This window comes from Musa acuminata, chromosome BXJ1-4 (genome assembly GCF_036884655.1).
Source record: "Musa acuminata AAA Group cultivar baxijiao chromosome BXJ1-4, Cavendish_Baxijiao_AAA, whole genome shotgun sequence".
In the NCBI taxonomy this organism is placed as follows: Eukaryota; Viridiplantae; Streptophyta; class Magnoliopsida; order Zingiberales; family Musaceae; genus Musa; species Musa acuminata.
In genome coordinates this window covers 29,369,491-29,440,823 of record NC_088330.1, presented here as the reverse complement: position 1 = coordinate 29,440,823, position 71,333 = coordinate 29,369,491, and the positions used below count along the sequence as shown (strand labels likewise).

Genomic DNA, 71,333 nt, shown 5'->3' with positions numbered 1-71,333 from the left:
TAAACATCATTATATAAATCAGATTCAGACTTGCAGATAAACTATAAATGCATTTCAAAGTTCTCCTTCAGTTAAAACTAAGATATATAATCATAATGATGCTTCTCATTGTTTCACTTTACTTTATAATTGAATATATCCAAACAAGATATATTTGCTATCTTTGGGTACATAAAATAATCTAATGGAATATATTAATTATCATATTTATGTTCATTAGTTACAAGAATCATAGATCAATCTTTGGGTACAAACTATGAATATCAGTATATTTATTATAAAGTTTACCATCATGTCATTTTCATTCAAAAGCATCAACTAATCATGGTTAATTAATTTATAAATTTTATGTAATTGGTATATATGTGATGTTAATGTTCTTTTTATTATAATATGACTAATAGTCATCCATTTCAATAAAAAAATAAAAACAGTAAATCATGGGTTTCATGAAAGGTTACAATCTAAACAAACTCAAATTCAACTGTTAATGGATCAACATAAAATAATGGAATAATAATTTTATTTGATAATAAGAGAAATATAATTTAATAAAAATAATAATAAATCCTAAACCACATGTAAACAACTAAATTCATATACAAAATAAGACATCATGGTGGACAACATAAATCTCATAATCTTTAGGCTTAGTGATTTTATTAAATTAACTTTAACTAAAAATATATACCTTGATCCATCAATACATGCTTTAAGGGATCTTACGGGGAAATCCCAATTTCTTGAAAGAAAAGTCAGACCAACAAAATTTAGGTTCCTAATCTATGGATGATAGAGAGGACCAAGTTCTGAATTTATAGCGATAGAATGAATATTTTTTATCATGACATTAATTTAAAATTAATATATATCCAATATCCAAGACACACTTATCCAAGAGTCACATCATTTATTATTAATAGATATGATAATTTAAATCAAGTTTATCTTCCTCACTAACCAATACAATTTAAGCTATTTATTAAATCATCATTAAATATTACAAGAACCAAAAAAAAATCATGTGGGTCACATTAATTCTAACATGAGGATGATATACCTAGATTTGGGGCTAGAGTTAGGGTGGAAGAGTTCAACTAAGTTTTGGATTCAAAAGAAGCCTCTCACATTGAGAGGGCCTTTAAAACAAGTTTTTGACTATATCTCTGGACTTTCAAGATCACGCAAGAAAGTTGTAGTTGATCAAAGGTGAATCCCTAGTGAGTGCAAGCCTATCCAATCCGAACTTCAATAATTGAGATGAGGATAACAAACCTAGATTTGGAGTTAAAGAGTCGGGTCAAGGAGTTCAACTAAGTTTTCAAGTTCAAAACAAGCCTCTCACATTGAGAGGACACTGAAAGCAAATTTTCTATTCAAACTTGGTCAAGATTGCATATGGCATGTGAAGAAATTCTTTGGGACTCGAGTGTACTTAGTAACAATGTATGTTTCATACGTTGTGACGTATCATCACCACAAGTATATAATATGCTCTTTTCAATACTCTTAAAAGATGATTCTACTGGTGACTAGCTATTTTCACTTTTTACTAACATACGTAGATAAGATAACAGTAGCTATTTTTATTTTGTATACGAGGAACCCCAATATGTAAATATAATGAGAATTTGATTTCGTTAATATCGTATGATAAATAGTATGGAGTTTTAACTTTTCGAATATATATATATATATATATATATATATATATATATATATATATATATATATATATATATATATATATATATATATATATATATATATATATATATATATATATATATATATCCACTCTTCATGGCTTTGTTTTTAATATTTGACTTCAATAATGTTCGAGCTTATATCATGAATGTACCACTTGAGATCTATCATCAATAATTCCAACGATAGGTGGATATCGCCCATTACCTAAACTAGTCGCTTGTCAAATATGAGTTATAGACTTTGGTTTCAAATCGAGTGGAATGAGCCTTATTTCGTTGTCTATAATGAGAATGATTGAACCTACGATAGAGCTAATGATTAATTGTCTCGATCAAGACCGATCGACTGAATTTTTAGATCCTCATGCACGTAACGAGCTTGGATTAGGCGCATGAGCTCCTTCCTTGTAGAAAACAGAGAAGCATGATGATCCATTTCAACGAAAGTTGAGAGAAACAGACAACCGTGGATCATTTCAGATGGTCATCTGACTTGCACCGTCCTCCTATTCGACACTCAAAGCATCTGTTGGGTGAATCGAACAGCACGAAATCCAATCGACTTTCTCGTTTGAATACATTGTATGATTCGACAAAAGGTGGGTGCGAGTCAACTCACTCCGATCGCACAGCCATCCCACCAATTTGTGTTTGTGTGATGTGAATGTCACATCCATCCGTCACTATCCGTACCCAAAACATGGCTCACTTTATCTCTCCCCCACTCTTATCCTCACGCCCCCACGGAAAGTAGCAGTACGAACAAATCAACGCCCGCCAAAGGAAACGGAGAGAGCAGCCAACAAGGAAACGAGTTGGAGGGGAAACGTCTCCGAAAGCGCCACCTCGACCACCACCGACGGTGCGGTCACCGCAACCATCGACTTTCTTTTTCTCCGCCACTGCTGCGAACGTGGCGACCCCTCATGCCTCGGGGATTTCCACGGGGTGTCCACCATATAAAATGAGAGGGCTGAGGAGGGTGGACCAGCCGCCGAAGTCCTGTACGATCGGTGGTGGGGAGTTCTTCTCTGACGCTGGTTTAAGGAAGGAAGGAAATATAAATGGTTTCTGAGAGTTGGTATTGGAGGATTAGGGCCTGGTTCAGTTGACGAAGCAGTTCTTATAGAGGGGCTGCGCGGATCGCAGGTCGAGGTACTTAATCTTGTGGTTTTCTTCTACTGTAAGTTTTTCTTCCGATGCCTGCTGCTTTTGGATCCGGCGGCGAGAATCGGATTCGAATTTGAGCACTTCACTGCTTGCATCCTTTGTATATACATCTATATGCATTTAATACTAACTAACTTTTTGGTTTTCTTTCTGGAGATAGGCTATACCAAGTTTCAGGATCAAGAGAAGGTAGTTTGACGGAGAAAAAAGAAGAAGAAAAAAAGAGAGAGATAGGTTTTGGTGTGACTTGAGTGCGGGAGATGGAGATTTTTAGCAAGGAAAGAGTTTAATGAATTATTTCTTCGCCTCGGAGTATATTATTTGAAGGGAAGGATTGTTCTTCCCGAATCGATAAGTGAAATCGAAGGAAAATGAGGCAACGGTGAGTTAAAGAATCTTTGTCGAATAGAGAGAAAAAGGTGCGATTTCTTTTAATACCGCTCTACTGGGAAGTGAGGGTTTTGTGGCTGTGCTTGCAAAAACATGAGCTGTGTCGACGACTGTAGAGACGGCAGAAGAGAAGAAGCAGAGTTCTGGCGTCCAGGTGGGATCAAAGTAGTGGATGATTCTCTTCAGCTTGATCGGTACTCACTGGGAAACAATGGAACTTTCCCATCTGCACAACTCGATATTGATGAGAAGCATTTGATTGACCCGAAGTTACTTTATATCGGAGCAAAGATTGGAGAGGGAGCTCATGGGAAAGTCTATGAGGGGAAGTAAGTTAAAATAACTAATAGGATGAATGCCTTCTTTTCTTTCCTTTTTTGTAATTTGAAATCAGGTTTTTGTTTGCCAGATGAACCGTATCATATATAAAGAATTAGCAGCTGAAGTTAGAATGATGTCAGTAGATTTATCTATATCAAAATCATCTGAAGTTGACATAGAACATAATTTGAGCATTTCTCGTTAGTTCAATGTTCTGTGGTGGCCTTAAAAGGAAAAAATAAAAGGAATGTGAATGTAAAAGACAGCAGGTTAAGATTGAATCAGGTCTGCCAACAAACTGAAATTTCCAACTCAGTTGCTCAAGTAGAAACTTGCATATCAGGCATGACTATGCACAGTAGGTGATGCAATTTTGGCATACAAACTATATACTTTTTTGGAGAACAGTTGCCTGGTAACCAACAATCTTATTGCCACTAAATGGAAAGACACTAAGATTCCAACTATTTTGCTGCCCTTATTGGTCATTGATGCTTTCTAGTTTGAGCATATGCATTATGCTGTTTGATGTTATACTTATACCAGCTGCTTTCGTTCAGGTACTGTGACCAGATAATAGCAATCAAAGTTTTAAATGGCGGCAGTACTCCAGAAGAGACAGCAACTCTTAGAGCTCGTTTTATTCGAGAAGTAAACATGATGTGCAGAGTACAGCATGAGAACCTGGTCAAGGTGAGTTTCTGCTTAATATTACTTAAGTTGTTGATCATGTCTGACATATAGTTTTCAAGACTATGGTGTTGGCCTCCCTATCTCATCCTTAGTTGCACGTGTAAATCTGTTTCAGTGCTCAATTGTGGTTCCTTGTTGTCCTACTTTTTATTCTACCTCAAGTAATTCTCTCTTTCATGAAGTTCTTTGGAGCCTGCAAGGACCCCTTCATGGTGATTGCCACGGAGCTGCTTCCAGGAATGTCATTGAAGAAATATTTGAGCACCATTCGCCCCAAACAACTAGATCTTTATAAAGCAATAAGCTTTGCACTTGATATTGCTCATGCAATGGACTGCTTACATGCTAATGGGATTATACACAGAGATCTGAAACCTGGTTGGTATTTTGTCTTGTTATTTTATTGTTTACAGTACAATTTAAGTAATTTCATTGTTCTTTTTTTTTTGTTGTGGCTTGTACAAAATTAATCTACTACCATACAGCACATTTGACTTGAAGGACTAATTACTTTCATCAGCATAACAGTAACAATCACCTGCCTCTAAATTTTTTTGTCTGCCCCGTAAGGAAAACTTCTTTTTTCTTTCTGTCCATTTTGTGCTTATCTTTCTAGCTGTATGCATAATTACATGTTGACATGTGTGAATGCACATTTAGGTAAATCATTATGCATGTTTGCATGACATACTACTCCATATATTACTTGCATTGCTCCAACACAAATACACATAAAGCATAAAAATGTGCATTGCATAGCATCTGCATATCAACGAATGCTGTTCTATCACACCTACTATGCTACATTGAATTGGCATGTTGGTCCTTTATGACCCTGTCTATCTCTACTGCAATGATGTTTGGTTTTTCTAAACCATTCTGTTTTGCTTACTACTGTGAACTATATTATCTTCTGTTAGTTTATATCATTTGGTAGTTAGGATAGAAATTAAGGATGTTTAGGTGTGGACAATTGGTAGTTATATGTTACAAGAAACTTAAGCATTGGTCCATAATCCAATCATTAATGATATACAAATATTTTTTACTGATTCACTGCTATTTTTTTCTCTGTTTTTAAAGGGAAATTGTTACTATGATTTTATATATATCCTGGCGATTGTATTGCTGTTCCCTTCACTTCACAAAACAGATCTTTTAACAGTACCTGAAAGCCTTATGTTTTTATGGTTGATTTTGATTCCTTACTTTGGTATTTGTCAAAATTGCTACATTTATTTGTGTTGCTTGTGCTATAAAGTTACTTGAATTAGAGATGACATAGCATATGTTGCTTTATGTCTGATTCATAATTAAAAGATTCATGCATTCCAGTAATAGGCATATGATATAGTTCCTAGAGATTTATTGTGTGTCTTCTAATAGTTATGTATGATAGTGTAATTAATATTAGAATTAAGTGTGTCTTCTAGTAATAGGCATACGGTATAGTTCCTAGAGATTTATTGTGTCTTCTAATAGTTATGTATGATAGTGTAATTAATATTAAAATTAAGTGTGTCTATTGACTTTCCTATTAATATAGTCATGATTTGTTTATCTTTTTCACATTGGTAATAGACAAACTTCATAGTTGTATGTAGGATAATTACTATATATTTTATTTGTTGATTCTATTATCTTAGTTGATGAGAGTTTAAACTAAATTAATTCTAAGCCTGAATCATGGAGACAAATCCCAAAAATAAACAAATTATATTTATCAAAATTCACATTGAATATATGTGATATAATTTTAGAAATATCAAGAGTAGACCCGAGGTTATAGTTAAATTGGATGAATAAGTTTTGTCAAGTAAAAAACTTTAAGTATCTTAGATAAATTATTCAACAAGATGAAGACATTGTTGAAGATATTATTTATAAAGTGAGGGTTAAAATTAAAAGGGACATTTTGAGTTTTATGTGATCATTGAATACCTCTTAGATTAAAAGAAAAATGTATAAAATGTTAGATTAGCTATGCTTTATGGACCTGAGTATTAGACAATTAAGAAATAAATACACAAAATATTAGATTAGCTATGCTTTATGGACCTGAGTTTAGGCAATTAAGAAATAAATATACAAAATGTTAAGGTGAATGTATGAAGTTATTAAAAAGATAAAAAAAAGAAATATTGTTATTTGTGAATAACTAGGTATCATCTTGATAGAGAAAAAGATAATGTAGGATTCTTTAAAGTTATATGGATATGTGCTAAAAAGACTTACAGATGTTGTAATTAGAAGAGGTAAATAGTTGGGATATTATGACTTGTTGTGTTTGTTTTCGTGTAATCTTACTTTCTGCTGGTCTTGGAGGATTGAGAAGAGAGAAATGGATGGTACCTGGTAACCAAAATCCATGGTTGTAGGAAACTTTTAATTCCAACACCTTTAGTAGTTCTTTGTTCAAATCTGATGTTGTATTTTGCTGGTAAGATTTTTGGTTATGGCCATTCTCCACCCTTAAATGCTCAATATAACAATCAAACTTACAATGGCTAGTTCATTAATTGGTTCATGTTCTAGTTGCTATTTTCTAGCATTTCTAAGCTTTTCAATCAGACACTTAAGTTCATCTCATCAAAATATGTTTGATCAAACCCTAGTTTTTATTAATTCTTGATTTTGATTCAGACTCAACTTATATGCCCTGCTATTGGGCTCACATTAATCTGTTGGGGCATTGGCATTTTCAATTCCTTTTTCAATAAATTAAATATGTAAGCCTCATTTTTATCTCTGAGGAATTTTGTCTTGTCCTTTTTGTTCTTGGTTCATTATTCTAGCAGTTGGTCCAGCTGAAAGCCTGAAAGAAGTCCTTTCAGTTAGAACTTGGATTTCTGTGCCATTTCTTAGATTCTCATTTCTTTTTGTTTATTTTTTCTGATTTGGCCTTCCAGATACTGATTTTGCATAGTTCAGTTGCTACAATCCTTGATTTAGATCTTTGATTATCTTCCTGTATCTGTTGGCTCTTGTAGTTGTTGAAATATCTCTTTTATTAGTTTACCTTGACTTATATACTCACTTCCTTTAGCTTACCTGAGGAATTCAACACTTCAAAATTTATTGCTTTTGTTGTTTGCCATGTTTATGTTAGCTTCTTCTTAGTTGCACAATATATCCTGAGGACAAGGTTATCTACGTGAGACCACTTGTCTAAATGACTTGTGATGAATGATGAAAATATTTTTATTTCTTTGTTTTTTAAATAATTTACTGCTGGCAAAGTAGAATCAATACTTTAAGATAGCATCAAATACTATAAAAGTTCTGTGACTTGGTCTTAAAATAGGTGCTGGACTATCTGCAGTTAAAATTGACAATGGTTAGTCTTCTTTGACTTTTTGAGCTTTATGGTACTTTCATTATGAGAACAAAAAGATCATTATGTTAATTGGTCACCACACATCTATCTTTACATTTTTAAAGTTGCAACTCATGTATTTCAAATCATTACCTTAACTGGTCACTACACATCTATCTTTACATTTTTAAAGTTGCAACTCATGTATTTCATTGCCACTGTATGACTTATATTATGAGTCAAAATTGTCACTGGAAATGATGCCATATACTTAAAAAAGTGTATACAAAACATACCATGTTATAAAGATGTTGATGTAGTGATGAGTGATGACCATGGAGTATCAATTTATCATAGCTATTGAAATTTGTGTGTTGTATGATTTGGTCATGTACAGTATTTATTGTTGTTTTGTGCTCTTTGATACATTGCTCAATAGTAAAAGACATTGAAATGTGCAGATAATTTGTTGCTTACCACAAATCAGAAGAATGTGAAGCTTATCGATTTTGGACTTGCAAGAGAAGAAACAGTGACTGAGATGATGACTGCCGAAACTGGGACTTACAGATGGATGGCTCCTGAGGTGAGACATAATTGATTTTGTTGGTTATCATGTATTTGTTACCTGCCTAACTTCTTTCTTCCTTTTGGGTGGGGTGTGGGGGGAAGATCTGTTTGGGTTATTTAGACATGAACATGTAGTTTACCTAGCAAATATGAGGATGCAATAGGGGATGTTGTATTTGAAAGTTTTATTTCCTTCCAAGAACTGCAACTGTAGTTACCATACTATCATGATCTAGATGAGATGCCATGAAGAATGTCATTAACAACTTACAAAGTTGAACCTGACTTATTGTATCATTTCTTGAATTCATAAGTGACATATAAGATTCCTATTTTTAATATTTTTAAACTCTTTGTGAATTTTTTAATCTACTCTTAGGAAGTTGCTGGGGTGAGTTCCTTTAGTGGTTGGCCCAAAGACCATCAAACCATTGAAACATTGCTGATAATACTCGTATTTTTTGTCTTCCACAAGTTGTCTTTAATCCTTTTAGATCTCATATAATGTAGGTAAATGAACTAAGAAACTAATTTTGGTGCATATAGCTTGCTTATGTTTAATAGATATCCTAAATGTAGCTCGGAGAAATGAGCAACTTAGAAGTATGGAGATTGGCATTTCAGTATTCAATTTTAAGTTTGTTTTTTGCAAATTTGTTCCTAAGGTCTCGTATTATCTTCTTGGATATAAGCACATCTGTGCATGTAAGAAGGATACTGTTATATTCCTTCATGCACGAGAAGTTGCTTGTACTTTGCTAGGAACTGTTTGATCGTGTTTTAGTTAAATCTAAATTGCAAAGTATGATATGTAATTTCGAATGATACCGTCTAGTACGGGCGGTACGTACCGGTCCCATGGTATACCGGTACGCGGACCGCTCGCTACCGGACGGACCGTGCTATAGTGCTACAGTAATATACTGTAGTAGTGTACGGCCAGTATGTAATGTAATTTCGAATGAGACCGCCTGGTACGGGCGGTACGTACCGGTCCGATGGTATACCGGTACGCGGACCGCCCGCTACCGGATGGACCGTGCTATAGTGCTACGGTAATACATTGTAGCAGTGTACGGGCGGTATGTAATGTAATTGCAAAGTATGATATGTAATTTCGAATGATACCGCTTGGTATAGGCGGTACGTACCGGTCCGCTGGTATACCGGTACGCAGACCGCCCGCTACCGGACGGATCGTGCTATAGTGCTACAGTAATACACTGCAGTAGTGCTACAGTGTTCCACTGTAGTAGTGCTACAGTGCTACAGTAGGAGGAAAATCGTTCGGTAAGTCCTGGTGTACCGCTCGGTACGCCAGTACCGTACCGTACCGTACCGTACCGAGCCAACTTCGAAACATTGGTACGGTACAATATTGTATACCTTAAAGTCATGTTTAAAAAATACTTTTGATGCCAAAGCTTTAAAGTTCAGTTGAGTTGCTTCATCAATTTTTCTCAAACTTCATTCGTGTGATCCTTTAATTATTTCCTTAGCCCTCCTGACTTGTTGTTCTGCTGCAGTTATATAGTACTGTTACACTGCATCGTGGTGAGAAGAAGCACTACACAAACAAGGTTGATGTTTACAGCTTTGGCATTGTTTTGTGGGAGTTGCTAACCAACCGAATGCCATTTGAAGGAATGTCAAATCTGCAAGCTGCATATGCCGCTGCTTTTAAAGTTAGTATCTACTTTTGATTTCCTTCTTAATTTGTTGCTATCTTTGATAGAGTCCAGTTTCATAATATGTTAGATTGCTATGTGAAAAATGAAAGGTGCAGAGTGCACATTTGAAAAAGTAGCTAGATTTGTTGTACTTGTATAAAGTAACTGAATTTGTTGTACTAACTATGAAAGTAATTAGATAGGATTTATCGATGAAGGTAATTAGTCTTTCATTAATGAAAGACTTTTGCATTGTGCATCTCATTACATTTTGCATTGTACCGAACATTCAAAAGGGTTTTTTGTGTAACAAACAAATAATAAAGTCTTGGAATAATCGGAATTGACATACCCCATGAAAATTAGTTTCGTAAATCTTACCATTATATGTATAATGAAGAGGATTAATACTTTAATGATACTAAAGAATTATCCTAGTACCTGCTCAATCTTATGTATTATAAGATAGGGTTTATGCAGATACTAATATTGCAGATTGTATTAATATAGCAGATTGTATTAATATAGCAGATTGTAGAGTATTGTAGACCTCTGCTTCAACTATAGGTGCTGCTTCCATTTAAGTAATAATAATAGTCATACATGAAAAGTATTACTTGACTTGTCTGCTGCAGAATTACTTTAATTATCTTTTAATGATAATGTAATATTTGTTGTTCTGGTCCACGTCTGTATTTCTATTAGCCATATCAGTCTGACCTTCAATGCTTCTGTTGTCAACCAAAAATGTTACAAATTTTATTTTTACATTTGTTGTCAACTTTGCAGTAAATAGGCATTTCTTGTGAGTTGCTTAAATCAATGCTGTTTTACTTCAGTACTTGTATGAGTTGTATGGCAATGACAATTTAGCTTGCTAATAAAGATTCAGGTGCATGCAGAGCCAGAAACACATGGAAAGACAAGTTTGACTTATATAATTGGGAGGATCTGAAAAGCACTTAATAGATGAACAATGAGAAGATATGTTCAATTGCAATAGTAGTGAAAGTAGGGTGTATGTCAGATCTATTTATTGACAATAAGTGGTACAAGCATTATGAATCTCTGTGACCATATAACACTAATCAAAAGAGAGTGAGTTCAAGTGCTACCAGCTTTATGAATCCCTGTAATTATACAACACTAATCAAAAGAGAGAGTGAATAGTGCTACAAGCTTTATGATTCTCTGTGACCATACAACACTAATCACGTGAGAGAGTTCCAAGTGCTACGACCTTTCTGAATCTCTGTGAACTACTTTCCTGTAGTAACTTGGTAAATAAATAATCGACATGTGTTTGGAGGATTGCTGACACTGATCCTTCAGGTGTTTGATTGTTGATTAGCAGGGACTATGTTGATGTAACTGATGGAATATGGATTAGTTGCCTTATTGTATGGTCACTGCCGTTTTGCTAGATATTAAAATGAAAACCCATTTAAGGTTGAATGTGCTTAGTGGATCAGAAAGTTAATTATCTTGGCCAGAGTTGTCACAAGTTGTTACTCACAACGACTACTACAGTTAATTCTCTGCTGTGCAATTTTTTTTTATTTGTCTTCAAATAACTGGCTACTGACTTTGAGCTTGATCTTGTGTTCCTTTGAAGCAAATGCGCCCACCCCTGCCCGAGGATACTCCACCGGAGCTTGTGTTCATCGTGCAGTCATGCTGGGTGGAGGATCCGCATACACGGCCCACCTTCAGCCAGATTATTCGCATGCTAAATGCCGTCATTTGTACCCTCCCACCAGCACCAGCACCAGAACCACCAGAACAGGACACTGTTCCTGCTACGATGAGCACCAGAGGTACCATTACAACCACCACTTCCACACGCAGGGGAGGCAAGCTTTCTTTCCTTCGTCAGCTCTTTGCTGCGAAGAAGGAAGGTAAGAGTAGCACATAAGATAGTCGAGACTTATATTTTTGGTTCTGCCATGGGGTTGGCAGTGTAGATTACAAGTTATACAGGAAAATTCGGGCTTATGAAAACATTGTAAGAAAAATCAGTGAAGGAAGCAGTATACAAAAGCCACTCATAGCTAATTCTACTCTTCAGATTTTTCTCTTTGTTTCTGTGTTCAATTTTGCCTGATCATGGCAGCTAGTTGAGCGAGCAACTGGCACTACTTGTGTAGGTCTGTGACCAAGAACATTTGGTCACCCAGTTTTCGTGCTTTTCATTAATGCAGGCTCTGCAGCATGTTTCAGAGTCCATACGTCAACCAATGCATACCGATGCCAAATCATAAATACGCCGATTGAATCCACATGGTATGGCTGAAAGTTACACTAGAAACAGAATTGTCGTCGTAAGATGATATCCTGGCTGACATGACATGCAGGTTGGCCCGAGTGATTTTGTCGATTTGAGGATATTTTAGCCATGCTTTCGTAGAATACTCGTTGTCGCTAAAGATCCTGGTTCGACCATCGCTAGATTCACACCTGATACGGTGGATTACGCTGTCGAGTGAATCTAACGTAGATATGTGGCTGGACTGCTGCTGCGGTCTCTCACCAACATACTGTCGACTGAATCAAACGCGGGCGTCACACCATATCAATCCGATGAGAGACACCGGATGATCTTAATGATTTCACCAACATACTGACCTGTGTGTCATATGCTTTAGCGGATGATCTTAATGATTTCACCAACATACTGACCTGTGTGTCATATGCTTTAGTTATCACATTAAGGAACCCAACACAAGTCATTATGTTCCCCCTTACCTGCTCCTATTTCCATCACCAAATCCACCTATTCACTAAATCCCCCCCACCCCACGAGTGTCACCAAGAGCACAAAGATAAATATCTGTCCTACGTGCCTTGCATGATTCCCACACAGCCGAGGCGTCCGATCGATCACCAGTGAATTCCAGAGAGAGGAAATCATAGGTAATCCCTACGAGTTCTTCGTTCTTCTTATCCCCGTGGCGTCATTTTATTATCTGTCTATCTATCTTTACTGGTTTAGGCCAAAGAGATCAGTAGGGCTCTGACCATGATTCCAGAGCAGACCATATGAGTCGACCGGAGAGTTGGATAACGGAATGCGCCGGCTCGTCGATGCAGTCCCGGAGGCACCACTGCTGCCCAATGGAACAGAGCCGTATAGTGAAAGCGACGGTGGCGCTGACGACAACTATTTCAATACTAGTTTGCTCGTCATCCTAGCAACACTGCTTTGTACTCTGATATGCGTGCTTGGGTTGAATTCGATCATACGGTGCGCAATCCGGTGCAGCCGCCGCCGTCACTTTGCTTTCGGAACTCCCGAGGCGGCAGTTGCCACCGGGCTCAAGAAGCGGGCAATCCGCCACATACCAATCGTCGTGTACGGACCGGAGGCTACCGTCACGGCGACTACTGAGTGCGCCATATGCCTAACTGGGTTTGCAAACGGAGAGAAGATTCGGGTGCTGCCCGAATGCTATCATGCATTCCATGTCAGGTGCATCGACACATGGCTTGCTTTGCAGTCAACGTGCCCGACTTGCCGACACTCTCTGCTGCTTGACAAAGCTGGGCCCGAAGCTGGCGATCGGTTTCCACCACCGGACGATGGCGTTGCGCTGAGACGAGGTGAGCTGACCGCGCGCGTGGCCAACTGAAGGGTCTCGCTACACATTTCCTGTTGTTCGCTTGCCTCGAAGGACTTCATTATGTATGTAACTTGGAGAGCTCGCGAGTTTCTCGTGATCCCCCCCCTTTTTTTACCCGTGTTTTAGTCTGGCAGGCTGGCTGATCAGGGAAATGGATTGTTGCATGGATGGATGGTACTTTTGCTTCCGTATATTATCTGTGCTATCTCCAATATCTTAGAATATCGCTAGTAATTGGTGGACTAAATAATTATTTGACACTTTCCTCCAACGGAGCTGTTGAATCCATTCTCGACATCAGCTGTATTAGGTGACGCATCTCGCCTCTGTCAACTTGATGAGCCACCCGGTCAATGCGGACCGAAACGCCTGCCAAGGCACCTTAACACCCTGCTCAGGCTCGATCCCTCATGCCACGCCAACGACAATGTCAGACGCTACCAGAAGTACGATCCTACTCCCTGCGGGCAGGCACATCATGCAATAGTAATTCTTACTATAAAAACCCTTACGCTCTGAGAAGAAAAGGGGGAGGACGGAGCTAAAGAAACCCCCCTCACCATCCACTAACTTGATCGTCGGAGGAGTTGGGTCGAGCCCCCCGACCCAACCTTTGTGCATGTGCGAAGGCCGATGTCTCCTGCTAAACGCCCAAGTGAGGAGCCCCTTCCCGGAGGAAACGACGACCCCGTCCCGATCGGACCATCGTAATCGACCACCTCAATAATCTCGAGAAACGTGCCAAGGAGATCCTGCTCCCTGCGGGCAGGCACATTATGCAATGGTAATTCTTACTATAAAAACCCTTACGCTCTGAGGAGAAAAGGGGGAGGACGGAGCTAAAGAAACTCCCCTCACCATCCACTAACTTGATCGTCGGAGGAGTCGGGTCGAGCCCCCCGACCCGACCTTTGTGTAGGTGCGAAGGCCGAGGTCTCCTGCTAAACGCCCAGGTGAGGAGCCCATTCCCGGAGGAAATGACAACCCCGTCCCGATCGGACCACCGTAATCGACCACCTCAACAATCTCGAGAAACATGCCAAGGAGATCCCCCATCATCCGAACCCGAACCAAATCGCGTCGGCCCCGAGGCCATGGCTTAAAGTTGTTTACACTAACATTATGTGAGTGCAATTTAGGTTCGATGATCTGCAATCGAGCAAAGAGCCCTCAAAAGTGGCGTCACCAGTAACAGTCGCAATCAATTTAGGGTCGATATTAAGAGAGAAGAGAGTTGAGTTTAATTAAATTCAGTGAAAAATAAAAATGATTGCTCCATAGAATAGAAAGCAACCTTTAAATTGCTTCGCAAGTCTCCATTCTTATTGCTAAGCCGAGGCTATATACTTAGCACCGTGATTTTCCCACCGCCTGATTTTTAATTCTAATTCCCTCTTTAGCTTATTTTCTTTTTTTTTTACATGATTTAGTTGTGATTAAAGAATTAAATTTGATTCCTCTCTAACACTTTACAATAAAGTGTATTTCCCCTCTAATCAAAACAAAACAGGATACTAATATGACAATAAAATAAAAATTACTTGTTTATTTATTTTATTATCTGCTTAAGTGTTTTGTTATTTGCTAAACAAGTTGAATTAAATATCGGGTTAGTATTTTGAAATAAATATTTTATAATTATTATCATATTATTATTATTATTATTATTTGTTAATATTATAATTATTTCTTGATTGATTGTGCATGTAAATTTATAATTTGATTTGGATTTATAATCTACGTTGGACTTTTGAAATTTGTATTCTTTCATAATAGAAATTAGCAAAGATATACATAAAGTTGATCACATTATATATATATATATATATATATATATATATATATATATATATATATATATATATATATATATATATATATATATATATATATATATATATATATATATATATATATATATTAGAATTGGTATTAGAGTAAGGTTTTCTCAATTGGATTAATATTCAAGAGAAATTTAATGGCTTTTTCAAGCCATCAAGAGGGTCACTCCATCACTCATCCTCCTATGTTCAATAAGATGGACTACACCTATTGAAAAATACGAATAAAGATTTTCTTACTTTCTATGTATTTTGATTTATAAAATGTTATTAAGTTTGGATTTTAACTACGATAGCAAGACATAAAGCAAAATGAAGTCTCGGAGTCAAAAACACAATTTTGTTGGAAGTTCGAGAGTTCGTCGGAAGTCCGGACGTTCGTCGAAAGTTTTGCCGGAATTGACCGAGAAGTCCTGGAGCTTGCCAAAGAAGCTCATTGAAACTCGCCAAGAAGATCATCGTGAAGTCTAGGAGCTTACCGGGAGTCCACCGAAACATTGCCAAGAGATCATCGAAAGTTCGTCGGAAGATTATCGAAAGCTCAACGGAAGAAACCGGATTTATTTTACTTAGAATATGTCTTATGAATTGTAGTTAGCACATAATTAGAGTTGGGATTGGATGGTAATCCCATCAACTTTGTTAGGGGCCAACTAGGCCCGAAGTTGGGCTAGTTTGGGCCTGATTCAAGGCCCAACTAGGATGCTAAAAGCCTGACTGACGATGGCATCGCCTAGAGAACAGCACCCTAGGAATTCTGGGTGTGGTACCGCCCAAGCTGGGTGGTGGTACTACCGACAATGAATGCTGCCAACAGTGGTACCGCCCCTATTCGGCGGTGGTATCGCCCAATGGCAGATCCTGCGGTGGTAGTACTGCCCAAGAATGACGGTGGTACAGCCAGTACCAAGGAAACTTGGGACGAGACCTTTTTAGGCTCCAAGTTCGAATCAACTTGAAGCCTATAAATACCCCTCTCATCCCTGGTTAACTAAAGCAAATACAAAGAGTTTAAAAGTGATAAAACGCTGTAGAAATCTCTTGAGAAATCCCCTCCTCTAGCTTAAACTTGGAATTCTGTTTAGAGAGGAGTGTGTGCTTATAAAGGTCGTCTTCTAAACCTATGAAAATGAGAACAGGGGTATAAGAAAGAGGTTGATCTTCACCTATTAAAGGAAGATCGATAGTGGATGCCGATGGCCTCGATGGAAGAGGAATCGATGGAGTGGATGTAGGTCACGACGACCAAACTATTATAAAAATATGGTTTACCTTTACTTTGAGCAATTTACTTTTATAAGCAAATTGCCTCTCCTTCCTACTATACTTTTACTATGCCTACACTCGCATACGCTTTCAGTCTAAGCATATTTTCAAAATCGATTTTATCATACGAAACGAAAGAATTTTCAGAATCGACATGATTTTTACCGCTGCACTAATTCACCCTCCTCCTCTTAGTGCCGACTTGTTCCTAACACGTCTTGTATTAAATGTGAATTTAGAAATATCTAATCTTAAACTTTAAAATGAGTTAGTTCAAAAATTACTAGATTACATGCTTTGAAAAATTCAAAGAATGACTTACTTACCATAAATGAAATACTAAAACATTACTTAAAGGAGTCTATTAATAGTAATGATATAATAAAAAGAAAAACATATTTTGATAATTATTAAACAATTTAAAATTAGAAATAAGTCACTTAATATGTATTTATATAAAAAAAATATTGATTTAATAAGTAATAGCACACATCAAAAGATAACTAAATTTGTAAAAGGACACACACTATACTCTCTTAAGAAATATAATCATCCTAGATTAATTTATATTTCTTTATGAATCATAAATAATTTAAAGTTAAAATATAAAAAAGATAGATCTAAATAATATCCAAATTTATTATAAGCTTCAATATTGAGATATAGTCGTCGAGTCTAAATAAATTTTTCACAAAACTATACGAGGGACAGACTCCTCTCATCCTTCAATTAATAAGAGGGTTCAACGAGTTCAAAACTTTAAGGAAATTATTAGAGTGAGAATGTGAGAGAGAGTCGAAAACGACATACCTTAACCATGTTGTAAATATTTTTTTATAATGGTCAGTAGAAAGTAGGCATTTAGTTGAAGGGGGATCAGTGGACATTACTCTGGATGTGGAGAGTCAACCGATCCATCTAACAGTATAATTATCTCAATCATTTGTTGTATTAATCTAATGGGTCATTTGGTCGACATGCCAAACCCATGTGTGCTGATTGATGATGATGAGATATTTGATTATCCACGTGTCAAACCCATTATCACTTATAAATATGAAATAACTGCCCCTTTAAAGAGGTGGATTTCATTAGTCATTGACACAGAGGAAGCCGCCCGGCATGGTTGTCACTGATAACATAGGCAAATCGAAAGATTATTATCAAACTGCAGCAAATTAAAGTCGCCCACACATCAACGTAACTAAGACTACAAAATATTTCTTTCGTAGTCCGGCGTAATGACTACAAAAGACCTCTTTGCAATCTGGCATGCATGTTATATTTCGCTTACTTCCAGCAAATCGTAAAAAAGCAGAGTATGTATAAACAAAATTTCTACAACTGATATGAGAATTTGAAGATTATGAGAAACCCGGTTCTGGTCTTTGGTCTTTTGTAAGTTCTATATATATATATATAATCGAAAAAATGAAAATGAAAAATGACAGGGAACTCCTCCAGCACTCGAATACTTTTGCAGACTTTAAGCTATTATTGCCCGATTGTGAGATAGAAACTTGGAGGGGGGACCGGAGCCATCCTTCAGACACACCACTTGGATCCCTGTAAAAACATAAAGAATGGCTCAAATGAAAATATTTTTGTAGCCAATACGTAATTTCCAAGATTCGGTGACCTGACTGACCTCTCCTATGGTCATAGACGCTCGGATCTATGTCCCAATCTCGATGCCTTTTCTTGACTGTTGATTCTGATTCTGTACACATAGAAAGCTACCATGGTACCACTGCTCACCAAAACTAAAATGGTTAGATACAGAAGTAAATCCATAACAACAAAAGACAAATATGAGATTAAAAAGTTACCGAATTTAACTTTGCATATATAAAATAAACAGAGACACTATGCATAGACAGATTCTCTCTCAATCTCTTCTGCACTTAAACATTAAATTTTACCTTGTGGAACCAGAATGGGCTTTCAGTTTAAACCCTTCAATTAAAAGTACCGACACTGAACAATAAAGAGGATATGCTGAAGTCAAATGATTATCTTAAACCTGCTCGTTGCATGAAAATCACATAGTTTATTTAGTTGGGATAAAGGTACTGCCCACTATCAGATAGCAGAGAACCAATTCAGACAGACAACTCTATCCTTGTGAGAGAAAGAATCCTTTTTTGTTCCAGCAAAATCACATGGTAATTCCTCTGTTAGGAAGCAACATCTGTCACCCACTTGACAAGACCAGGATGACCAAACAGGGCAGCCTAAAAACTTTAACTGATTTAACAAATGCCAACAATTTTCTTAATATTTGGTTCAGACCCTTATGCCGCGAACCACCTCCATCTTTTTATCATGAGTTACACCAAATGCTCTCACCATCCAATCAAATTGTTAGCTCATGTATGGATTCTTTGACATCCACAGCTTTGTTGGCAAGGTTAGGAAGAGCATAGAGTTTAAGCATGCCCCCTAAAACAGTTGGACCATACTTACATGGACATGTACTGATCTACTTTCAAACTAGTAAAATAATGTATAGAGCATCAGTAAGCCCAGTACAACAGTTGGACTGGTCAAGCCAGCAGGACTAACATTTTTTTCTCAATTTTTTTTTTAATGGCATTGAATAATAAAATACCATATATAATACATATCATGACCATGCGTATCAGCTAGGATATTATACTGTATCATGCATAATGTGAGATAATGAGTTAAGCAAACAATCACAATACGTTCATAATTGCATGATGATGATTTAAACACATCTGAAATCTAATGCAACACCAACTTATAAGCCTAAAATCATATTAACTGGTGCCTAAGAAAAGAGCTTCTATTGACTAATATTGAAGCTGTCATTGTCAATTATGATTCAAAAACTTCATACCTTATGTGATGTTTCATGGTATTACTAAAGAAACTGAATATACTATTGTAAATATATACCAGATGGTACATGTCAACAAACTGAGGTTCCCTCAAGAATTAGGTTAGGTATTGAATCAGATTGGGACTAGCTAGGTGGGAAAAGGTGTGGAATTATACTAGTGGTTGCTATATTGGGTTAATACTAATCCGTACAATCCTACATTAGTCGGGATATTGCACACTAGGTACAAGATGATCATTGTCTTAATAATTCATGAAATCACTATGACAATCCTTCCTACTTAGTCCATTAATGACCTAATTGACACAATGCAACATTAGGTGCTTCCAGTTAAGAGTTTGTTTTATCTTGCATGAGCAGACGGTTAAATGATCGGCTAAGCTGAGAAGGTTATTCCCCAGTCTTTATTTAGAACCCCGTTCACACTCCAACTAGTCTTTGTTAGAAACCTTTTCAGACTCCAATTCATCATAGCATGTTTTGGAGTTTCAGCAGAGTGCAAATCCTAGCTGATCATCACTGCTGAGTTAGGATAAGTTGTTAATTAGTAATTAAGAGTTCCGTGTGTAAAATAACTTAGATCGAATACATTGAACATATAAAATGTTATCCATTTAGAAGTGTTTTTCTGGTCCGAGTTTAAGTCTATATATTTAGAGGTTACTTTGACTGGAAACCAGTACTTTTTATGTTAAAATTTGGAGAAGTTTTTTTCTCTGAGTTGCCGAGTTCTCTGCCTTCTATTTTTCCATCTAATCTCGTTCTACTCTGCTTGCAGTTGCTTCCGAGTATAAATTATAATTCTCTATAGTGGATGTCATATCCCAAACAGTATCGATAAGAGCGATTAATTCAAACATCTTAATACTGACCTGATAAGAAGCATCAAAAGATTTAGAAATGATCCTCTCTGCAATATAAGAACTAACTCATCAGAACCAGTAAAACAAAAGATATCTTCAGTAGCTATGATTTCCATTAATAGATTTAATATCGGCTTCCAATCAATGAAAAGAATTTCACCTGAGACCACAGGCGCCAGTGCCTAAAGAAGATAATAGCTGCAATTGCTGCACCAAGACATCTTAGCTCAATAAATGTGATTTTAGAGAACAATATGGTTGCGAAAAAAGAAAAAATAAAAAGTCCATCCAAAGATTGATAAAGAGGCGATTGACAATACCAACAGAAGTTTGACAATCAACAGAAGTAACTTTTAGTTTAAAGTAAAGGTTCTAACATCATGTTAAGGCCAAGTGTTAATTCTTTTTCCCATTAACACCCATCTCGTGCAAATCATTTGTTATTTATTTATCTTGACTATATCATGACAATAGTGTGGAGTCAGCCCCTTGCAATGGTTAGAATGAAAGTAAGTACATGTTTCAACTCACTCATTGACCAATAAAAGATATCTGAATATACAAATGTAACAAGTACTATTCCAGGAATGAGATCAGTTAGGTGCACCACTGAATGATGAAGTAAAACAATACTAGAATCTACACCTACTAACCAGTTTGGCTTTTCAGAAGAAGTAGGGTTGCTTTTCCACTTTTCCATGCCCGCAAGCTTGATATACTTAGAACAAAAATTGAAGTTCCAAGAATAATACCAAAACGGATGGCAGGAACACTTCCAGTCAGCATGAAGTGAAGAAATCCTCCAAGAGAAAGAAAAGCACCTGCACAGATTAGAATAACCCTTTTCGGTGAATAACAGCCAATAAAGAAACAACTTAATAATGTTTGAATGACCACATCCAAGCAGTACAATTGTATACATACGCAAGGAAACAGAAAGTTATCTAACCAGGAAAGAGAACTACGTTACAGGTACTTCCATGAAGAAATAAAACATATGGGCAGGTAGCCACTTACATACCATAAGGGATTCCGAGGTAAAAATCTCGAGTTGCCGCCATGCTTTTCAACTCATCTTTTGATTCATAAGCTTCTACAATGTCTTTGATAAAATCAGGAGAATTCTTTGCTGCTGCAGAAATATACCCTTTGCCTTCTTCAGATATCTCTTTTGCTACAATACTCAAATCATGTTGTGCTATATCTGATTGAATTTTCAGCCTCTCAGATGTTTCCATCAGTATTTCAATTGCTGTCTTGGAGAATACTTTGTATGCTGCTTGTGACATAGCCTTAACTCTATGAGCTTCTGTCTTAAATATTTCTATTAACATCTGCCATGCTTCTTGAGATACCCCAGCTTCTATCTCGTCTTCTCTCTTATCCTTTTCCACTTCGATATCCCTAGGATTCTATATATTAAAGATACCAAATTCTGTCCTCAACATATAAAGAATTATATGGATGATGGTAAAGGCAAATTAACATGAAAAGCTATATGACGACTTAATACTATGTTGCCAACGAAATTTTGAAGGAATATACCAAGACCATATGTCATAAGTACTAAGTTATCTTTTAGTGGGAACAAAAAAACAATTTAGAGTTTACAGTTTGCTTATGAAGGAAAAAAAATACTATATGGCTAAGTTAATTTTGTAAGCAACAGGGAAATATGTCACTCAAACGATAACTTGTGTCTATCCAAACACTCGCTCGCAACAACCAAAGCCGTAGAATTCACTATAAATCTTCCAATACGCACACAAAGATTGACAACTATTAAACGACATCCAAAATTTTCTCATCGAAACTTAAAATAACACAGATCTGTCATTGCACATTCATCAAATTCAAATATGAATCACAACCATCGTATCGAATAGTTAAAAGGTCAGATTTGTTCTGTTACGACTCGCCACATTTCTGTCAAGACGTTAATTCAAAGAAAAAATAGAAAACATAGAAATGCTTTCTATCAATCCCACAGGTTGACATATAGACTAGAAGAAAAGAAAGAAAGAAAGAAAGAAATAATCGAGAATAAATATACTTATTCGACACATCATCAGAGAATAGCAATTAGACTGACCGATTCCTCAGGCGAAGCGGCGAAGGGAATGATCCTCGGATGAGGCCCCAATCTGCTCTTCAACGGTGGGGAATGAGACAAACCTAAAGGGCATCGGATGGCTTCCGATGGGCAGTGGGAGGAAGAAAGAAAAGGAAGACGTGAGGCCTTGGTGGCTCTGTTTCCACGGAGCTTCTGACCAAGGTTTCCGAGAAAAAGGGAGCTATCGAGAGAAGCAGCAGCCATGGCGAGGAGGACGAGAGGCAGGACGCAGAACAGCGCGGAAGCCCAAGGAAGCAATACCGAGTGTGCGTAAGTGAGTTTATAAGGCCGGTGTCGCCTCGTTCTCTTCATGTGTGTATATATATACAGAGAGACGTCATCGACAGCTAGACTATGATCCAGGCCACGGAAGAGCCTCCGTGTTAATTGTATTAAGTTTCTTGAAACACGATTGGAGGTGTGCCACGTGTGTATCAGCCTGCAGTGCACGACAGCGTAACGAGATCCGAGCTGTCACACAAACCACGTGGGCCAGGGATTTCATTAAACAGGAGAAGAGGATAGAGCGAGACTACGAAGCTTAAGATAACATAGCAAATCCTTGTGTGCTTATATTGATGTGATCAGCCATTTTCTTTTTTTACTGATTGAAAACCGACTATTTTGCTCGTAGTCCGTCCAAATTGATATCTACTGCTTCTCTGTCTTCCAGCCTATCGGCAATTGTTTTTCCTTGCCTTGTCGATAGGGGAAAGATGTGCAAAGCCTCGAGAGCAAGCAAAGAACTGATGCCTGTACTTCCCATCACCCCTGAAGCAAAGTACAAGTGCCTCGAAGCAACACATTGCAAAGAAAGGAATACCCCTTGTTGCATTGCATCCCCATAAACCTCGGACAAGCGGCAATGGTGCGTAGTGCCTCCCCTCGCACACGCCTTGAATGAATCGTCGCCCGTCCGGAGGAGCTGGGCCGGATGGCCTTTGTCCACGTTACTAAAGACTCCAGCCCAACGGACATTTCTCGCATATGTTGGCCCAACCATTCAGATTCGCGCACGCCCTGAAATAAAAGGAAGAGATGAGATGACGCAACTTGGCATGGAAGGGAGGTGATGTAAATATGTGAAGCTTTCGACAGCGCAAAGGATGAGAGAGACATAAAATGAGGATATTGCCCCTGCAATATGTAAAGCTTTCAACAGCTCAAAAGATGAGAGAGATTGCCAACGGCCGACTCGTTGATGGGATGCTTGTCCTGCTAAACACGGCAAACTGTCAAAGCTTCAGCAAATATGGCAATTAAGTGCGACCGAAAGCGTTAATTCGATAGCCAGCTCCCTTCTCTCACGTTGGCCTCGGAATCCAGAGGCCTCAGGAACTCACAAGATGGCAGCAACCACCCTTTCTTGGTCTTGGGAATCCAAACGCCTCAAGAACTCACAAGATGTCAGCAACCCGCTCAAGTGGTATTCGGCATCCAAACGCCTCGAGAACTCACCAAACCGAGTCCACAAACAAACACCATTGCTTCTTCCTCGTCACTACGGTGTGACCGCCGTCATGAAAGAAGAAGAAGAAGAAGAAGAGCGAAGAGGCAGTCTCGACGTATGCTTTGGCGAGCACCATACCACACTTTTGGATGAGTTCGAGCGGCTCACCTTCGAGATCCAGCTGAACCGGGCTATCCTCCGGAGGAGCTATTCCGAGCCAATCGCCGCCCGGACTACCCACCCGGCCCGGCCTCATCCCGCCCAGCACCCACCCAAGTGTGCGAAACCGTGGAGACCGCGGAGGCTCTTCAGAGCCCTGAGGAGGTTGTTCAAGCCCGCCATTTGCGGCCGTCGGACCAAGGGTGCACAATGAGTTTTAGTGCTACACCAAACGAACCCGAGTCTGATCCAGCGATGAAGAAAACTGGGTTCCAAATAGTGTTCCTTCTTTCCGTTGTCACCCTTGTGATCGAAGTGTGTATATATACTGTGACATTTTAACATCTTATTCAGGTACATGAGTTATCTTTTCGAGAAGCCAGATCTTTATTTTCATCCCGGCCGTTTCTATCTTTAAGCATATTATGTCTCTGATTATCCAGTAAGTTGCATTTTTTCAATTCTTTTTCCCTTAGAAAAGGGTTAGACTACATGGAAACTAGATGTTTATGATACAGAATAATTCATTACACCTTTATCCTACAATTTTATAGGATTAATTATAGATAAAAATAATAATGATGTGATCGGTACCTTAATAGTCACATGCTCAACATCTCAATGTTATATAATCGATATCTTGGTACTACGTGATCCACACTTTGGTGCTATGTCGTTGGTCATAATAGTCATGTGGCCAACATCTCATTATCAACATCTCATTATTACTTGATTAACATCTCTATATTATTATGTGCTTAGTACCTCAGCACAATATAGTTGACACATCAACATTACATCCACGACATTTCAACCACATATGATTGGTATGACATTATCCTCCAAACGTTGCCAACCACATCATAATTGTCACACGTGCTGCAAATTTGACGTAGCCAATGGCCACTCCCAAGAGGAGGATATCACGGTTTCATTCTGTATCTTATGAGAAATCTCTTAAGCCCAACTAACAACCATAGTGGCCTAGTCGATCCCAAAGAATCCCTGCTACCCCTCTAGCCATGTAGCTACTATTTCACAACAAAAGGTAATCAATACGGCATATGTTAAATGTGTTGATCAAGCTCAACTAACTAGGCCACGATGTTATGAACGGTCGTTGCGCACTCGCAACAACTCCGTTCAACGAACCGTTCGTCGCTCACACCTACATGTACAGCTTCTTGACAGCATGTTTTATCTTAGTTTTGAGTCAATTTGCTTGTAAAAATATAAGTTCGAATAAGCTGTAGCGTTACAAAGCGACCGCTCACCGAACCGAGCAAAATAGCCCTAAAACAGCTCCATTTTCGTGTGCCGCGAGCTGATTTTTGGAATCCGCCTCGGCTCACCAAAACGTCAGCTATCTCAGCCCCTTGGAACCCCCCGGGTGGCACAGGGCTGGATGGGGCTTCGGTATAATATCGGGCGTTGAACACTCCTTCGCAAGTTCGCACGTTACCTTGACGGGAACTTGTCGCGCCCGGGACTTGGTGAGCAGCTGTTTGTGGGCTTACAGCTGTTCGTTCAACCTTCTAAAACCCTTGTTTTTACCATCTCCCTCTTTTCTCTTGTGCACGCAAGGTGCTTGCTGAATTGCTTATAAAGCTTCTCCTCTTTTCGCGAGACGTCAGGACTTGTTTGTCGCTCGTTCTTTAGAACTAATCAACTTTCTTTTTTACAGGTCCTTTGGGACCTGCGAGAGGTTGCAAGTGGGCTGATCTTTGCGGAGCAATATCACAAGGGCGAAGCGCAACTTAGGCAACGCAAGCTAAGTTCGCATCTTTGCCGCAAGGGTGCCTCGCGACTTAGGCAACGCAAGCTAAGTTCGCGTCTTGGCCGCAAGGGTGCCTCACGCCTTAGGCAATTCTAGTTAAGGCCGTGACATTGTGGTATCAGAGCAGGCAAGCACTTTGAGCGAGCAGCGAAGAAACTTCACAACTTTGCCATGGCAAAGCAACGTGGCAAATCAAGCAAGACGAGGCAAGTCGGATCCTTGCCCCAAGCAGCCATAGGTGGGCTGCATGTGTACACTCGCTCTCATGCTGTGGGAGCCGCTCAAGAGGAGTGCGGCAGCGAACATGATGAGCGAGAAGTTGGTTACTCTCCGCAAGCGGAGGAAGCGCAATCTGGAGCGCTAATTGGAAAAAAGAGTCACAAGGAGAGACTCACAACGGCGGAAACCCACCTAGATGTTCTTGAAGCAAGCGTGGAGGAACTCTACCATGGCCAACAAAGGCTTGTCAGGGTAGAGAGCTCGCAAGAGGAAGCGGAGTCTAGGATCGACAAGGTCGAGGCCCCTAGTCAACCGACTGTCAGATGACACCTAAGAATCTGTGCAACACCTGCAGGAAGTTGTGGCAGAACTCACTTCAAGGGTGACTATGCTCACTAGAGCACTAAATGCAGGAGGAAGCAACACCCGTGTTGCACCACCACAAAATTTGAGGGCACCCGAGCCTCATGGGTATGGAGGGGCCACAGATGCCAAAGAGCTCGAGAACTTTCTGTTCGACATGGAACAATACTCTCGAGCTTCGAGGCTCGATTTTGAAGATACCGAAGTTTCTATAGCAACAATGTATCTAAATGGAGTTGCGAAACTTTGGTGGTGAACCCGTTGGGAGGAGATCCAACAAGGTCGGTATCAGGTTGACACTTGGGAGGACTTGAAGCGGGAGTTGAGAACTCAGTTCCTACCGGAGAACACAGAGTTCGTCGCAAGAAGGAAGTTGAGACAACTCCGCTAAAGTACCACCATCGGAGACTATGTGAAACAATTTTCTGCACTAATGCTGGACATACAGGACATGTCTGAGAAGGACAAGTTATTCAGCTTCCTCGATGGTTTGAAGCCATGGGCTCAACAGGAACTAAATCGAAGGAATGTTACCAATGTGGTTGGGGCAATTGCTGCTGTAGAAAGGCTCACCAACTTTGTTTTCTCTGAAGACCCAGGGAGAAGGAAACAATCTTCAGGCAATCGCCCTCCAAAACATTCTCGAGGGAAGGAGCTCAGGGGCGAACAAAAGAAGAAGAGTTCCCACAAAGGGCCAAACCCGAAAAGCAAGGCCTCAAAACCTAGAGGATGCTTCTTGTGTAGAGGACTACATATGGTGAGGGAGTGCTCACAAAAATAGGCACTCAATGCTTTGACGGCTTCCATCCACCCCACCCCCCCCGATCGGACAAGGGCAAAGCTGTTGCTCTTAGTTCGAGCAGTTCTGAATCTAGCAGCGACGACGAGGAGTCGCAAGGACCCCGGATGGGAGCAATGCGTTTATATAATGCCATGCGGGGTCAAGTGGGGGAGAACATAAAGACAAAGCTACAAAAAGCATAAAGTAGTGAGCTGATGTATGTGGACATTAAGCTAAATGGCCAAACGACCCATGCAATGGTGGATACGGGCGCTACCCACAACTTCATAGCCGATCGAGAAGCAAAGTGACTTGGGTTGATCTTGGAGAAGAGCCCAAGCCGAATGAAGGCGGTGAACTCGGAGGCCAGGCGAATCTCCGGGTTAGCGAAGAGAGTTCCCATCAAAATCGGGACATGGAGCGGGAACACCAATATGATGGAAGTGCCATTGGATGACTTCTAAGTGATTCTTGGAATGGAGTTTATGCACGCGGTGAAGTTGGTGCCAATGTCATTCTTGAACTCCCTATGTATGATGGGAGGTGACAACCCCTGCGTGGTTCCTATCTCTCGGAGAGGAACCAAGGAGCCCCAACACATATCAGCATTACAATTGAAGAAGGGGGTACGAAAAGGCAAACTAATATTCGTGGCGGCTATGAAGTTAGAGCCACTCGACAAGGAGGCCAATCATGAACCTGTTGTGGTGGTGAATGTCCTGAAAGAGTTCACTGACGTTATGCCACCCAAGTTGCCGAAGACTCTTCCGCCACGTAAGGGCGTGGATCATAAAATTGAGTTGGAGCCAGGAGTGAAGCCTCCAGCGAGACCACCCTACCGCATAGCCCCGCTAGAGTTGTCAGAACTCAGAAAGTAGTTAGGTGAACTGCTAAGCGGTGGTCTTATCCGTAGTTTGAAAGCACCATTCGGAGCTCCAGTTCCCTTTCAAAAGAAACAAGATGGGAGCCTCCGACTATGCATCGATTACCGAGCCCTCAACAAAGTGACGGTGAAGAACAAGTATCCCATCCCGCTCATTGCGGACTTGTTCGACCAATTGGACAAAGCAAGTATTTCTCAAAACTCGACCTTCGGTCGGAGTATTGGCAGGTGCGCATTGTTGAAGGCGACGAAGCGAAGACTACCTGTGTAACCAGGTATGGAGCGTTTGAGTTATTGGTGATGCCTTTTGGCTTAACCAACTCTCCGACCATGTTCTGCACTCTCATGAACCAGCTATTCAAGGAGTATTTGGATAAGTTCGTGGTCGTCTACTTGGACGATATTGTCGTCTATAGTCAAACACTCGAGGAGCATGTCAAACACCTTCAGACAATTTTCAAGGTTCTCAGGGAGAACACTTTGTTTGTGAAAAGGGAGAAATGCTATGTTGCTCAAACTGAGATCTTATTCTTGGGGCATCGAATCGGTGATGGCTCCATACGGATGGATAAGTCAAAGGTGAAAGCGGTTGCGGAATGACGAACTCCAAAGAAGGTGCCAGAGTTGAGATCCTTCCTTGGTTTCATCAACTACTATCGACGCTTCATAGCGGGATATTCGAAGCGTGCAACTCCACTAACAGAGTTGCTGATGAAGGAGCAGCCTTAGAAGTGGTCTGATAAATGTGAAATAGCATTCCAAGATCTGAAGGCTATTGTTTTGGAAGAACCGGTGCTCAAATTGCCAGACTATGGAGAGCTCTTTGAAGTCCATATAGACACTTCAAACTTCGCTATTGGGGGAGTACTCATGCAGGAGGGTCATCCGGTAGCCTACGAGAGCCGTAAACTCAACGAGACCGAGCGACGATATCTAGTGCATGAGAAGGAGATGATAGTAGTAATCCATTGTCTACGAGTTTGGGGACACTACCTCCTCGGGTCACGATTTGTGCTGAGGACGGATAACATCGCTCTGAGCTATTTCCAAACTCAGAAGAAGCTCTCCCCAAAGCAGGCGCGATGGCAGGACTTCCTGGCTGAATTTGATATGGCAATGGAGTATAAGCCCGGGAAGGCGAATGTCGTGGCCGATGCGCTGAGTCGGAAAGTGAAACGCGTGAATGCTGTACAACTGGAGGGCAAAGGCCAAGCAAGTCAGTTACACTCCAACTTCCTTTTCAAGATCAAGGATAGACTGTATAGTGACCCCCAAGCAGTCATCCTGATGCAGCTCATTAAAGAAGGTAAGGCCCGACGATTTTGGGTCCAGAGGGACTCGTGTACACAAAAGGGAATAGGGTTTATGTTCCTCGGGTGGACAATTTAAGGCATGAACTCCTAAAAGAGTGTTACGATTCCCTTTGGGCTGGACACCCAGGTATTCATCGAACGTTGACTCTCATGGAGAGGGCCTTTTACTGGCCGAAGATGGGGATTGATGTGGAGGAATATGTTTGAACGTGCCTTACTTGCCAATAAGACAAAGTGGAACAACATAAGCTGGTGGGACTTTTGGAGCCGTTGCCCGTACCAGAAAGGCCGTGGGAGAGCATTTCCTTGGACTTCATATCAAGCTTGCCACTTGTAGGGAGACTCGAATCGATACTCGTGGTGGTCGATCGGTTTTCAAAGTATGCAACTTTTATTGCTGCTCCCCTACATTATTCAAATTCTGGACCGAGCTATTCAAATTATTGGGGTCAAAGTTATACTTCTCCACAAGCCTCCACCCCTAGACGAATGGCCAGACTGAAAGGATAAACTCACTCTTGGAGCAATATCTTTGGCACTATGTGAATGCCAACCAACGAGATTGGGTGAAGTTGTTGGACATTGCCCAATTCTCTTACAACTTGCAGCTGAGCTCTGCATCCAACAAGAGCCCCTTCGAGATTATTACAGGACAACAACCGTCAACTCCTCACACCATGGCAATTGGGTATACTGGGAGTAGTCCCTCAGCTTACCACTTCGCAAAGGAGTGACACCGAAATGCAGATATTGCGCGGGCTTACTTGGAGAAGGCGACAAGAAGAATAAAGAAGTGGGCAGACTTGGGAAGGCGAACGCAAGAGTTCAAGGTCGGCAATTTGGTGTTGGTAAAGCTCCAACCAGCATCACTCCAATTCTTCAGGAACAAAATCCACAAAAGATTGGTGCGCAAGTATGAAGGGCCCTTCCCAATTATCAGTAGGGTAGGCAACGTCTCCTACAAGTTGCAGTTGCCGACGTGGTTCAAAATTCACAATGTTCTTCATGCCAGCAACCTAAAAGCCTACCACTCAGATCCGCATTATGCTTCCCGAAGTGTTCCAACTCGACTACCTCCCACCACTGCCTCCTACGAGAAGCGAGTTGAAACCATTCTGGCGAACCGTAAGATAAAGCTATCCAATGGAGCTGAGCAGACAGAGTACTTGGTAAAGTGGTGAAAGCTTCCTCGAACTGAAGCCAGTTGGGAGCCTAAAGACGCCCTACAACATGAAGAAGCAATCATCAACAACTACCAACAAGTGTCGACGAGGGCATCGATAGTTTAAGTGGGGGAGAATATCACGAACGGTCGTCGTGTACTCGCAACAACTCCTTTCAACGAACCGTTCGTCGCTCACATCTACATGTACAGCTGCTTGATAGCATGTTTTGTCTTAGTTTTGGGTCATTTTGCTTGTAAAAATATAAGTTCGAACAAGCTACAGCATTACAAAGCGACCACTCACCGAACCGAGTAAAACAGCCCCAAAACAGCTCCGTTTTCGTGTGCCGCGGGCTGATTTTTGGAATCTGCCTCAGCTCACCAAAACGTCAGCCATCTCAGCCCCTTAGAACCCCCCAGGTAGCACAGGGTTGGATGGGGCTTTGGTATAGTACCGGGCGTTGAACACTCCTTCGCAAATTCGCACGTTGCCTTGACGGGAACTTACTGTCGAACCCGGGACTCGGTGAGCAGCTATTTGTGGGCTTGCAGCTATTTGTTCAACCTTCTAAAGCACTTGTTTTTCCCCTCTCCCTATTTTCTCTTGTGCATGCAAGGTGCTCGCTGAATTGCTTGTAAAGCTTCCCCTCTTTTCGCGAGACGTCGGGACTTATCCGTCGCTCGTTCTTTCGAACCAATCAACTTTCTCTTTTACAGATCCTTTGGGACCTGCGAGAGGTTGCAAGTGGGCTGATCTTTGCGGAGCAATATCGCAAGGGCGAAGCGCGACTTAGGCAACGCAAGTTAAGTTCACGTCTTTGCCACAAGGGTGCCTCGCAACTTAGGCAACGCAAGCTAAGTTCGCATCTTGGCTGCAAGGGTGCCTCACGTCTTAGACAATTCCAGCTAAGGCCGTGACAACGGGGAAGGGGTGAGAGTTGGTCGATCACTCTGATATTGTAGTCAAGTGATGGTATCCTTCCCATCTCCCACTATCTTGGGAGCTCTCGACCACTCGAGAGGATGATGGTGCTTCTGTGCCTCTTTGACGCTAGCTCAATGGTGTCTCTTCGACCACCTCAAAACCTTAAGTGAAAACTCATCTTGCCTCTGCCCCCATATGGTCACCTCGAAACATTAGGACGGAGGTGGTTAATTGGCCATACACTTGTATTTATGATATTGAGGGACCTTAAATGCCTTAGTGGCTTAAAAGATGTTGACATGAAGGTCCATTTCTGTGGGAAAGATGCAAGTCAGATTAGATTCAAGTCAAAAGAAAAATAAGAGGATCACATACCAATACTAAGGTACAAGGCTGATTCCTACTTCCACAAGTCAATTGTCGCTCATTTGCAAGATTATCATAGTCTCAGACAAGGTTTTGCTAGTCAGCGGTATTGCTCCCACTCAACCTCGAGATGAAGACCCAACTTGCCATTAGAAGAAATGGAAGATCTAGATGAGGAAGACATGTTGGACCTTACTAGAAGTTCTGAAGTTGTTGAAGGACCAAAGGGTTTGAAAGTTTGAAGGTTTCATTCTCAGAAGAATTGAAAGCATGAAAGGAGCAAATTGTGATGAGGGGATATTTATATCCACCGAGCAGTCTTTCGATTAGCCACCTCACCGCTTGTCACTTTGGCTAACTAGCAACATGAAAGCATGCTATTGCATAAGGTTGGGCATCGCAATTATTATAATCTTTTGAATCCCTAATAGTACATAGAATCTCTACATGTAGATGCTCGAGCGAGTATCACATGAACATAACAATAGACCATTATTATGGAGATATTGGAGATCAAATCCTATTAAATTCAGCGAGCAACCGAACTGGCACAATCGTCAGGGAATGGAGTGAAATGGTGCATGTGTGCAGGTGTGGCCGAAACCCGGGAGGCAAAGTGACAACTCTCGCACAACCGAAAGGTCGAATATGCACTTTGACAATGCATAACCAAAAGACTGAATGTGCATCTCGACGATGCATAGCTGAAAGACCAAATGCATACTTCGATAATACAAAACTAAAAAACCAAATGTGCATTTTAATAACACTTAGTCGAAAGGCTAAATGTGTAATTCAACATCACATAACCAAAAGATCAAATGTGCATCTTGATGATGCATAGCCAAAAGGCCCGATGTGTATCTCAATGATGCACAATCTAAAGGGATGATATAGAGTCGAAAGGCTAAATGTGCATATCGATGATGAACAATCAAAAGATGGAATGCATATTTCGACGATGCATGATTGAAAGGTCAAGTGCACGTCTCAGTGGCACTCGGTCTAAAGGCCCAAGGTAAGGCATCCTCTCATCAAAGTCCATGGTGTCAACCAAGATACTTCTTGGCTCAATAGCTCTACACTCTAATGAGCCAAGAAGTGGGAGGGCTAGTGATAGGTGATGAATGACATAAAAGACACATTATTGTCATGTGGCTGATAAACTGACCACCCAATAGCACATCAACCCCATGCAATCGACAAACAACCCAAGCCTGACAACGATCACACATGGCCATAACAATGTGTCTCTAGCCTAAATTGAGCCAATCAAGAGGCACATCAGGTACATGACACCATTATCTTGATTCAACCCGAGAATATTGTACACGATATAATGATATTTAGAGTTACATATAAAAGGGACCCGAGGTGCATTCATTCATGATGTACTGAATAGTTCCCTTAATTAGAATTGTTCAACTAGTCTAAACTCAAGGTTAACTTTAACTATCAAAAAGGTATTTGTCAAGAATGCCCTCTTTGTAGGTTCAACACTTTGCAAATAGAGATACGGACTAAGACCGACTAAGAAAAGACCTCTATCGAATCTGAATTTATACTAATAAAATAATAACTAGAATCACGATGGACCAGAAGCAATGCCCAAGACACAATCGAGCCATTCCCACAAAAAAGGTCTCCAACTTATTGATCCCAAGCCATTCCCATCGCTTCCCCGCTCGTAGCCACAGAGCGTGCGTCCGAACAAAATACATGTCTTAAACGACCCAAATAATTTTCATATCAGAAATTGTGTGTGATCCATATTCAAAATAATTCTCTCACTGCCTTGCCATGTGGGGTCGGACAATCCGACCACCCAACATCCGATCCATATCCTTCGTTTCTTTAACTTGACAAATATCCTCTGTTCCCATTTCACCGATCGCCGGCTAATGTCTCACTACGGAGCCCTGTGTCTCTCCCCACAAGTCCAACCCAAGCTCATCAACTCCACCGCTAACGTCCGCACCCACCGGCCCTCCCTCCCTTTTCGAAGCCACCGCCGCTCCCTGCCCCTCCTTCCACAAGCCACTTCTATCACCAGCTCTGCCTCAGACTTTCCCGGTGGTAACGAATCGTCGATCCTACCCTACCTGGTTGCTCTCCCACATTCTTTCTATTTCTCAGCTCGAAGGCGAATTGTGCAGAACATGTGGTGGGCGACCCCGAAAGGAAGCCCACGGCGAGGAGGCCGAAGCGGCGTAGCGTCGCAGGCGTTGATCAAGAGGAGCTGGTGGAACCCAGGGAATTAGCTGATGCCGATAGTTTTTTCTGCGAGTTTAATGGGGTTGAGATACATTATAAGACATGCCACCATGCAGAAATCGCAGAGGAAGAGGAGGTAATAGAGAAGGATCGACGGGTTTCCCCAAAAGTCGCGATAACATTTCCCATCATCCTGCTGCACGGTTTCGGAGCCTCGGCCTTCTCGTGGGATCGAGTGATGAAGCCGCTCTCTCGGTTGGTGGGGTCGAAGGTCCTCGCATTCGATCGCCCTGCCTTTGGACTTACAGCGAGGAGGACCGTCAGAAGTGGGGACGACGATGATGATAGTCTTGCTAGGCCTTTAAACCCCTATTCCATGACCTTTTCTGTCCTCGCTACGCTGTTCTTCATAGACCTGTTAGCTACTGCCGGGAAGAAGAAGGAGGAGGAGAAGGCCATCTTAATCGGGTCGATCTGTCTGTCTGTCTCTGTCAAATTGAAGATGAAATCAGTCTTCTCTATTGTGAAATCTCCTCTTTTTGTTATAAAGAGAAAGAGCATCCGCTTAGCTTTTGCTTATTCGTTGAACACTAGTTGGTCTACATAGTCTGAAATAGTGAACTGAAACTATGATTTGGGATCTTCTCAGGCACTCCGCTGGTTGCCTTGTCGCGGTCGAAACCTACTTTGAAGCTCCTGACAGAGTTGCTGCACTGATCCTGGTTGCACCAGCCATAGTTGCTCCTCTAACCCTAAGGAGAATTGACAAGGACAAGGAAATGCGAAAAGACAACGTGAAGGAAGATGGAGACTCCAATTTGTTGATTGCTTCATTGAATCCCTTTATGAGGATTTGGAAAGCCTTGAAGAATTTGTGTATGCACTTGTTGGAGGGAGTTTTGAGTATTCTGAAAGGGATGAGGGATATGATTTGCTCCTTTTATACCAAAGCCTTATCTGCACTCTTGCGATCTGCATTTGCCGCAATGCTGGTATGCTGATGCATCAAAGCTTTTCTCCTTTGTTTATAACACAGTTGTTGGCATAATTAATTCTGACACCTCAAAATTTGGTTCCTTACAACGAATCCTATTCTGGCATACATTCCTCATCTCAACTTTTTGATTGAACTAATTAATTCATGATTTTAAATCAGTTTTAACATGTTTCTTATACTTGATCTTTCATGGTTGTTTAGTATGTTGCTCATGTAGGCCTTCAACCCCTAGAGATAAGCTCTCCCACAATACTGTTTCACATAATGCTTATATAAATAAATGAACATGTTACGTTTTGATATTTAACTCATGTGGTAAGCTGTTTGTGGACATTTAGTGTTTTAATGTTAGATAATCAGGTGACCTCTCTTGATAGTATAAATCATGAACTATTATTAGTAATCTGCTCTGGACTTGTAACATACTTTATTCGCTATCCACTACAAAGACTCTCCATCCATGTGGAAGCTATGTACTATGTTGATCCTTACATGTGCATGAAAAGAACATAATGGAAGGTTTTTTCTCCAAAACAAGTCCTCCTTGCATCGCAATTATCACATATTCTACATAAACATCAAGTTTGTTATGTACTAACTAATATTCAATATCAACATTTTCTAATGCTTTACATTAATGTCAACTTTGTCATATACTAAATAATATTTAATATATATCTGCATATCCATGTTGTACTTTATTGTCTTGTTATAAGATTCAACATATTAGCATATCCATGTCATCTCGCATCAGCGGCTTGTTTTTTTCCCTCTTATCCAGTTTTAGACTGCTCTTTGACAAATAAATTTATTTATTCCATGCATCTCAAGGTTTTTTAATTTTGATTTCTTGATAATGGTTCCAGGTAAGAATGATAATAGATAAGTTTGGAATATTGGCTATTCGCTATTCTTGGTTTGATCCAAGCCAGGTCACAGATCATGTCCTTCAAGGTTACACAAAGGTTAGCTTCTAATGTATGTTATAACAATAAGAGATACATTTGTTATGTGTGGTTAGTTTTCTAAATCCATTGCATTTATGCAGCCATTGAAGACAAAAGGTTGGGAGATGGCACTTTTAGAGTACACTTCAGCATTGCTTACTGATTCTTCATCTAAACCACCATTGTCTGGAAGACTTGCTCAGATTTCATGCCCTGGTGAAGTCTTTTAATTTTAATTTTTTTATTGTTGGTAATGATAAGTTACAATCATTCGGTGACATTCAGCTTCACCTCAATGCTATTGATGGAACACTAAGAAAATTTTAGAATTCTCTCGTGTCTGATTTTATCTAGGCTACATAAAGAATTAAATTATTTAAATCTTAATCAAATGCCTTACTTGTTCTTGCGGTTGGAGATCATGATATGATATATTAGAACATGGAGTAATTTCTAAGTTAAAGTGTTGTGCTTGTCTCGCAAACTACTGCTGTTCTAGTTTCTAGTAACTTCCCAAGAACTTTTAATTGTTATGTTACCAGGTACTCGAGGGGGTACTCATTTTAACTGTTTTAGCTCTGACAAACACCCATTTACCTAAATGTTTGCATTACTTAGAAAAATAGGTGGGGCAGATCTTAATAAAACTATAGGCCTAGATTTAGGAGCGATAGTTTCCTCTTAGGAAGAGGGATGAAATTCCTACTAGATAAATAGGACATATAATTCCAACATCAAAAGAGCACTTACTCAAGCAATCAGGTTAGTTTTATTGATCTTCTTCTCCATTAGTACAAAGATGAATTTATGTAAACATGCAAAATGATTTTATTTGTCTTTCTTGATCTTTAGGAACTATGCATTTATCATGTACGAGCTTTGCGCTAAGTTATCCTGTCTGTCCCAAGTTAATGCTCTTCCACAAGCCCTCACAACATATGTGTGCATTTTTGTTTATATAACTCAGTGCTGATCATTACTGGCAACAGCTCACTCATAACAAATGTGATTCTTCTTATTTGTGCATTTTTGTTTATATAACTCAGTGCTGATCATTACTGGCGACAGCGACTGCGTTGTCCCATCATGGAATGCTGAGTGTCTTTCACGAGTCATACCTGGTTCCAGCTTTGAAGTAATCAAGAACTGTGGGCACTTGCCTCATGAAGAAAGAGTGGAAGAGTTTTTATTTGTCGTTGAAAATTTCCTTAGAAGGGTTTTTGGAGTTTTGGATGAGCAATTAATCCTGGCAGCAGCATGATTTCCTCCAATTCTGAAGCAGGTGCGCGGACAAACTGTGAGCTAGTAAACTAAAACTTAGTAGTATTTTTTGTGGCCTTATGAGCCTACACTTTTCCAGATTGCAGGAAGGGATCAGCTTCACAGTTGATGAAAAGAGTATAAAAAAAAACTATCGTTTGTACCATACTGGGGTTAGAACTTCCTGGGTCTGTGACTGGTATTGTGACAGCTACTGAATTTGTACATGATGATTCTGTTCCATGCTCGTAGTCCTTGGATTAATTTTTTGGTATCATTTGCACAAAATTATAAATTGTGATGATCATAGGTGAATAGAATGCAGTGTTGATCATCGAAGGATTATGAAGACAATTAACGTTATTATCAAGCTGGCATACGCCAACAAGATCACTCTTTTAACTTAAGAAAGGAGGAACCAAACTTGCCATGACTAATGTTATGGTATAAGAGCAGAATCTGGACCCTATCTATGAGCGTTTTCTATTTGTCAGTCTTTTACCTACCAATTTATGACACTATGCTGTCGGCAGTTCCTTTTTTATTTCCATACTGGCAGATGGGTATTTTTTTTCTCAAAAAGAAATCTTCCTTTTAACTGTCTGAAACATCCGGAGCTGTTCTTGTTGCCAAAAATAGAAAGCAGATCATGAGCTAAATCTGACCGCCAGATCTAATTGGTAGCCAAGCAATGAGCATCATAGTTTTAGCATTTCTAAATATGTGAGAAATTTTATATTCATGAAACATTGACGGTTTAGAAAAAGCATTCTGAATTAGATTGGCGAAAAACCAAAAAGGCCAATTCTTCCTTGTTAAGAACTTTAACCAGCAGTTCATGATCCATCGCAATCACTATCCTCTGCACTCCTGAGATTGCAGCTTGGGTTCCTTATCAGCAACTCATTAAGTTTCCACCTTCCATGTTCAACTTGCATCCAGCCGTCGCATACGAACCATCACTTCAAAATGATCCTGTCAACAAGATTCTAAAACGCATCAGCGTTCAATTAAATCCGCCCATGCAGTAGTTTCTTCTATTTCACCAGAACTCGATATATCTCACAATGAACCCTATCAAACGAGTGCAAAGCTCTATAACTGTACATATCTCACCAAGAACCCCATCAGGTAGGGGCCTGCACGAACCTTACAATTCATAACCGAAGCCGTAGTTTTGCAAACACTGGAAGTAAGATCACCAAACACCATTAAAATAGAGAGATCATTTTGGCCTTCCATATCAATCAGAACACGTATAATCAATCAAGGCTCTGAAGGAGAGCACCTAGCGCAGGATTTGTCTTGCTCCTAGACAAGGGTGACGCAAATTCTCTAATCTGTAAAATTTACCATGCTCGACATTCCCTAAAGCCACAAAATTTATAAAAAAGAAAAAAAAGACATTTTTTTTGTCTCGTTTCAACCCTGTCACTAGACATTTTTTTTTACCACTGTTACTGGACAGGGAACAGAGTAGTGAAAGTGATGACAGCAGCAAGTAAGATCGCCTGCAGTATCTAGTTTGAAAGTGATGGTGGCTGATGGCAATGTGCATTGCTAGGTTGGAATCCCTGACCGTGCTCTTAATAAAGCATTGTGTTATATCCTGATGATGGCCTCCATCAACAGACTTGAGTTTCTGCAAAAACTAGGAAAATTGAATCTCAGTAAGGCGCATCATCGTCCTTGTATCTTATTGCGTCTATACAATTTTGAGTGATCTCCACAACGACATGCCACCAGCACTGACAGATTTCAACATTAACAGCATTTGCATGGCTGCAAAGGAAGAGTGAACCAAATCTTGTGTAGGCAATTCATGAAACCGGCACTGAGTCAGCTTGATCCAAGCACTCCCAGGATGACAAAAGCCGCAGCAGGTGCAACTTCTCCACGAATGGCTCCAGTATCTCAGCCTCCTCTTCTGGTGCAAAAGCCATGCAAATGCTGAGTTCTTGAACGGCTTCAACATACCTCCTGAAAATACGACTCTGAAACATTTGTCCTGTGCAATTACTGGCAAACAGGGAATCTATATAGTGCAAATATGGTTTACCTGCTGTAATACAAAAGCAAACCATGATCTCTCCTTAAAGTCCAATTGTCAGGCTGAAGAATCAGCAGTCTTTCTGATGCCATAATGGCCAACCTTAAAATCCAGAGGAAAAAGAAAAAAGACGAAAGAGTTGTTAAGCATTGCCTCACTAGATTATACCACAAAGTACTCTAAACGTTGTAGAGTTTTACACATTAGTCTGAGCTGGAAAAAAGATAAGTCTCCAAAAACATGCACAATGGAATCAATGTATAAATTTTTCCATAATTAAGTTGTTGGACCAAATGAGACCTTCTGAACATGTACACATCTTTGAATAATGAGGCAGCAGAAGTAGATTTATTACATAACAAAGATTTTATAAAGTACTAGAGGAACAGGAAAGGAACTTTCATCAGCCTCCTAAATAACCACCAATTCTCTGCAAATTGCCATTTATTCAAATGGCAATTGTAGCAATATTGTTCTGCTAAATTAATTAGCTCTTAGTCACTGACTACAGTCTACAATTCCATGTACAAGACCATGACAGACGGAAAATATCTAGTAATGTACAAAATATGTATCCCTCAATTTTCTTATCCTTTTCAAGCATTGGTTCTCATCTTATTCTCCTTTACTTTGTAAATTATCCTTTAGATCTTTAAATCTAATATAATTTGACTCATTTATTATAGTTAAGTAATTTACTTAAACATAAACTTCTCATACCATCTATTCATATAATAATCTTCCTTCAATCTTCTCATATCAAGGTTATTTTAAACAACTTTTAAATGTTATGTATAATGACTAAATACCACTCTGTAGGAAGAGTCCAAGATCAATTACAATTGTGAAAGTTCCCAATTACTAATGCAATCAATTTTACAAGTGTATATTAATTGGTAAAATCAAACACAATGAAGTACTAGCCAAGTCATGAAGTGATACCAAAGCTTCAAGAACAAGATCACGATAGGGTTAAGTAATTCGATATTAATTTCTGAATACACTGCTAGAATCTTGCCATTACATTTTTTCTCTTCACAATTATTGCACCATTAGTTATACATTCACATTAACACTATACTCAATTTTGGCTTCCCATTCACATGATTCCAATTCATGATGCATCAATCATGATATCCAGCTTGGACTTTGTCAGACACATTGAGCTAGGTATCATCTTTGGATGGTAGATGAAAGGTTTTCAATTTCAGGTGTCGACCCATGCCAGGTTCTTGGCCAGACCAGTACGGGCCTGAGTTGTTCGGGCATACCAGAAAATACCACAGTACAGAGAAGGGGGGAGGACAAAGAGGAAAGGGGGAAGAAGAAAAGGTGGTGGAGGAGGGAAGGAGGAGAGGCAAAAAAGAGAGAGAGAGGAAGAAGAAGACAAGGTGGTGGAAGGAGGAGGGGCGAGGCAGAGAAAGAGAGGCGGGAAGGAGGTGGAAATAGAGGGGCAATGGCCAAGGAAAGGTGGCAGAGTAGGAGAAAGGGGGAAGTAAGGGTTTCTCCTCTCTCAATCAAAAGAATATGTGAATCATTACCGATATCAAACAGAGTTGCTTTTCCTTGCTCCAGAGGAGATTGGTAGAGTCCCTTTCATCATAGATATAGAGACATTCTAAGAAGAAATATTGCTTGAGTTGAGATACTAGGACTTGCAGCTCTGGTGTATTTGGCAGAGGCATAGACCCAAACTTGTAGGCTGCGGAAATGTTTCCTTATAGGATTTCTTTTTTCCATGGCTTGCATGCACCTACATAAGCTATACTTCCATAGTTACCAATAGGATAAGCTATACTTACATGGTTACCAATAGGAGCTCTTGGCTTTTGTCCTGTGGTTACTGAGATTATTGGTGACTGACCCATGTGAAATAGACAAACTTCACCATTGTTGGGTTCCCCTTGATCAACTAAGGGGAGGCAATAGTGGAGATGAGGAGGGGACGGGGTGATGATACCGAGAATTTGATGAATGGAATTTGAAAAGTTGATAGTTGTATTTGCTTAAAATACTTTTAGAAAATAAATGGATTCACTAAGTATAAAATCACAAAGAGATATAGAAACTCACCACCCTAAAGATAATTAAACAAGGATACATAACTTTTAAAAAAACTCATCACTCAAGGAAATATCCAAGAGATACAGAGACTAAATCTACTCCTCTATGGTAAACCAAAGAGATACATAGTTAAAAGAGAGAACTCAAAGAGTTTCTATCAAATACAATCAGATTATGAACTGTTTCTAACTTTAAAACACCAAAATAAATACTAGCACATGAAACAACTCTTCATGTATAGGGAACTATGAAATTTATTACTTTGCAATTTATTACTTTGCAGCTAATAACAAAGTTCTTTAATGCATTCCTTGGTCCTGAAGATAAGATGAATTAACTCTCCCTTTGAATCTGCCCACTAGACCATCTATTAATGAAACAGTTGAAAAGTTAAGAGACTAAGCTTTTTCAACCTATAAAGGCACACCCCTTAACCCTTTAGCAATCAATTCAAGCTATTCAGTTGGGACATTTGCAGGTTTGGAAAATGAGCTTGCAACTCATTTGGCTTATGAGCTATCACATTTGAGAGGTCAAGATTAAAGGGTGTGGGACAAGCATTGTGAGCTGTAGAGAATACCATAGGATCAGCAAGATTTACACGAGCTGATTGTAGTAAATTAGGCACCCCTGTGTCAATCTCCCCTAGTTGAAAAAGACTTGTCCTCAAGTCCTCATTTGTTCCATCAACATGATAAGGACTTACATCAGCCATATTAAATGTTGGGGACACTCCATAATCTCCTAGTAACTCGATCTTATAAGCGTTTTTACCAATTCTCTTTAGCACCTTGAATGGACCATCAACCTTTAGTTTCAATTTGCCTGGTGGAAACCTCTCATTCCTTAGATGAATCAGACCAAGTCACCCTCATTAAACTCTACATGCTTTTTGTGTTTGTTGTGTTTGTTAGCAATTTGCATGTACCTCTCATTTTGTTTCTCAATGATTGTTTTAACACTCTCATGCAACTTAATTAAGTCCAAAGGACCAATAGGATTAGCACCATAAACAATCTCAAAAGGACTCTTACCAATGCTATGATGCATAGAACGATTATAGACAAACTCGATTTGTGGAAGAATGAGATCTCATTACTTGAGATTCTTGCCAACATAACTTCTAAGCAAGTTTCCCAAGCTTCTGTTTGTTACCTTTATTTGTCCATCGGTTTGTGGATGATGAGAGCAACTGAAATTCAAATATGCACCTAGCTTCCTCCATAGAGGTCACCAAAAATGGCTAAGAAATTTTGAATCTCAACCAAACACCATAGTTCTTAGAATGCCATGAAATCTCATAGTCTCCTTGAAATACAAATCAACAATATGAGATACATCATTTGAATTATTATAGGGAACAAAGTGAGACATCTTTGAAAATTTGTTAACAACCATGATAGAATCCTTGTTCCTTTAAGTTCTTGATAATCCCAAAACGAAGTCAAGACTCACATCCTCCCATGGAGCATTAGGCCCTGGAAATGGAGTGTACAAACCAAAATTTTAGCTTCTTGTTTTTGCTAAATGACACACTTGATATTGCTTCACAAGTCTCTTCACAACTCTGAACATCTTAGACCAATAGAAATTTAATTGAACAAGAGCTAGAGTTTTATCCGTACCAAAATATCCTCCCAAAACACCACCATGAGTCATAATTACTTATCTCAAAGTGCAAGATAAAACACACAAGACATTAGCTTGGAAAAGAAAACCAACAAAGATAGAGAATTACTGAAAAAAACCTGATTTGCAACCATATTGAGTTTAAATTCATATCATTCTCATAAAGATCTTTGAATGTTTCAAATCTAACTACTTTGACTTCCATGGCTAATAATAAAAAATGCTTTCTACTCAATGCATCAACAACTACATTTTGAACACCAAATTTGTGCTTGATAGTAAAGTTATAACATTGCAAGAACTCTACCCAAGCTGCATGCCTCTTGTTTAGCTTGTGTTGGAAATTAATGAACTTCAATGCCTCATGATCATAATATAGGACAAATGACTTGGCAAAAAGATATTGACTACAATAACATAAGACTCTATAAATGGCATAGAACTCCCTATCATAGGTAGAATATTTCTTTCTTGTATCATTCAACTTCTCAGTAAAAAAAGCAATGAGCTTTCCTTCTTGACTCAAAACAGCACCAATACCCACATTAGAGGCATCACATTCAATTTCAAATACCTTGTCAAAATTAGGCAGAACTAAGATAAGAGCTTCGGTCAGTTTTCTTTTTAACATCTCAAAAGCATCATTAGCCTCATTAGTCCACTTAAATTTATCACCTTTTAGGCATTCGGTGATTGAAGTAACAATAGAGCTAAAACCCTTAATGAATCTTCTGTAAAAGGAAGTTAAGCCATGGAAACTCCTTACATCGCAATGAAGCTAGTGTTGGCCAATTAAGAATAACCTCTACCTTACTTTGATCCATCATGGTTCCATCTTTTGAAATAAGATACCCCAAAAACACTACACTATGAGTAAAGAAATCACACTTATTTAGATTAGCATAAAGTTTTTGCTGCCTCAAAATAAGAAAGATCTCCTTAAGATGATTCATATGCTCTTCACTCTTACTATACACCAATGTTATTAGAATAAACCACAACAGAAGACCCAATGCATGACTTAAGTATGCGAGTCATAAATCTCATGAAAGTGCTAAGAGCATTAAATAGCCCAAATGGCATAACCAACCATTCATACAAACCATCCCTAGTTTTAAATATTAGTTTCCATTGATCTCCAGGCCCCATTCTAATTTGGTAATAGTCACTCTTTCAAATCAATTTTAGAGAAAATAAAAACACCACAATTGATCAAGTAAATCATCTAGCCTTGGAATAGGAAAACGATAATCAATTGTGATTTTATTGATGGTGCGACTGTCCACACACATTCTCCAAGAACCATCATTCTTAGGCACCAACAAGGCTAGGACCATACAAGGACTCATGCTCTCCCGAATCAACCCCTTTTCCATAACTCATTCACTTGCCTTTGAAGTTCTTCATGCTCCTAGAGGCTCATTTAGTAGGCTGCTTTATTAAGTAGCACAACCCCTGAAGTAAGATCTATTTGATGCTAAATGTCTCTGAAAGGTGGAAGACCATGTGAAATCTCCTCTGGTATAACATCTTTATACTCCTCTAGGATTGGTTTCATGATTGCTGGTGGCTCCTTGTGTTTTTCATTCTCCTCTACTACTACTAGAGCCAAAACATCACCACCTCTTTCTAGTACACTCTTGCATTTACCATAGGTCATAAGAGCACTAACTTCCTTCCTTGGTGGATTGGTTTCAGAAGGTTGTAATGGAGCTAAAACAATATTCTTTTCATTCACTTTAAAAGAATAAGTATGTTTGTAATCATCATACAACACCCTCCTATCATAATGTCAAGGTCTACCCAATTAGTAAATGACAAACATCCATAAGAGCCACATCACACCATACTTCATCTTTATAATGCTTGTCAATAGTAAACAAAACTAAACATCTTTTAGTTACTTTGATGTTATTCTCCTTTTGCAGTCAGCATAATTGGTAAGAATGTTGATGCAAGATTGTGTCCAACTTTAGCTTCTACACTATCTCCAAAGACACCATATTCTCAAAGTTGCCACTATCAATGATCAGCAAGCACATCTTGCCATGAGAAGTACATTTGCATTTGGTGTGAAACACATTCTTTCTCACCCAACTTTCATCCTCAACCACATAGGACACATTTAAGCTACGTTGTAACACAATAGACAAACCATGATCAACAAAGTAACCTCTTCCTCATCATCATCATATTTTGATTTGTCGTTGGCTTCATCTCCTTCTCCATCACTCTGATCTCCAACCACAATAACAATTCTTCAATTTGGACAATCTGAAGCAATATGCCCAAAGTCATGACATTTAAAGCATTTTCGACCACTTGGTGTAGAAGAATTAGGTGTTTGTTTGCTGCCAGCAGATCCTTCACCCGTGTCTTGCACCTTTGACACCACCTTTCTTTGAAGAGTAGGCTTAGAATTTTCTCCTCTCATATAACCTTCTTTTGACCCATACCGAGAACTCTTTTCAAACTTCTATTGCTTCTCAACTTTTAAAACCAACTTGCTCACATCATTCAAAGACTAATATAGCTGGAGTTGAACCACATTAGCAATCTCCCTAAGTATCTTGCAATGATTTGCTCCTCTGGTTTTACAAGCTCTCCTTTTAACATGAGATTATCGAACTATGTTGTATACTCCTCTACACTAAGATCTTTTTATTTGAAATCATAGATTTTGAGAAAGATCTCTTGCCTATAGTTGTCAGGCAAGTATTTCCTCTTCAACTCCCTTTTCATTTTCTCCCATGTCATGATCTTACTCTTTCCCTCATGTTCTCTTTGTTTCTTCAGGTTTTCCCATCAAAAAGATGTATTCTTTTTTAGTTTGAGTGCCACAAGCTTTACTTTCTTTTCTTCTAGTGGTTCATGAAACTCGAACTTTCTTTCCATTGTATTAAGCCAATCAATAAAGTCATCAACACTGATTTTACCTTCAAACTCCGGAATATCCAACTTTGGATTGTATTTATTCTGTCACTCGTCTTAGTCTCTGCACCTTGCTTGGTATCTTCTCAACTCCCTTGGGTGAGTAGGTGTATCATCGTCAGAATCTAACTCTTGGGCATCATTTTCATGCTGGTTGTTTCTTTTATGAAGTTCTTCAAGGATTTCATTCTTTTTCTATAGATTGCATAGCAATCTTTGAAGTTGCAACCTCAAGAACTCAACATCATCTTCATGGCCACTACCTTCACCAACTATATCTTTTCCATTCCGTATTGTCATGCTCTCCAGCCTTGAGCTTTAATACTAAACTGATACTGGGGTACTGAGGAATGGACTTTGAAAAGCTGATAGTTGTATTTGCTAGAAATATTTTGGAAAGAAGATAAATGGATTCACCAAGTATAAAATCACAAAGGGATACAAAAACTCACCACCCTAAGGATAATTAAATAATGATACATAACTTAAAAAAAAGACTCACCACTCGAGGAAATATCCAAGAGATATAGAGACTAAATCCACCACTCTATGGTAAACCAAAGAGATACAAAGTTAAAAGAGAGAAATCAAAGAGTTTCTGTCAAATACAATCAGATTCTAAACTGTTTCTAACTCTAAAACACCAAAATAAATACTAGTGCATGAAATAACCCTCCATGCATAGGGAATTACGAAATTTATTGCTTTGCAGCTAATAACTAAACCCTTTAATGCATTCCTCGGTCATGAAGATAAGTTGAATCAACTCTCCCCTTGAATTTGCCCACCAAACCATCTATTAATAAAACATTTGGAAAATTAAGAGATTGAGTTTTTTCAACCTATAAAGTCGCGCCCTTTAACTCTTTAACAATCAATTCAGGCTATTCAATCAAGTTGGGCCATCTACAAGTTTGGAAAATGAGCTTAAAACTCATTTGGCTTACGGGTTGTCACATTTGAGAGGTCTGGATTAAAGGCTATAGGACAAACATTATGAGCCGTAGAGAATACAATAGGATCAGCAAGATTTACACGAATTGATTATAGTAAAATAGACACTCCCATGTCATGTGACAGAGCAGGATAAGGAGTGTACTAATCTCTCATGACTAATGGTGGCGGATGCTAATGTCGTTAGATGCAAGCAACCAATAATGCAAGCAGCGATGAACATGAGAGTAGGGGAATTGAGAGAACACACAAGAGAGGTTAAGTGTTAGGGTTTTTTATTTTTTAATTTTTAGGTTTAAGAAAATATAAAAATCAAGCCAGACTTAGCCCTCGATTCAGGCCCACTATTCTTAGTTCAAGCCAATTACCAGACCAAAACTAGGCAACAAGTCCGGCTCATAAACCTTACCATCCAGTTAACCCTGCAATGTATCACATATAAATCACCCAGAATTGTGCTATTCGTGTGGAGTGAATATTGACCATACCATAATGTACTAAATCGAGTAAAATTGGATTGCTTGGATGGATGCACAACATTTGTAATCACATCATATAGTGTGACATTGATACATCTTTAAAAAAAATGAACTGCCTAACATTTACAAGGATAAATGTTAGAAGTTAGGTCAAGAAGTGGATTTTCTTTCAATGAACTGCCTTATATTAGTCATGCTTGGAACCAAATTAAAGCAATATAGCTTCACTTAAAAAAAAGTCCTATACTGAACTAAAATCCAGATAAATATATATTGTCGTTGGAACTAATAAAGGGATGAACATGGCTTCTAGGCCCCCTCAATTTTTCCTCTTTTTGTTCTAGAACATAATGCACAAGAAACAACCAAAATGCCACTACTAGCAACCTTCAAAAAAACAAATAAAAGATGTCTGACAATGTACACAATACTATTAGATAAAAGCATTTTAGTTTATTTTATCCAAAAATATGGGTTGATATGTCTGACATCGGTAGTCAAAATCTTAACCATTGTTTAATTTAGATAGGACGAACTTTCATAATCGTTTGATCAGTTATATGAAGCAACAATATAAATGAATCCAGTCTTTTCAAAAGAGGCTATAAAGACGTGAAATTTTGAGGATGAAAAACCCTACAAAAGCAATCCACCAGCTCATCAATCAACAAAAATTAGGTCTTACTATTTCATTCCAGTGCATGTTTCAACCATCACTGCCAGTGCTGATTGTATGCACCGAAATGCAACTACATTAGTTTATCTGTAATTGATGAAGGTCCAAGTTAGATTTTTAGTTTCCTACAGTGCATCCATATCACACCAACTATGACATAATAATCTTCATTTGATCATTGACCAACTCGTATCACAAAACTACTGACTTCAAGAGGAATATATATATTGTAATGGCATCACTAACATCTTCATATCCACCCTTACTGAGCATCTGTGGACCAGACAACCACATGACATTGCTTATATTAGTTTTCTAAGGAAATGCAACACAAATATCCAGTCTCATGTGGTCCAAAGAGGCTGGTAAAACAATTGTAAAAAATATGGGGAAAAAGGCCAACCTTGCAATTCGCATTCCCATATGTGGAGAGTAGACAAAATATGCAACCATGATTGTATCAGTCAGCAACTTAAAAAAAGAGAATCTTCTTCTAGATGCAGTAATAGTTTGACACTTTTCTTTGGGCATGTAAATTTGACAAGACTGCTCAAGATTCATGAATAAGCTCCTACTGGATTCATATACAAAAGCAAAACATCTCTGGTTAGCTCTCAATGCACACCTTAAAGAATCTTGTCAGCTACATTTCAATGACTAGTATTTTCAAGGATTAAAGTTTTGGCCATAATAGCCGTATAGACTGTATTTACTGGTTTGATGGTCAATTCAGCATGTGGACTGGACAATTTCACCTAATCCAATGGTAAACTAAGATCATTGTCTAGTAAACTAATTGTATCAGGAGATATGCCAACCACACAGTATCGAAACAGGAGTTTTTTCCTTTTTCTGTTTCTGTAAGTTGTAAGTAGCTGCCTTCTTTCTTACTTCTATACCTCTTGTTCTTCTCTTCTTCAGCCACCTCCTCCTCCACCTTTGCCTCCTTGTCTACATTGTCGTCCCCCCTCTTCAACCAGTACACATCGCCACCTCCACCATTGCCTCCTCATCCCCTCTTCTCTGTGTTTCGGACAAAATAATCTCGTACCAAGTGTCGATATATTGTATTTGTACAACACTAGTCCAACCTTTGATCATACTGGTATGGATCAAGATTTTAATGCTTAAGCATATTTACCATTTTATTGACTTGTATTTAGCATTATTTTAAAAAAATGGCTATTAAATAACTTATAATACTAAATATTGGTCAAGATTAGACTATCCCATAGCTATTATAATGCATAATGATACCACAACATAGGACTCTTGTTCTTCAATTACTCAATGATGTTAATATAATTTTAATAATAATGGTTTTTTTTTTTCCAATGTTCCCCTATCTTTTCTTCTTCTTTGTACAGAATACTGAGAAACACAACAACAACAGCAAAGCCATAAAGTTCCAACTATATAGGTATCATTTGCCACTTTTGAGATAGAATACTGGGAAACACATTCATTCGAGTTAACTGTTGTGTTTGTGCATCCAACAATCTATGTGAATATGCTCTAAGATAATTATAAATTTTAAACAACCTTGATGACAAGAGAACATTGATTTTGATATTGAAAAGCCTGATGATTGCAAAAGATCACTTAAGATTAAATGTTGTATTTAAAACATAAAAATACCTGAGTTCTTGGGGCCGCAACAGTGGAAGTGACGTATCCCCCATGTTAGCCTTGTCTTTTCCAGGATGAACTGGCCTAAGTGGAGAAGTTAACATCAAGCCATGATTTGCCTTCGAAGCCCGTTTCCAGTGAAGTCTCTGCAAATGAATAGAAAAGGCTAGGGTCATGTAGTCGAGTCGTGATAAATTAACTAGGCAAAACGTCCAGCGTCACAAAACATAAGTGGAATCTGCTATGTTTGTCATCACATACAATCAGATTAGCTAGAGCAATTCCAATGATGTCTCTGTTTGTAGCTATATCAAGCCTTAAAAGTGAACCACTATCCAACTCAGAAGCCTTTGATCTAGGATCCTTGACACATCTGCCATTTATTGTAGCAAACAGGCTATGTCCTGAAGCAGACCTGAACAGTTCCTGTGGTAGCAAGGAAAAAACTTAGCTTTGACATAATAAAACATTAAAAAAAGAACTATTACTTGAATGACATGATCCTTGTGGCTTTAGACGATGATACAGTTGAATTTTAGGAAACAACAGAATACTCTCAAGAAGGTTTGATCCACTTTAACTTGTCATAATCAGGCAACAAAGACTTGTGACATTTGGTGGCTGGTTGAAAAAGTACTCAAGAAGGAAAAACTCCATATAGTATGTTTAAGGAAAAATAGATTAGGAAGAGCTAGCAGGCATAATAAATGGAGTTAGATACAAAACCGACTGATAAACATGCTAACCATAAAAAATGTGGAGATGATCCAATGGGAAACAAACAGCTGGAACAAATAAGAGACACATGTTTCTGTATTACAAGTATAACAGTTGTGTGCAAATATATAAGAACAGGAGGAAAAAAACCAAAGAAGAACACACCACTAGATTCCCTGATTGCGGCCAAATCAAGAAATCTTCCCCAACCCGAGAACCCACAACAGTAACACCAAGCCTTCGACATACTTCAATATATATGATGCTGAACATTATGGCTGTTGACAAAAGAACATTCCAGAGAGAAGTATAAGCAGAAGAAACATTTGGTTATTATGAACAATTGCTAATGTTGCAGTGTAAAGCCAGAAAAGGTGACTTACCACTGCCACATCCATAGCTAAGCACTGTGTGCAAGTATGAAAACTTTGAATCCACAAGAACAGGAAATCTTCTAAAACCTCTTGAATCAAAAAGAACAACGTTTACAGCCTCCAACACTTCCAATAAATGACAACCTATTTCCCTTGAGATCAACTCTGCTTTGACTTCTGCTGCTATCACATCCAACTCTTTCAGCCACCCAGATATGGTCTTGCCTGCTAAAGAAATATCTTCCACATCTGTAACTTCTGAAAGAGCCTTGAATTGACCAGTTGCACCTTTCCTTTCACTTAGCAATGAACAAGCATCCATGTCTCGATTGAAAGACAGGAAAGCTTCATCTTCAGCAGCAACAAGTAACAATGCCTACAACAAAGTTTACAGTAAATCATTAAACAATGATAACACCTTGCATGTCCTAATCAGAGTTGGTACAACAGGCAAAGAAGATAATTATTTATAGTAAATAAAAAAGATGTTGCATGTACTTCCTTTTATCTTGATTATGCAAATGATACTGATTAAGAAATAATGCAGCAACTGGCTGCATTTTGCACTGTGCTAGGCTGACAAAGCAAGACATGTCAAATGCCAACACAGGTAGGTAGATTGCAGCACAGGTAATAAACACAAAAGTAGACTCAAAGGGAGCACAATCCTTAGTAGATAGTCTAAATTAATGTACATTACAATAAAGTAACCTAGTTACAAAACCAAAAAGGTCAGATTTATCAGTTGATGTGTAGCTAAAGGGGAATATTCAAAAGTCAATTTACAGATGTGCAACAAGTTTTCAGCAGTACTAGAATAGTTGGACTGAGCTTTGCAGTAAAGTGATCAGCTGTTGAGACTTGCAAAGTAGGTATTCCCACGACATTGTGAGATTCTTGATTACAGTTTCTTTGTTTTAGTTTTGTGAGATGTGACTGGGAGATGAGATTGTCTTTGTTTTATAAGATGCGACTAGGAAATAAGATATATGCTTCGGAAGGTTGATTATAATTCTCAGTTTTGATTGGTGAGCTGTGGTGACAAATTGTTTCCTGATGCCTTATGGTATGACAGACTGAGTGATGTATTTCTCAGAGTATGGTGATTAAATGCTTGTTCGGTTACCCAAACATAAAAGAATAAATGACTATAGCTATAACTTAGAGACCTATGTTGCACACTTTGATAAGTTGATGCTTCAGATCATCAGATGTGGGAAACTATAGTTTAAGATGCCATTTGAACTTGCTCGTGCTGCTGGATTCCTGATGTGTTTCATGGTACTCAATATCACATGATTCACAGGCCTTCTCTCAGCAGGAACAATGGGTTGTGGGCAATGTCCCAGGTACATTCTTCATTCTTCTCTTCTTTTTCTTGTTCTTATCTAGCTTCAAAGGGATAATGGTTGGTAGCAGCTTGCTGGTACTGGTGCTGACATCTTCTTTATCAACACAACAGCTGGAAACCTAGACCAAACAGGTCCTACCAAGTGTGACAGTGACTAGCTGAGTTTGACTCATGCCTACACCCTTGTTATGTCATGTAAACATGGGTTCACAAGGTGAAGCGACAAGTTCAATCACCATTGCAGAAAATACAACCACATCAAAAAATTAAGGAAAAAAATGAAGTTCATACTTAAATAGATAAAGTTCACATATTATGAAGTAGACACTTGTTTAAGAAGAGAAAAATATGATTCCAGGTGGTACAGATGCCCTCTCCATCAGTGAATATGAAAATGGTAGTCACTAGCAAGACATGCTACCGTACCTTAGTGTCTATGTGTGATTACACATTACATATGTGATGATAAAGAGGCAATAATAGTTGTACACCATTATATACTCCATTTCCATGAAATTGAGGATACTTCCAGAAAAGTATTGGGCAGCATAGAAGATACAAAATAGAACCAATTGAATCAAGTACCAATCTTTCAAACACCATTCTCTACAAAGCCATCCTACTTTCTAAGGATTGCAATGAAAAAAGAAATCAAATTATGATGTTGAAAATCAAACTAGAGGTGTCTATGATGCTTCCGGGTCATTACTTTTCCAAAGATATGGCTCATGTGCCAAATGTAATGATGGACAAACAGAAAAGATAAGAAACCTTAGTGATTGATGAGGTGTTCCACAGTAGTGTACTGCAAGCGTAAGATTGTGACTAAGGGCACAAAAAGAAACGTCACACTAGTTATTGTTTATATAAAAGGTATTGCTACAAATACAACTTCATCCACATGAATCCTCCTTGGAAAGATAATGAAGAAGAAATAAGTAATTAGTTTAACACTAAACTGCCAAAGCAGATTATACTACCAGAAGAACATGCTAGTATCAGCTACATCACATTACCTTGGCTAGTGAAAGATCTTTATCCTCAGATCTAAAGGATATCTCCTGGGTGAACTTCTCTCGGGCAAGCCTGAGAATCTGCATTCATGATTTTATTATCCAACCCCGTGATGCCAAGAAAGGGAGAAACAAAAAGGCTCCATTAGTAATAATAATTAGAGAGGAAAAAGAAACAGCAAACAGAACACCAACAAGAAAACAGGGAAAAAAAAAAAAGAAAATCAAGATAACAGAAGGGTAGGGTTGGCATCTGTGCATTAGGATCACTCCATCGAGAGTAACAAAGCTGCTGCCATTCATAACAGAGGTGAAGTCGGTGGTGAAGGGTAACAGACCTTGAGGTTGGGATCGGACAGGTGATCCCTCTTCTGACCGCACATGGTGGGCGAAGCCACGGACGGGGGAGGACTCCCCACGTGCCTCGTCTTTTTCCCATTCCCGAATCGGCGATCAAACCCAAACCTGATCGCAAGAAGAAACGGTGGGTGGGGTAGCAGCATAACCGACTCTCTATCTTTATCTCTTGCCATCTCTATCTCTATCTCTACGTCTATCTCCATCCTTTTTACAACCGACACTCTAATCTCTTCTTGCAACTCCTATCTGACGCTCGCTCACTTTTTACACCATAATTTTTATTTATCCTCAAAAGAAACCAGACAACAGCAAAGCAAGAATGAGGGTTTGAGAAGGAACAGAGATGGTGTGCACCTGAAAGAAGACGGAAACAAGCCGTCACCCTGACACCCAAGGAAGCAGAGAGGCTGGGAGCGCGTAGCAGAGAGGAGCGACGCCATGGATGGATGAAACGATCGGATCCAGGACCGCGGCTCGAGGGCCAACAGTGGGAGAAAACAACGTTGACAACGAAAAGGAGAGAGTGAGGCAGTGGTGCTCATGCGTCGGACATCCCCTTCTCGAAGGAGGGTGAGCGGGAGGCGCCTCTAGAGCAACTGCAGGAGCGTCGTGCCTCACCTGGCGCCATTTCGCTGGGAAAGGACGGATAAGTAAAAGATAGGGCAAAAACTGCTGCAGAACTATCCATATCCGTCCCCCTGTAAAATACCACTGCTGATGATGAGGCTAGTGATGATGATGATGATGTAGCATCGCGCTCGCGCTTTACCACCATTAAATATCCCCGAATTATTTTCTTGGTTTTTCTTGCCTCTTTTCTGCTACGAGGGAAGGACAATTAAGAGGAAAGGAACTAAACCCTTTTTTCTTTCACCAAGACATTGAGTGGACACGCGATCCATTCTTTCAAATAATGGAACGAAGAAGGTAGAAGCTAAATGCCGGCCACCCAGTCAAGCGAGAGAGAACAAGGGGAAAAGGGCGGAGCAGGATGAGGATGAGGATGAGAGTGGAGAGACGATGTGGGGATCGTACTCGAACAGGGAAAGAGGCGTTTTCTGATGTTCCGGAATATACCCTGGTATCCACGCGCAATCTTTACGCGCTGTAGTCATTTCCTAAACGCCCTTGAAAGGAAAGAAAGGTAATGATACTTATCCACTCCACGCCATGCCATGCCACGCCATGCCCGTTTAACAGCGACCGTGAAGAAGCCCATGGAGGCCCTAACAGCAGTCGACTTCTCTGCTTCCAATCAAGATTTAATAAGAAGTCTCGCGATTAGATGATCGGTCTTTCTCTCTTCAACAAATTGCGCGTAAGTGCCTTTACTAATTAAATCGCATACACAAAGGTAAACATTATAGATAGTTAATATGTTGACAATGATGTGAGTCTCTTGTTCTAACCCCATGTTAACACTAACCCATAAAAATATTGATGCACATTTTATACGTAGGTGTAGCAAAACTTAATGCAGCCTGTCGTCACAACATCTGGCATTCTTGGATGCATCTGTTGCTTATGGTTATCGGGAACATGGAAAGCCAGAGGAGATACTGACGTTCCACAGAGGACATGATAAATTGGTGGGGACGCCTCGAACATGATGATTATATCTTTTAGGTTGATTTGGTGCTTGAATCTTCTCGAAAGTTGATCGTGGTTGCATGTGCTATTTGGATGCGATCTCTGCCGTTCGCGATGTTTGTCATCCATGATAAATAAAAGATAGACCATGATCATGCACAATATTATTGTTAACAGTGATCAAACAATATACTATCCATGATATTTTAAAACTCGACTAGATCATTCTTGAGAGTGATCGATCTTTTCTCTGGCCATTAGCGTCGTCACATGCAATTTCTTTGTTTTATTCAAATAAAATATAGTTTCATAACATTTTAGAGATCAATCTTTACCATCCTTAATATTATTCATGATACTTTATTTTACTAAAAATGCTTTAAACGTGATCTTCACTACTGGATATCTCATCAAGTCTTTAAACGCTGAAAGGGCACCGAATTAACTTATGACCGCTCACTATTTAAAAAATCTTTTAACACAAAAAAATATATCTCTTTGTCTTCTCCGATTGATGTGGTACTCGAGTGATTGAACACTTCTCCGACTAGAAGAGGATCTTCCTCGTCGACGCCCTTCATCCTATATCGTTGATATTGATAATCATCTCCTCGATGTTGGTGCTAGTGCTCGCTCGCATGAGTCCTTACTTTATAATAATATTTCAATCTGACTTGTGATACAAATCTTAAAAATGTGATTGTCAATTAAAAAAAATTAATTATAATTTTTTATTATACTATTAGTTGTGAACTCCTAAGTTTCTTAATGTTATCATTGCATTGAAAAGTTTTTATTTATGGATCAGCTCACTAATGGAGCGCATTGGATGTAAACAAGTATTTTTCTCAATAATGTTAAAAAGTGTGCTGTAAGGCTGGAGTACGATTGCAAGCCGATGTTCACATTGTTATATTCTTGAACTTGCTACCAAGAACTAAAGTAAATACATAACTAAATAGGTCTCGAAGCAGCAAATGACTCTTACTACTACTATCTCACCTATGTCAACGGAGATCCTTTCCACTACTTCTATGCTAGCCACACATGATATTGGTCTTTCCATGCCAGCGACTTCTGTGTCAACTATGTTAAAGGCGAAAGACGTTCTTTTATCAGTTTTCCGTGATATTCATCCTACTATGCCAATGACTCTTATGCTATATGAGTCTATGCAGATTATCTTTACTATCTATATGTTAATTATATATGATATTATTATGTTATCTTATCAAATTAGATAAGATATATTATAGAGATGATTGAATTTTGATTATGGTTATCGGTTAATAGAAAGAAATTTTAATTATAGTAGAATTCCTTATGAGATAATTTTAATGGGAGTGACTTTTCTAATTATTTATCTTAGATTTTCCATTCTTACCTATAAAAGAATAGGATAATAAAACAACTAGTTATTGAGAGATTATAAATCATCTCTCATTTCTCATTTGTCCATAACCCATCACTCATAATGATTATTTGAACGATAGAAAGAGATGAAAAGATGAGTCCAACTATTCTTGTAAACCAACATCACTATGGCTTTCAAATCCGATGATAGTGTGCCTACATATCAAATAAAAACTTTCTAAGTAGTATCGAAAGGTATGCATCGTATATTTAATATATTATTATTTGATTTTAATTTTTGGTATTAAAATCTTTTGCATAATAATAGTATATTATAGTTTTTATGCTTACAATTAGTATTGGAGCCGTATTTTGAAATCAAATACTTTAGATCATAAAAATATTTTAAATATATTTTATATTTAAATATATTAATTAGCATCATTCACTTGTGAAAATGTATTATTCAATTTTGATTTACGATACTTAAATAATTTGTTTATGTTGTCGATATGCTTTTCGATATAATCCATCCTATCACCTGCTTATAGGCAATACGAGGTTCCTCGTATATAATCTATGAATCATTATTGATAGCTTATTATTGATAATTGTATTATTGAGGGCGACGACCTTGTCGGTGGTTATCAACCTAATCGCTGGCAATGACTATGTATGCAACAGAAAAATCATGGGGTGCGGCAGCCTTACAGTGGCCGACCTATCTTGGTCGCAAGTGGCTACAATAATTCCACTACATGCAACGATTGCAGTAGCATTGCTGTTGCCTACGACGACTGTAGCAACATTGCTATGTGCATCGATTGCAACAGCGTTGCTACGTGTATCGATTGTAGTAGAGTTGTTGCATGTGACGGTTGTAGAAGTGTCGCCGCCTATGCCAGTTGCAACAGCTCTGCTACGTGTAGCAACTATATTAGTGTTGTTGCTTATGGTGGCTGCAACAGTGTCATTGTCTGCGACAACTTCGACAACACCATTACAGCATTTGCTAGTCGCGATCGATGTCAATTAGATGCCAAAGCCACGATTCCCAACAATTACATAGTGGACGCATGGGCACAATCACACACCACGATGACCGCAAGGGTCACTGGTTGGCGTTTGTGCATGGTCGCATGGTGGGATGATCCATCATCAACGCTCACTCAATGGTGTACCATGGAGGTGTTTCATTAGTGAATAACATAGCGGTAGGTTACAGTGACTAGTGAGGTCGCTAGTCACCGAATGAGAAAGGGTCTCTTTCTTTGTTTTGTTGCTTCGAGTTGAAAGAAGAAATGGCAGAAAGAGAATATGCAATTGAAGTTTTGATAAATTGGGGAAAAGACAAATTTTAATCACTTTGATCAATTTTAATTTTGATAGACTTAATTGGACGGATGATTAGTCTAAATCTTTGAGCCCAATTTGGATAATCCAATTCTGGGTCTATCTAATTAAATAGGGTTGACTAGTTTAAGGGTTTCATGTATAGTTTTAAAAAAATATAAATCATGATTTTTTAATAGTTTTCTTATATGACATATTAATAAAATTTTACATGAGATAATTAAAAATATAATTATTATTCTTGGATATTTATTTGATTATTCACATGCATATATTTGAAAATATGAAATAATATATATTTTTCACATAAAATATATGATTTATAATTCATCATGATTACAGTTATCATTTGAGTTTTTTTTATGTTGATTAATGTTCAATAATAATTATGATTATTATTATTATTGAATTATTTCAACATAAATTAGGTAAAAAAAATTAAGAATATTATTTGTAACTCATATCCCTTAGTTTTATCTGATTAGTAGTTGCCAAAGTAGCATTAAATGAGAAACTTATAGGATATAAATTATAATAAATATTTTATCATTTATAAAATATTTTAAATTATATTTTATTATATTAGTGTTGTAGCCATTAAAATGGCCTAAACCAATAACTTATAAAATTATATTAAAAAAAGTTCTAAATGATATTAGAAAAAATAATATTCATAATGACACATAATTAGAAGATTTATATAATCTTAAATGAGTATTTACTTCGAATAATTATATGACGAGATAAGATGATATTGTTTTGAATATCGTTATAGCTCAAGGTTGTATATCCAAATATAGTAATACTATTCTACAAGAATTATATCATTCCTTCATAAATAATTTTATGTGAATACTAAAGATATTAATTTCTCACATTTGGGTGAAATAGAGATGATATCAATAGTTTAATATTTATTAAAAAATTAAAAATATTAATATTATATTATTTTGTTACAGTGTTACTTCCACCATTGCATTCTTATAAATAACACTATATTATTTTTTAGATTAGATTATTATAAATAGCTTAAATATATGCAATTTATACTGAGTAAGTTAGACCTTATTCAAACTCGTTGAAAGTATCATAGATATAACTATTGAAATCCTATAAAATAAATAATTGAGATAAATGATCAAAAAATGTCTAAAGACTTAGTTTTATGATAATTACTAATAATATTTAGATTTCATTATAATCTACAGCTAGCACCATGGAATATTTAAAGTTTAATTTAAATTTATTAATAAGTCATTGGTTGATATATTAATGAAAGAATTAACTAAGATTCAGTATGACCATATTTGATAAATTCAAGATTATATCATTAATATGCACGACAAAGCTATAAGCTCAAGAACATAAAACATAAATGTAGTTGAGTTCTTTCTTATAAAATTTTGTTAGGATCCTCTGAATTCTCTTGAGTCTTAAACTAATATAAAGAACATATTCTCTTGAGTTCTATAGTTCCAGTAGGAGTTGGCTAGGCCTTCTAGTCAGCTAAAGGTCTAGTTGAGATTTGTTATTTTGATTAGGAGTCCAAGTCCTAGTAGACTAAGGGGTGGAACTCTATAAATAGGGATGTATCTGCTTTTTTTGGCTATCAAGGAAATACTTTGTAGCCTTTGGCAAACCCTAGGAGGTCATTCCCCTCAAAGCGATCAAGGAGGTCGATCCTCTTAAAATGATATTATCCCTTTCTTTCCCTTCTTCTAAGGTAAAACCCTAAGAGTCTTACCATCTAGTATCAGAGTTGTGATCCTTGACATTTCTACTGTAACTCCCCACACCAATCGCTCGACATTCTTGCTGCAATGATCGTGCCTCCACCGCTGCCTCCTAGTCACGCCATCGACGCTACCCACCAGCCGCGTGTCCTCCGCATAGCGACCGCAATGAGCCCTCACACTGCTCTTGACTCTGCGTTGATTCCCAACTGTTTGATCTTACTTCTCTGCCCACTGCCCGTTGCTTGCCATCTCATCCATGTGCCCTCCCAAACACCTCAAACAGTGGCGACAGCGAGTGGACCACCCCCCCTCATCGGCCCGACCAGGATCACCAGCGTCTTGTCCCAACTGTGAGATCTCCAACGTCCTATCCCAACCATGTGACCGAAGCTGCTCCCAATCGTGACCCTCAGCATTCCCACTACAACAACCACGCCTCCGCTACTTCCTAGTCGCACCATCGACGCTGCCCTCCAGCAGCGCGTCCTCCATGCAGCGACCGCAATAAGCCCTCACACTACTCTCGACTCTGCCACTGCCTCCTAATCGAGCCACCAATGCTGCCCTCTAGCTACGCGCCCTCCACGCAGCAACTATAGTGAGCCCTCATGCTGCTCTCAGCGTCCAAGGCTACCTCAGCATCCTTGCAATGATCTTTCATGCCTTCAGTGCTGCAACCGACCAGTGTCACAGTAGCTGCACCAAATAGGCTAGTGCCGATGCCCTTGACTTGACACCAGAAATAGGAGTTGGGAATTATAGATCTGTAGTCCTACGCAATGGCTACCAACAATTCAATGAAAGCCAACTAGAAGTCTTGGAAGCCAAAATTGAGAACTAACTGTAAAAAGCCCTTAACTATTTCAAAAGGAGCCTATTGGAGAACTTCAGTAAGTTTCAACAAGTTAAGGGCTCAAGTCCGACATTGAATTGATCTAGAGACATAGGAAAAAGGTACCAAGAACATGACATAAGCAACCCACGCATGAAGGTGGAATTTCCAAGATAGGAAGATAGGGATCCAACCAGTTAGATCTCTAGGGTAGAAATTTTTTTTTCGCTTTCATGGAACTCTAAAAGAATCTAAGTTGGAAATAACTTCAATTCAATTAGATGGAGATGCAATTCAATGGTATAATTGGTACGTAACCTATCACGGGATCCTCTCGTGGGAGTAATTCAAGAGAAGACTTCTTGTTCGCTTTGAACCATCTGAATACTAGAATGTTGATGGGCAGCTCGTCAAAATTTGTCAAATCTCTATAGTACTAAAATATCAAAGTCTATTTGAATGATTGTCAAATCAAGTCAAAGACTGGTACGAATGGCAACTGGTGGATACATTTATCGAAAGACATAATCCATATATCCGGTGTGAAGTTAAGGCTTGCTAACCCCGCTCTATGACCATTGCGATCTCATTTGTATGTTTGCATGAGGAAAAAATTATCATGAAGAATTACCGAAATAGAAGTGTCAACAAACAGGTGATTAGCAAAACACCCACCCCATCAACTCCTAGCCGAAACCCTAACACCCGAAAACTAACCCAAGAAGAACTCAAGGAAAGATCAGTGAAGGGTTTGTGCTGGTATTGTGATAAAAAGTAGAGTAAGGAGCACCGATGCAAACAAGGAGAGCTTCTGATAATTGAGCCGATCGAGGAGGAACCGAAAGCTGATGATGTGGACTTTGATCATGAAGGTATGGATACTGATGAAGATATTGAATCTATCACACATATAACGCATGCATTGGTCGGCTACTCTAACCTGCAAACTATGAAAGTTAGAGGAACTTTGAGACATCAACCGGTTACTATTTTGATTGATACTAGTAGCACTAATAATTTTATGGATAATAAGGTTGCTGCTCGATTGGCTTACCATATTGAAGGTTGTGTCAAATTTGAAGTAAAGGTTATTGATGAATGGATTCTAACCTGTGATAGCAAGTGTTCGAAGATAAAACTAATTATGTAGGGCTAGGAATTGCTTGTGGATTTCTTTTTGCTACCCTTGGAAAACTATGAAGTGGTGCTTGGAATTGAATGACTATTAACCTTAGGTGATGTTTCTTGAAATTTTTCTAACCTAATCATGAAATTTTTTATTAATGAAAAATATATGATCTTAAAGGGAAGACGTGGAAGTAAGGTCATAACTATCACTAGTTATTAGATGGAGAGGGTTCTTCGAAAGACACACCAGATTATTAGTACAATTGTAGAGCATTGAAAAGGAAGCGGTAGTGCACAACCAGATCGAAGATGTCAAATCATTGCTCAAAGAGTTTGCATATATACTTGCAGAGCCACAAGGACTCCCACCTCTTTGACCTCATGATCACCGAATTTTGATATTACCAGGGAGAGCACCAACCAACGTCCAACTCTATAGATATCCACATTTTTAAAAGGTAAAGATAGAGAAGATTATCAAAGAGATGCTAGAAATAGGGGCCATAAGAGCTAGTGTCAACCCATATTCCTCCATAGTCCTACTGGTAAGAAAGAAGGATGGCTAATGACAAATGTATATGGACTACAAAGCACTAAGCAACATTACGGTGAAAGACAAATATCATATTCTAGTGGTATATGAGCTTTTGGATGAATTGGGAGGAGCCCACGTTTTCACTAAATTGGACCAACAATTGGGCTATCACCAAATCAGAGTGCATGAAGATGATATTCAAAAAACTACCTTTAGAACACATAGCAGCCACTATTAATTTTTGATAATACCTTTTGAGTTAATCAATGCACCCTCTACCTTTCAGAGTTTAATGAATGATATATTCCAGGCTCATCTCTGTAAGTTTATTATGATTTTCTTTGATGATATTCTGATATATTGTCTCTCCTTGGGGAGTCATTTATTATATTTACAGACTGTCTTTATTATCCTTCGTGAGTATTATCTTTCTGTCAAGAAATCAAAATGCAGCTTTGTGCAATCAGAGGTTGAGTATCTCGACCATATCATCTCTTAAAGGGGTGTTAGAGTTGATCCTTAAAAAAATCTAAGCGATGAAAGACTGGCCAATTCTGAAATCAATCAAAGCTTTAAAGGGATTCTTGGGACTTGAGCTATTACCGAAAGTTTGTGAAGAATTATGGCAAAATCAATGCCCCCTTAACATCACTTCTGAAGAAAGATGCATTTAGATGGTCAGAAGAGGCAACTCAAGAATTTAACTCTTTAAATACTATAATAACTACTACACCAGTGCTTGCTCTACCTGATTTTAATAAGTTATTTATGATTGAGTCTGATGCTTCTGGAGTAGGTATAGGAGTTGTATTAATGCAGGAAGGTCGGCTCATTACTTATACTAATAAGGCTCTTTCCCCTTCTCATTTAAGTTTATCTATTTATGATAAGAAGATGCTAGCAATTGTACATGCAGTCACAAAGTGGAGATCCTACTTAATTGCTGGCGGTTTCAAATATGTACCGATCATAAAAGCCTAAAATATTTTCTAGAGCAAAATATTTCTTCTCTAGAGCAATAAAAATGGGTCACCAAGCTATTGGGATTCGATTATGAGATTACTTATAAAAAGGGGAGCGAGAATTTAGTTGTAGATACACTCTCATGCCTTCTAGAACAAGTTGAACTAGTAGCTATCTCTATTCCTACTTGCGAGACTTTAGAAATTATCAAGAGGGAATGGTCAAACGATCCTGAGATCCAAGATATTATTAAAAGACTAGAAGAAGCTCTAAGTTCTATTTCAAATTATAGTTGGGATTCGGTGGACTTGCGCTATAAAGGTCGAATAGTTGTAGCACCACATTCTTCTTACCATGTGATAATTTTGAAGAAGTTCCATTCATCATCAATTGTTGATCATTCAGGATATCTCTGCACTTATAGATGAGTCCGACAACTTTTCTACCTGAAGGGTATGAAAAATTTTATTAAGAAATTTATTGCTGAATGTGATGTTTGTTAATGCCACAAAAGTGAGACAGTAGCTAACCTAGGTTTGCTTTAACCCCTCTCTATTCCTGATGTTGCTTGGACCGACATATCCATGGACTTTATTGATGGCTCCCACTATCACAAGGAAAAAGTACTATATTTGTAGTTGTGAATTGGCTTATGAAGTATGCTCATTTTTGTGCTTTATAACATCCTTATACTGCCACAAGTGTTGCTCGTATTTTTGTTAAGAACATAGCTAAATTGCATGTGATTCTTCATTCCATTATTAGTGATAGAGATAGGGTTTTACTAGCAACTTTTAGATGGAGCTTTTTTGTTTATAAGGTACCCAGCTGAATATGAGTACTACTTATCATCTACAAACATATGGGTAAATTTAAGTAGTAAACAGGTGCCTAGAAAATTATCTCGTATGCTTTACCAATGACAAGTTGAAGGAATGGACTAAATGACTTCTCTGGACAGAGTGTTGGTATACTACTTCCTAGTATTCTTCTATTAAAATAACTCCCTTTGAAGCAGTTTATAATCAAACCCCACCTATAATTATAAAATATGTACCCAGCTCCTCTAAAGCTGATCAAGTGGATAAGAAATTATTTGACAAAGATAAGATTATTCAGCTTTTAAGGGATAACCTTGTAGCCACACAAGCAAGTAGGAAATCTGATCAAAGCATCACAAGCACAATGGAAGAATAGAAAACGAAAACCTAGATCTCCTAAAGAAAAATATCTTATCGTTGTGCAATAATTGGCACGTGAGAAATCATAAAATCGAAAAACTATGCATATCATGTGAGATGTGTTACCTAGGGAGATCACAGAAAAGTCCTAGATCTATAGGAGAGGATGAAAGAGGTCGATTGTCCTCCTCTCTAGCAGTAATCCATATGGTAGATGCGACGATGATGCTCCTCAAATCACAACACGATCATCCTCTCCATGCGCAACATAAGATTGCGTTGTCTTTAAGAAGGGGCCGAACCTTCTTACTGTCCATACGCCCCAAGTAAGGACTGCCGACTGAGGGGGAGAGGAGAGGGAGGAGAATAGGAGGGGCGGCCAAGAGGAGACTAGCCTATGTCACCTTTTGGCCCCTCCTATTTGTAGAGGTTCCTGCTACTTAACCCTAACAGATTGAGTACTGGATCTATATCCAATTATCCAAGCTTCTTAGATTAGTTGATCTCTATCCAATAATCTCTTATTAGCTCTTATTGGATTTCATCCACAGGATCCAATAATTCAGGGACTTATTGGATAACCAATAAGATAAGATGTTTGCAAATATCTCATATTCAAATCTCTACTCATCGCAACACATACCATATGTGTATGACCATCTAGGCCCAATACCGAGCTGGTTGTGAGTTGTACCTATTAGAACTCCTGATTTAGTGAATTATTATCTTCATAATAATTCACTCAACTCATCGACTATAGACGTACTAGACCACTATATCATAGTCCGTAGACGATACAAGGGGATCCAATCTATTGTACCTATTTGCCTTTAGTTACATGTATTTATAATCCCTCATCCATCTAATATCCTAGAGACCGTGTACCAAGTATAGTACTGTCAGGCCTATATGGAATATACTCGAGTCTCGCTCTAATCAGATTCTCTTAGAGAACTCCTTTCTCTCTCAATCCAAATGACTTTAGCTAGAGATTTACTTGAGCGAGAATACATAAGATATTTCTCTCTTGACACCGAGAGCGAATGATCCTCTATCGACACTCAATTGCCCTCGTAAGGTTGGTTACCACTCTCGATGACTAGTTGTGCTAGATTTGAAACTTCTAGACCTATAAGTCCCGTATTAAAGAGTGGAATATTCATATAAGACATCCTTAGTATCTCAAGTTTAAAGACTAGACACATAATTAGGACCATAGAATCATTAACTGATAATGAGGTATCATCAACCATCTAGTATTCCATGAGCAGATCATTTGTTAAATTTATTCTCCAATGGACACTTGTACTATATCCCTATTGTCTCCACATAAGCAGCTATGAGACTAGTCGCCTCTATCATATGGATGGGTATATAGTACACTAATATGTTCGACTATCTAGATGTCCCTATCGAGTAACCTATGACCGAGAATATTCATGGTTTGTGTTTATAGGTGGATTGATCTCATTATTATGATCTCATCATGATCCAATTCTCATTGCATAGATCCAAGGACATTATAATATATGCAACAAGCAACATAAATTGAGAATATGTCAATAATAATAATAAGCAAAAAGACTACATAGCATGTCATACGTGTCATTACTCACGTGATTGGCTTGTAGGGCACCTATGACTAGCAATCTCTCGTTGGACCTAAAGCCAATTACATATATGTACAATTCCCATCAAACCCCGGTGACTCTCAAATACGATCTGAGATAATGGCTTTGTTAGTGGATCTGTGATGTTATCTTTAGATAAAACTCTTTTCACTACTATATATTTATGGGCCACAATCTCTCTAATCAGATAGAATCTCATCAGAATATTTTTAGACTTCTAATGAGACATGGGTTCCTTTGCTTGAGCAATCACCCTGTTGTTGTCGCAATATAAGAGAATCAACTCCTCACCGCCTAGTACGACTCACAGATCTATGATGAACTTATTCATTTAGATTCCCTCCTTTGCTACTTCTATCGTAGTAATGTACTCTGCCTCTGTGGTCAAGTCAGCAATGGTATCTTGCTTGGAATTCTTCTAGCAAACTGCTCTTCCATTCACGGTGAATACATATCTTAAGTTAGACTTGCTATCATCAACATCAGACTAGAAACTCGAGTCCATGTAGCCTTCAATCTTAAGGCTTGTTTTTTCATATACCGGTAAAAGCTCATTAGTCCTTCTCAATTACTTAATGATATACTTTACTACCTACTAGTGTTTTAAACCTAGATCTGCTTGATATCTACTAGTAACACTTAGAGCATGCACTACATCAAGCCTGACATATAGCATAATATACATGATAGATCCTATCATTGAGGCATAAGGTATCCTATCCATGTTTGCCCTTTCTATAGGAGTCTTTGGGGGCATACTTCTAATAAGACCTGTGCTAGTCATATATGCCATACAAGTCAATCACATGAGTGATGATACATATGATACACACTCTTTTTGCTTATTATTTATTTAATGTTTTTCTCACTTTATATTGCCTATTGAATATATTGTGATATCCATATATTTGTGCGATGAGAATCGATAATGAGACAGATTCATCTTTAAACACAAACCCTAAATAATCTTGGTCGTAAGTTACTCAAGAAAGATATTGAGATAACCAGATAGATTGGCGTGCTATATACCTGTTCATATGATGGATAGATTGATGTGCTAGCACGATCGATTATCGGGAGTGGCAACCAGCCTTACGAGGGCAATTAAGTGTTGATAGAGGATAATCTACTCTCGGTATCATGATAGAAATATCTCAAGTATTCTTGCTCAGGTAAATCCCTAGCTAGGGTCATTCGGATTGAGAGAGAATGAGTTCTCTGAGAGAATCCGATTAGAGCGAGACTCAAGTAGATTTTGTATGGGCCTGACAGTACCATGCTAGTATATGGTCTCTGGAATATTAGATGGATGAGGGACTATAGATACATAGTAACTGAGGACAGATAAGTCCAATAGATTGGATTCTCCTGTATCGTTTGGGGAGTACGACGTAGTGGCCTAGTATATCCGTAGTCGATGAGTCGAGTGAATCATTATAGAGATAATAATTCATTGAGTTAGAAGGAGTTCTGATATATATGACTCATGGCCAACTTGATATTGGGCTTAGAGGGTCATGCATATATGGTAGGTGTTGCGACAAGTAGAGATTTGATGGAGCCCCTATCTTATTGGATATCCAATAAGCCCTTGAATTATTGGATCTTATAAATAAGATCCAATAAGAGCGAATGAGAGATTATTTGGTAGAGATCCACTAATCTAAGAGGCTTGGGTAGTTGGATGGAGATATAGTACCCAATAGGGCAGAATCTATTAGGGTTAAGTTGATAGAGACATCTATAAATAGGAGGGAACCAAAGGGGCATGGGCTAGACCCTTTTGGCTGTCATCTCCTATACTCTTCTCTCTCTCTTCTCCTCAAGCAACAGTCCCACTTTGGGATGTGTGGACAACAAGAAGGGTCGACCCCTTCTTGATCACATGGTGCATGTGGAGAGGAGGATCGTACAGTGATTTAAGGAGAGTCTTCGCTGTATCTATTGTGTTAATCACCGCTAGAGAGAAGAACAGTTGACTTCCTTCCTCATCTCCCATAAATCTATAGGATTTTAGAGATATATGATTTTCCTAGGTAATATATCTTTTATATAAACGTAGTTTTCGGTTTTATGGATTTTTGCGCATCAATCTTCGTACGACGATGAGAAACTTTAACTATAGGAAATTTAAAATTTTGTTTTATGTTCTTTCGCTACACATATGACGCTACCCTAGGTTTCCCAACAATGAGCACCTGTACTATATCTCTAGTGTCTCCACACAAGCAGCTATGAGACTAGTTACCTCCATCATATGAATGAGTATATAGTACACTAGTCTATCCGGCTATCTCGATGTCCCTCTCGAGTACCTATGACCAGAAATATTTATGATCTTTATTTATAGGTGAATTGGTCTCATTATCATGATCTCATCATGATCCAATTCCTATTATGCAGATCCAAGGATATCACAATATATGCAATAAGCAACATAAAATAAGAATATACGAATAATAATAATAAATAAAAATATTGTGTAGCATGTCACATGTGTCATCACTCACATGATTGGTTTGTAGAGCACCTATCATTAATAATAATAAGCTGATAAACACTAAAGTGAATGAGAATTTACCGTGGGTGATTGGGTTTTCCTTCATCTTCAGCCCTTCAAGTAAACTTCCATAAAGGTTTGGTCTTCTATGAAACTGTCTCCTCAATTTTTGAGTCTTATAAAGTATTAGAATGTATTGGGTCAGTTGTCTACCGTCTGGATTTGTCGCCTAGCTCCAAGATACACATGGTTTTTCATGTTTCCTGCTTTAAAAAGAAGTTTGGTGAAGATGAGATAGTGTGACACCATTAGTCGGAGATATCTACTGTTAGTGAAGTTCAAGTTCAATCGTAAGCCATCCTATGATTGAAGTGCTAGAGCATGGGCTAACTTACTAAAGGAAAATACAACTTGGGAGTCTTACAAGATGTTAGATAAGGCTGAATTTAAGGGGGAAGAAATGTTAGAATCCCTTTAATTATCTTAGTCCTAAACTAATATGAGAATGGAGAACATTTCTCAAAGAAAATTAAAAAATATATCTTTTTAAAAAAAATTATGCAATAAAAACAGATTTTTATAGAAAATTCACATTTATGTAATTGAGTTGGGATAACCTTATCTACTTTAAATGTGAACAAGTGGCGTGAATGCTCTCCGTGAACAAGAGATATCCCGCTACAAAAACCCACGCCGTCAGCCAGCCTCCCTTTCATCCGGCTAATGATAATGTGTGCATGCTCCGTGAACACTTCTTCCGGCGCACCCACAACCCTGTCACTCCCAACCCACCGTGTCATGCTCTCGAAGGCCTCATCATCATCAGCTCAGGCGTCACAACCCACCACCGTCATCTCCTCACCTCCATCAAATTATTGTTCCTCGCATGGTTCCAGAGTAATTTCCAGGACTCCGACGACGATCACTGCCATGAAAGACGCGGTCGATCTCTCACGGGCGGCCGCGCAAGTTGCCAAGGAAGCAGTGTCTTCAGCGACAGCTTTCGAGGAGATAACGCCAGTGCAGTCTGGACGCGAACTGCTGCTGCTGCTGCGAAGGAAAGAAGAAGACTCCGATGAAAGACGTTGTGGGGACAACGCAATGACCGAGCGGCGGAGGCGTCGGAGGAGGAGGAGGAGCAAGGCTGCTGGGTTGTCAGGCGTTGACGACGACAGTGAGGAGGATGGGATTGCGAGCAGGTTTCTCTTAGGTAAAACATGCTCTTCGAGATCGGAGCGATCAAAATATCTTACATCCCGACAAGAAGCCGAGTTCTCTCGCTATCTCAAAGTAGGAATCATCTTCTATCCCAATTTGCATTTCGTTTCCAGTTTAGAAACTTGATTGTGTTCATCTTCTAATCTCAATTTGTAGATCGATTCCAGTTTTCAATCTTGAATGTGTTTGATTCGAATAAAAAGAACACTGAACTCACCGTCTTAGCAACCAAATCGAAGGATACATGCAAGAAGAAGTCATCAAAATTAGCTTTGTCCAAACACACCAACCAGGCTCGACTTGAACTGATCGAGCCTAAACTAAACTAACCGTGTTCTAAGCAGAGTCGAATATGAACACTGTGGAATTAGCTCGATAAAATTCATCCCATGTCTAACTAGTTTATATTCCAAGCACAACATAGGGGTGTTTAAGCTCGTCCTTTCAAATTCGAATCAAGCCTAATAAATTACAGTGCCTTCCAAAGAGATGAACTACTCTTGTTTTTTTTGTTTTGTTAATGCTTGGTTGGTGCCTTCAATGTTAATCCAATTAAAGCTTTTTTGTCTGCTCGAGCACTATACTGTTCAGTTACATCTGGAATGGTGACGCCAGGAAGAGGCCATGATGGATGCTGAAGCGCAACTGTTGAGGGGATGCAGTTCACTGGATTCAGAGAATGTTGCACAATATGGTAGGATGAAGAGAAGAAGTGAAAAGGCTTTTCTCAGGGCAAGAGAGAGTAGAGAGAGAATCACCCTGAGTTATAAGCGGCTTGTGGTCTCGATCGCAGCAACTTATCAAGGGAAAGGCCTGACCATCCAAGACCTCATCCAGGTTCGTCACAATCTTATTTAGATGATAAATTAAAGTAATTCCATAGTCTATTAACAGTGCAACCTCAAGAACTTAGTTATTCCTATTGTATGTTTCGTAATAAGATCAATTCTTATTTCTAATTAATTATGTTTGACTCGTCCACCTCACTGGAAGGAAGGTGAGCGATGCTTAAATTCTTATTTCTGAAAGTTTAGTACAAGTCTGAACTTTCAGAAATAAGATAGATAAACTCAAAGGTGAGAGATGCTTTCATTTTGTACTCATGGTTTTGACCATGATTTTTTTGTTTGAGTGCATGCTTGTTTATATGAAATTATACTAGGCCTGCGAATATAATAATTCTATATAAATTTAAGCTAGATCTTTGTGAATCCAAGTAAGATTTGTGCTGTTTGGTAAGGATTCAATCTAGATACCTACCTACTGATTCAAGCTTGATCTTCTTAGATTTAAACTAGTTGGGCTGCAAGATCTAGCCAATGTTGCCATTGATATCGTCTAAATATGTATCTACCTTTGTTTCACATGGATTGATCCCTAGCTATATAAATTTAGGCTAAACGCATGTAGATACGATCTAGGTTGTATTCAACTATGGTTTATAAGTTTTAATCATGTACTGATACTTGTTAGACAAAGCACCGGGCTATTGTACTACCATGTCCATTATCGGGACACCATGATCATGACTATTATGGTGGAAAAATATAGCTGATGCGTGATGCAACATCTCACTGCAAGTTTTTCTGATATAGAGAAACGTGCACAAGGCCTCGAGGAACCCAATGTTTTCTCAGGGCAAAGTTGGATGCCTAAGAAAACTAAATTTACACGACCTTGATAGTAGCATTTTAAATATATTGTTCGAATATGAGATTGGAGAGATAATGTTTCACTGTTTATGCTTCTTCCGGATGATTACTAGGACAATCACCATAAGTGCATAGAACACTGACGCTTGTCTATTTCATCCGATTTACCTATGGTATTAACTAATTGTTAGAATCAATTTTAGGTTA

General features: G+C 38.7%; 6 protein-coding genes across 15 annotated transcripts in view; 4 read left to right on the top strand and 2 right to left on the bottom strand.

Moving 5' to 3' along the window:
- Positions 1–2,564: 2,564 nt before the first annotated feature.
- Positions 2,565–11,906, top strand: LOC135651903 (serine/threonine-protein kinase STY13-like). 2 transcript variants are annotated; one of them, XM_065172527.1, is made up of 7 exons: positions 2,565–2,864; positions 3,040–3,598; positions 4,151–4,283; positions 4,466–4,661; positions 8,061–8,185; positions 9,696–9,854; positions 11,455–11,906. In XM_065172527.1, exons 2-7 carry the CDS (start codon positions 3,363–3,365, stop codon positions 11,752–11,754), a joined length of 1,149 nt encoding a protein of 382 aa, XP_065028599.1. In that variant the 5' UTR covers positions 2,565–2,864; positions 3,040–3,362; the 3' UTR covers positions 11,755–11,906. The 2 variants fall into 2 exon arrangements, with proteins under 2 accessions (XP_065028599.1, XP_065028607.1); XM_065172535.1 differs by having other exon boundaries at positions 3,036–3,598.
- A 797-nt stretch (positions 11,907–12,703) lies between these two features.
- On the top strand, positions 12,704–13,670 carry LOC103982011 (RING-H2 finger protein ATL74-like). Its single transcript, XM_009398803.3, has 2 exons — positions 12,704–12,752; positions 12,832–13,670. Exon 2 carries the CDS (start codon positions 12,908–12,910, stop codon positions 13,466–13,468), a length of 561 nt encoding a protein of 186 aa, XP_009397078.2. The 5' UTR covers positions 12,704–12,752; positions 12,832–12,907; the 3' UTR covers positions 13,469–13,670.
- A 4,183-nt stretch (positions 13,671–17,853) lies between these two features.
- Positions 17,854–22,735, bottom strand: LOC135651898 (protein FATTY ACID EXPORT 3, chloroplastic-like). The gene is made up of 7 exons (XM_065172517.1): positions 22,388–22,735; positions 21,317–21,707; positions 20,949–21,116; positions 20,456–20,502; positions 20,305–20,342; positions 18,215–18,316; positions 17,854–18,132 (listed from the first exon to the last, which is right to left on the bottom strand). Exons 1-6 carry the CDS (start codon positions 22,718–22,720, stop codon positions 18,226–18,228), a joined length of 1,068 nt encoding a protein of 355 aa, XP_065028589.1. The 5' UTR covers positions 22,721–22,735; the 3' UTR covers positions 17,854–18,132; positions 18,215–18,225.
- A 10,803-nt stretch (positions 22,736–33,538) lies between these two features.
- On the top strand, positions 33,539–37,468 carry LOC135651885 (uncharacterized). 2 transcript variants are annotated; one of them, XM_065172465.1, is made up of 7 exons: positions 33,539–33,885; positions 33,966–34,491; positions 34,673–35,015; positions 35,887–35,985; positions 36,069–36,183; positions 37,014–37,249; positions 37,328–37,468. In XM_065172465.1, exons 1-6 carry the CDS (start codon positions 33,711–33,713, stop codon positions 37,226–37,228), a joined length of 1,473 nt encoding a protein of 490 aa, XP_065028537.1. In that variant the 5' UTR covers positions 33,539–33,710; the 3' UTR covers positions 37,229–37,249; positions 37,328–37,468. The 2 variants fall into 2 exon arrangements, with proteins under 2 accessions (XP_065028537.1, XP_065028544.1); XM_065172472.1 differs by lacking the exon at positions 37,328–37,468 and having other exon boundaries at positions 33,541–33,885; positions 37,036–37,243.
- Positions 37,469–38,438: 970 nt separating this feature from the next.
- LOC103982007 (uncharacterized) lies at positions 38,439–54,526 on the bottom strand. Of its 5 annotated transcripts, none has more exons than XM_009398797.3 (9): positions 53,809–54,518; positions 53,433–53,559; positions 53,098–53,175; positions 50,740–51,106; positions 50,522–50,634; positions 49,901–50,065; positions 49,649–49,785; positions 39,287–39,379; positions 38,439–39,207 (listed from the first exon to the last, which is right to left on the bottom strand). In XM_009398797.3, exons 1-9 carry the CDS (start codon positions 53,994–53,996, stop codon positions 39,048–39,050), a joined length of 1,428 nt encoding a protein of 475 aa, XP_009397072.2. In that variant the 5' UTR covers positions 53,997–54,518; the 3' UTR covers positions 38,439–39,047. The 5 variants fall into 5 exon arrangements, 4 of the variants coding, with proteins under 4 accessions (XP_009397072.2, XP_018680942.2, XP_065028559.1 ...); XR_010501986.1 differs by lacking the exons at positions 38,439–39,207; positions 39,287–39,379 and adding exons at positions 42,602–42,649; positions 42,737–42,819 and having other exon boundaries at positions 53,809–54,516; XM_065172487.1 differs by lacking the exons at positions 38,439–39,207; positions 39,287–39,379 and adding an exon at positions 47,923–48,584 and having other exon boundaries at positions 53,809–54,086; positions 54,164–54,526.
- Positions 54,527–68,930: 14,404 nt separating this feature from the next.
- Positions 68,931–71,333, top strand: part of LOC135651870 (RNA polymerase sigma factor sigD, chloroplastic-like) — a 10,770-nt gene continuing 8,367 nt past the window's right edge. For 2 of the 4 annotated variants that reach the window (XM_065172432.1, XM_065172456.1), the window contains exons 1-2: positions 68,932–69,546; positions 70,090–70,311. In XM_065172432.1, the coding sequence (XP_065028504.1) occupies positions 68,980–69,546; positions 70,090–70,311 (789 nt within the window). In that variant the 5' untranslated portion in view covers positions 68,932–68,979. Of the gene's footprint in view, positions 69,547–70,089; positions 70,312–71,333 lie in introns of all 4 variants that reach the window. The other 2 variants (XM_065172440.1, XM_065172447.1) reach the window with 2 other exon arrangements.

Coding starts and splice junctions, on each gene's coding strand:
- LOC135651903 (XM_065172527.1), top strand. CDS start 3,363: ATGAGCTGTGTCGACGACTGTAGAGACGGCAGAAGAGAAGAAGCAGAG. Junction 4,284..4,465: donor AGCATGAGAACCTGGTCAAG/GTGAGTTTCTGC, acceptor TCTTTCATGAAG/TTCTTTGGAGCCTGCAAGGA. Junction 8,186..9,695: donor ACAGATGGATGGCTCCTGAG/GTGAGACATAAT, acceptor GTTCTGCTGCAG/TTATATAGTACTGTTACACT.
- LOC103982011 (XM_009398803.3), top strand. CDS start 12,908: ATGCGCCGGCTCGTCGATGCAGTCCCGGAGGCACCACTGCTGCCCAAT.
- LOC135651898 (XM_065172517.1), bottom strand. CDS start 22,720: ATGAAGAGAACGAGGCGACACCGGCCTTATAAACTCACTTACGCACAC. Junction 21,117..21,316: donor TTACCTCGGAATCCCTTATG/GTATGTAAGTGG, acceptor TAATCTGTGCAG/GTGCTTTTCTTTCTCTTGGA. Junction 20,503..20,948: donor TCTTCTGAAAAGCCAAACTG/GTTAGTAGGTGT, acceptor GTCTTGGTGCAG/CAATTGCAGCTATTATCTTC.
- LOC135651885 (XM_065172465.1), top strand. CDS start 33,711: ATGTCTCACTACGGAGCCCTGTGTCTCTCCCCACAAGTCCAACCCAAG. Junction 35,016..35,886: donor CTGCATTTGCCGCAATGCTG/GTATGCTGATGC, acceptor TAATGGTTCCAG/GTAAGAATGATAATAGATAA. Junction 36,184..37,013: donor TGCTCAGATTTCATGCCCTG/GTGAAGTCTTTT, acceptor TATATAACTCAG/TGCTGATCATTACTGGCGAC.
- LOC103982007 (XM_065172479.1), bottom strand. CDS start 53,996: ATGAGCACCACTGCCTCACTCTCTCCTTTTCGTTGTCAACGTTGTTTT. Junction 53,560..53,808: donor TTGTTTCCGTCTTCTTTCAG/GTGCACACCATC, acceptor TCTTGCGATCAG/GTTTGGGTTTGATCGCCGAT. Junction 53,176..53,432: donor TGTCCGATCCCAACCTCAAG/GTCTGTTACCCT, acceptor TCATGAATGCAG/ATTCTCAGGCTTGCCCGAGA.